The following is a 72089-nucleotide window of genomic DNA, read 5'->3' as shown; positions in this document are numbered from 1 at the left end:
TCGCTACCGGAGATGGAGCCTGCCACTCCTCGTCGTTGTTGCTTTCCTCTTCATCAAGATCTCCGTCTAGCGGCGGAGACGGCGATGAGACTAGCAGCGCCGGCCATGGCAGCAGCGGCGCGAGCGCCAGCAGCAGCAGCCCCCCACCTTCATTCCTTCATACCATCATGGCCATCATCAACATGCAGGCCCTATTCCCCACCGCTGGCTTGCTACCCGTTGGCCACCCTTTTGTTTTTTTTAAAATAAGGTGGCAGCACCCCTAGATCTTCATGGTTGATGTTTGGCTGGTGGGCTTTGTTGGTGGGCTCCCAAAGCCCAAGTTGTAGGTTTAGACTAGTTCTTATGGGCCTTAAGCCCCACCCTCCAAGTTTGGGCCAAGTATATGGCCCTCTCAAGTCCTTTTTCTAATGTTAAATTCCATGTTTTAATTTAATTTTTCAATTCTAAAAATTCCACTATTCATCTAAATGTCATTTTCTTTAATTAGAATTAGTATCCCATATTTATTTACTTATTTAAAATCCAACCCTTTAGAAATCCGATGTCCTAACTTAATTTTCAAACCCTACAAATTCCACTTTATTATTATTATTATTATTATTTATTATTATTATTATTATTATTATTCATTTGTTTAAATATTATCTTCGTTAATTAGCATTATTATTCCATATTTATTTATTTATTCTAATCGTCAAAGTTTAATTCTTCAAAACCCGACTTCCAAATCTAATTTCCAATCTCAAAAGCTCCACCGTTCGTATACCGCCGTTTGATGATTATTCTCGTTATTAACGTTATCCCATCCATTTACCTATTCAGTTATTCGTATACCAAAGATCTCATCTCTAAATAAATTCTTAAGTTTTCAATCTCTAAATTCACATCCTCAATCTCTAAAATTCTATCTTTTGTAATTATTTACCTAATCTTTATTATTTCACCATTGTTATTATTCCATTCCTTCACTTATTCGCTCATCCACTTACCCACTCATTTAAAAATCCCGAACTCTCAAATCATTTTCAAAATTCCAATCTCGTTCAAATTTAATTTCTAAAATTCTCATTCTCATATTTAATCTCTAAAAGTTTGATCTTCAAATAAACTCTAAAATTCCAATTCTCCAGTAATCTTCAAGATTCCAATTTTTCAAATAAATTTCCAAAAATCCAGTTTTCTCTCGAATAGTTTTAATTCTGGTATGGTTTTCAAATGATCTTCTGCTCCTCTTGATTTCAATAAGCATGAATGAACTTTTCATAATTCCAGGATAATGGAATCTGAGACATTAACTCATGCAAAAATAAGCGGGTTTTGGGGGGGCCCCACATATATGTTTTCGATGATTGATTGATTAATTGATTGATTTGATTATCATACATGATTGATTTATTCTACTCTATGACATGCATGAAATTATCCTTTAATTGTGCACTAACCTCATTTCTTGATAGCGCATGGTAGCTCGTTGCCCAGGTATGTACCCATTTTTCATTTTTATCAGTGTCTATGCGTTTTCTGGTTTCTACGTGTGCATGATTTATTCTGGGTATTCATTGATTAACTCATTCATTGTTGTGATTGTTTCATCTCATTAGTAGAGACCCAACTTTAGGGACTTAGAGGGGTGTTATGGTCTTTACCGTACCTTCCTGATAAGTAACCTGACATCCGAACCTAATCCGGTTTTTCGTAGATCACCTTTTCCAAAATAAGGAGTCGCACTAACGGTTTTCTTTCTTATTTTGTTTACCCTTTTAAAATAAAACAAAAATAAGTGGCGACTCCAAGTCATTTTCTAATAAATAAAAATAATTTTTTGAAGTAAAAATCGAGCTCGCCATCGAGTGGGAAACGCATGAGCCGAAATGCGGGGTCCACACACACACCTGTTGGGGGCTCTTCATTCCCCCCCCCCCCCCCCCCCCCCCCTCCACCCCCCATTTTTTTTCCATTTTCTTATCCCTACAACCCAACACTCTCACACCAGTCGACCCCATTTTTATTTCCCTTTTTCTCCACTTACTCTTTTTCTTCCACACACTGTCACACCCCCCCTCATTTTCTTTCTTCCATTTCTTTTGATTTTTTTTTTTCATTTTTTTCATTTTCTATTTTTTATTTCCCAAAAACCCATCAATCCTACACCGTCGTCAGTAAGACCACTGACCAATTGTTACCTCCGAGCCACTATCGACCGGTGATCATCTTCCATTTTTCTCTCATTTTCTTTCTTTCCAACAATACTCAACTCGGCTCCAAAAATTGAGTTAAATTTTTTATTTTTATTTTTATTTTATTTTATTATTATTTTTTTATTATTGTTGTTGTTGTCATTATATTTATTATTATTTGATTTATGCAATGGTGGTTTGGGTATTTTGAGTTTGCTTAATTTATTTATTTATTTATTAAATTGTGTTTGATTTTGATTGTAAATTGAGATTAGCATAAATTGGGTTGATTTTGATTGTGGATTTAGGTTTATACATTAAATTAGGCTTAGATTATGGGAAATTAAGTTTAGGTCTAATGGAATTTGTTTTAATTTATCATGTTTTGGGTTTGATTAATTGAATTTATATTTTGGCTATTAATTTGGAAATTTTGGATTAGGGTATATGATGTATGAGATATTTTTGTTGGGTTATATTTACTAAGTTGGACCCATCTTGATTGACGAAATTGTTGGACTAATTTGAAATTTAAATTTGGGCTTGAATATATATTGTGAATTTTATAAATTTCTAGATATTTACATTTGGACTATTTTTGTTTTTGCATGGGTCTATTCTGCAATTTTGTTGGCTGAGTACGAATTTATGACACGTGGAGCACAGAATTCATGGAAGAAAGTGAGAATCAAAAAGTCGTAGGAAGATATTGAACTTGTTGTAAGCTCGTTTGGGTACATATTTGATTTCCTACTTATATTTGGTTTTATTTCTATTGGTTTCTGTAAATATTTATCTGTGTTTATTTACTTGTTATGTACAGAATTGAATATCGAACAAATCAAAAATTTTGTTTAAATAAGAAGAATAATTCAGTAAATGTTTTAATAAAATAATAGTTTTAAAATATTCTTCTTAATAAAAGAAAATTTTTTTATTAATAAAAATTCAAAAAAAAACTTTTAGAAAACCCCCCCCCCCCCAAAAAAATATATATTTTTAATAGAATTTGAAATTTTATTTTTAATAATAATTGTCCAAAATTTCTTTGTTTAATAATAATTGTCGAAAAAATGTTTTGTAAATAAAGTTATCCCAAAAATTAATTTTTAATTAAAAAGTCTTTAGTAAATAAAATTATATTTTTCTAATAATTTGTATAAGTTATTTTTCTTAAATGACAACAAATTGAAATAGTTTTGTAAATAAAATTGTAAACATTCATTCTTTTCTAGTAAAAGCAAGTAAAAATAATTTTTGTACCCAAATTGAAATTTTGTAATAAATTCTTTTGATACAATAATAAGTGTAAATAATTTTTTTTGAAAATTAAATACAAATGAAATTGAATGAAATCACTTGAAGAAAATATTTTGTAAATAAATAAATTGAAATCAGTCATTCAAAATTGTTTTTAATAAAATCCTTTGAAGTTTTTAGAAAACTAATTTTTTTCAAATATTTTTTTTAATTAGTTCAATAAATCTATTTGCAAAATTCTATTGTCATTTATTTTGTACATTTTTGTAATTTTATTTTGTCATCATCTTTGTGTATATTGTTTAGTTCCTTTAATCTTGGTATTTATAATTAATTAATTAAATACCACAATTTCCTTAATTCATTTAGTAGAGACCATATGTATACGGGCTTAGAGGGTGATACAACTCATCACCGTACCTTCCCAATAGGGTAACTTGACCCCCAAACCCAGACTCAGTTTTTCACATACCTGTTTTTCTTTCGGGAGTTACACTTATGGTTTTTCTTTCTTATTTTGTTTTCCCTTTTAAAAAATAAAGTATAAATAAGTGGCGATTCCAAGTTTTTTTCAAAAAAATAAATTTTTCATCAAATAAAAAGCGAGTCTCACCATTCGAGTGGGGGCGTACGTGAAAAATATGGGTCCACATTATGATTTTAATATTTTTTGTAATCAATTAAATAAAATAAATATAATTAATATATTTATTAAAATATTTTTTTAACAATGAACTTTAATATATTAATATGCATAACTATTAATAAGGACAAACTTGCCCCATGGTGGCCATCTTTAAGCCCAAGCCTTTCAGCCCAAGTTCGAACACCCATGTCGCAAGAAAAAAATACGTTGATATTTTGGCAATAACTTGAAAAGATGTGTGAAATTTCTTCCATAATCGAAATATCAACGAAATTTCAGCTTTAGCATAACTAGTAAGTCCATACATGCAATGTATGTGAGTTTTTCTATCAGATTAAATTTTAGTATTCAAATAAAAAAAAAAATTAGCATTTAAATTATAGAAGAAAAAAAAAACAACTTTTTGCCAATATTTTGTAATATATAGTCCATAATTTCTTTTTCTTTTTTTTTTTTAAAAAAAGGAAGTTATTTTAAATATTATGTATGTTCAATGTCTTGGATTAGTAATAAAACTCATCATAATTTCATACGTAAACTAATAAATTAAAGCAGCAACTATACGGATCCTTTAAGGGGGGAAATTAGGGTTTATAGATCTTTTAATAACTCAAAATTTTCATTATGTTTTGGATTGGTAATAAAACCCATCTTGATTCCATACTTAAAATAATGAAGGAAAATACCAATATGTAAATCCTTTAAGGGAAAAATAAAATAGGGTCGTTTTCAAGATCCTTTAGGCTATGTTTGGTTCTCGAAAATTTAAGGGAAACATGAGGGAAAGAAAGTAAAGAGGAAAGGTAGAAGGAAAGAAAAAATGAAGGAAAATAAAAAGTGGAGTTAACATCAATAAATTATTTTATATGTTACTCGAAACTCATTTCACTTATTTTAATTATTTGGTATAAAGATTAAATAATTTGAAAAAGTATAAATTTCTAATTAATTTTTATTATATTCGATTTCTTTGGTATTTTCTTCAGGACAATCAAATATGAGATTTTCTTTAACATTTTTTGTATTTCCTTAGTACTTTTTGGGAATCAAACATAACCTTAACAAATCAACTTTTTAATGTCTTGGATGAATTCCCAACAAACCAAATATAAAAATTATAGAAGGTACCATCAACAACAATAACATTCCATGGATTGGGTCTTTGGATCTAAAGCCATCATCTATATAATATAGTGAGAAAAACAAACAAGAAATGGGTAAAGTATGAAGCAAAATTTATACTTACACTTTATCTAAATCCTTCATTTTGCAATTTTCTAGCATTAAAGAAAAATTCAACATTATTAGAATTATATTGTAGATTATGAATATCTTAAATTCATAAATATCTTAGAAATTAAACAATTTCACATGAAGGATAAAGAATAAAATATAGCTAAGGCAGTAGGGAGATTAAATACAAAATAAATTAGAAATAAAACTTACCAACTCAAACTTCAAAATCAACTAAATTTGTTGCAAAGTAGTCACAATAAGAGTTTTAGATCCACTTGCATTCTTTTAGTTCCAACATAAATGAAGAGAAATAATATATCAAAGATAAAGTTTTGCTATAGAATAAACAAATTTATCTGATCATGCTTTGTCAATATTTTTTAAAATATAAAAACTATAAATTATATAAATATATCTTCATTCATTAGACAAGGTGAAAAAAAGTATGTTCATCCATAAAATTGACTACCTAATCCAACTAATTTGAAATTGATTTCAAATGTTTAACAAAAAGTAGTCATTATATAAAGAACAAGCTAACGAACAATAAAATTTTGTTTAGATGTAAGAGAACCACAAAAATTCATCTAACCAATTAACTTCATATCAAAACTTATGTCCACAATTTTCTTTGGTTAAAGAACTAATAGGTCCTAATGCTCTATAAGCAAGGCAATGCATATGGAAAGTGGTAAAAAAAAAGGCACTTACTCTTGGACTTGAATCTTTAGAGTCAAATTTAAAATCATAAGAATTACAAACCTATCAAATACAAAAAATAAAAATGAAAAATACCACTGTTATGACCCCAACCCTTAGTCTTTTTAGCCACCCAAATCAATTAGGCAGAAAATCAAGAAATCCTCTAAGATAAGGTCACCTAACACATCCTAATATCTAAGATTTATAAAAAGCTTTGAAAGAAATGAAAAGAAAAGGGAAAAAATAGAGTATGTTTTGTCTTTACTTCATAACATATAATAATCCCTAAGAAAGCTAATGTTTTATTGTGTTAAATACTTTCAAAGGTGGCTAATCATAATCTAATAAAATTGAGAATTTGATGGAAAAGGTGTAACACAAAAAACAAAATCCATGTTTTCAAAATTTACAAACCATTCCAATAGATAAATTGAGGGATCTAAGATCGAGTTGACAAAATCTCACAAGTTGTTCCATTTGAACCAGGCATGGAATTATGCTTATGTAACCTAATTAAAAACAATAATAATGAATCGTCCCATAAAATGAAAATCAAGTGCAAAGAACTTGGTTATTCAAATGACACATGTTCGAAATTATAGTATATGAGAGAGGAAGTGTTTCCAGAATAATAGTCCTAGATCATTGAAAAGATTCAACAAAAAGAAACAAATATGAACTTTGTTCAATCAATGTAGTTTCCAAAAGAGGTAAATAAACTCCAAAGCACTCCATAACAATAACATTAAGAAAGAAACAAACTACTATCATAAGATGAAGGAAATTACAAAATGGCAATGAAAAACACATTTGTTTCTAGCCATCAAGTTTCACTAAACCCTAAACAACAAAATACACACATTGATCAACAAAACCTTCATTTTAATAGCATATAATTGTGACAATGAGAATTAGAGCAATTAACATAATCAAACAAGGAACTAGAAAAAAGTGAAGAAAGCCAACATTTTAAATGAAAATATGAAATACAACAAGTTATCAATTTCCATCTTGAATTTCTTTTTAGCAAGAAGTTTGTCATCAATACTCATTCTAATGGTGTTTATGTCTTCTTCTAGGTAAACTTCATTTGCAATAAACCTTGTTGATGGCTAAGATGTGTCATTGATTTCATTATTATTCATAAGTAACATGTATAACTTCCCATTGCAATAGATTAATCCTTTATAGAACATACTATTCATGCCTTCTTAAAACACAAAATTGACTAAATTATGTAGTATTTTTTTTTCCTTTCTTAATTTATTAGAAGTAAAAAAACATGGTACATGTTTTTATTTATTTGATAAAGTAGTTACAAGACACCTAATCGGTTTTTCAACAACATCGAATAAGGTTAAAGTAGCTTGGTAGGTTCCATCAACAATTGTAAGTTTGAGCATATACATATATCAATATTAAAGTGAATAAGAAAGTTTGAAAATTCTAATAAATATCACAACTGAATTTAGTAATCAATATATGTAAAATGATATTACCTTGGGTAATGATTTGTTGTAGTGTTGCAACATTTCATAAATTATGGTCCTTCATCCTTTAACAACACTTTTTTTATTGCTTCTTGTCTAGGCATTGTACCAAGGTCCATTCATATTATAAATATGAAGTATTGTTGTTTTAAAGGAACAATACATTTTCTACAAATTTATATAAATAATATTAATATTAATTTGACTACTGTAAATAATAAAATGCAGATATAACACTTTTTTGTGATATCACAAACCTAGAATTCAGATAATGGTATTTCTATCAAATTAGAAAGTGTTATTTGTTTAGAGTTAATAAAATTTAATGAATTGGAAACCCCTAACAAACTTGCATTTGAAATAAGTGTTGACCTAAAAATTAAGTTTGTAGCAATATTAATTTTGGTGCTTAACAAAAAGAAAATGAAATAGTTATTTTTTTGAAGCATATCATTCTTTGAATTTTTAGCTTCTCTAAGATTTGGGATAGTGTGAACCATCATGATCAATTGTATAGAAAGACACAAATTCCCTAATTATTAATAGAATATTTCAATGGTTGACAAAGCAATTATAGGTTTACAAAGGAGTTGTTCTTCTAGTAAATGTCTGTTTCTTGTAAGGTCTCCCTACAGTTTTAATGCAATTGTATCATGAATGTAAAGAGAATGAATAAAAAAAAAAGTTTTAAAGCTAAAACTATTATATTGCAAGGACTAAATTGAATTATTTTTTAAAAAGGAAAAATTGTTTTTAAAATGGATAAGATTAGTACAATGAGTTTAGGAGTATACTATTATGCTAGTAGGTGTCACCAAGAGCTCCATTTTCTTTTATCAAAATAAGCAGGTCAACCTTCACAACAATGGTGTTAGCATCTTAAAAATGATATATATATATATATATATATATATATATATATATATATATATATATATATATATATATATACTAATTAAATTATTAGCCTTTAAATGATACTGAAAGTCCTTAAGCTTGATGAAACTATATAGAGCATGTGAGATATCAATGTCAAATATAGCCTCCTCTACTTGACTATCACTACAAGAAAAATGAAAAATAATGACGCTTTTTACGCGTCAAGAAAGGCAAAAGATGACGCTTCTCTAAAGCGTCCTCTTCGACTCTGTCATTATATGTGTTAGCCAACAATGACACTTCTAGAAAGCGCCATCTTTGATGAATGCTTTTAATGACGCTTAAAGAAGCATCATTTTTTAATAATGTTAATAACGACACTCATAAAAAGTGTCATCTTTAAACATATTTTAGTGAAATAATTTTTACAAAATTAGTAATCTTGATACTTATTGGAGTGTCATCTTTAATAAAATTGATCAATGACACATTCAAAAGTGGCATCTTTGATTTATGTTAACAATGACACTTATAGAAGCATCATCTTTGATCATTTCATATTAAAAATAATATTTATATTCTGTTGTAAAAATAATGATTTCATATATAATTAAATAAAAAGAAAGAAAAAAACTCAAAATCGAATTGAATATTACTAATAAAGATATCTTCAAATATTGATATATAATAACCTAGTTCAAACCATTAATGTAACTGCTTATATATAATGATTGCATACAAGTTTGTAAATTACATCAAAATATTTCAAACAACAATTTCTAATTCTTTCAACAAGAGTACAAATATTACCGCAACAACTATTAAGATTTATATTCTACAAAAAAAAATATTGTTCAACCTTCAAATGACTAATGATGCAATCTTCATGGTGGTTTTTGATTGATATCACCTCCTTTAACAAATTGGGTTCTTTTCTTTTGGCAAACAAGTTTCCTTTGCATCCTATAAAAAAATATAGGAAGAATTAAAAACTCATAAATTATACATGCAACAACCAATAAATACAATTGAAACAATAACTTTCATAAAAATTTGAAAGGAAAAAAAAATAGAACTAATATAAAATGAAATGAGAAAATTTTTAGAAAAATAAATGAGTTAGAAAAAAATAGTTAGAGCCTATCATTTGAGGATAAAATGTTGTTCACTAATTAAGTAGAAAAACTTTATAATAAAATAGTGATTCCTCAGTAAATAAAATAAAGTAAAATCTTCAAGAGTAACATAGTTCCAAATATGATATAACATCAAAAAGTTAAAAATAACGAATCATGGTACACCAAAACAACAAAAGGATAAATGAAACATAATATAAATAACTAACCAAAATAAATGTTCTACAAGCAAAGTTGTGAACATAAAAAATTCAAACATACAAAGGAAATACCAAAAAAATAAACACACAGAAAATACCAAAGGAATACAAGACTAGGTGGGTGGCTTCTCTAGAGATTCAAAAACTATAAATGAGGGGGGAAGATGTAAAAAGAAATTTTCCTTATCATTAATTTTCATGTTATATTTTCTTAAAAAAAATCAAATCCTGAAATCATGATAGGTTAGACTCTAGACATGACATTTTTTTCATTAACTTTTTTATAGGCTGCTTTCTAATAGAAGTAAATTAATTTTTTCATTCAATCATCACTCATCCTTTTTTATTGGTCAAATGGAAAAATGGATATACATATATTTAAAAGCAAACTATTGATTTTGAAAAATGTTTCAAGGCATTTTCAAGGTTGATAAAAGGATAACAATTGAACAAAATTTTCATTCATTCACCACCAAAAAGAAAATGTTGCTCAACTCCTTCCATCTATAAAGTGAACTAGTTAGTACAAAATAGCAAATCAATTTTATTAAAAAGATAAGGTAAAGTTCAATTTTCATTCATGTCATCACAAAAAATAAAATGTTGCTCAACTCCTTCCATCTAAACTAACTAGTTAGTACAAAACAACAAATCAATATTACTAAAAAGAAAAGGTAAATAATAAAGAAAAACTTTTATTCAAAAATACAAAAGATTCACACAAATTATACCTTTTTCTTCTTCTCCTTTTTCTCATTTTGCCTCATGAAATAGATCTAAGCAAGAGGAAACAAGAAAGCACCCACATTAAGATATTGCATGTATTATGGTAAAAAGTTAACAAGAGAAACTTGAAAGTATAAACTAGAAGACTAAAACAAATTTAAACAAAAAGAAAAGAAAAGAAAAGAAAATGATTAATGCAAAGATTGGACTTTTTTTTTATAATATAAAAACCTAAAAAATTATAAAACCAACAAAAGTAAAGAATAAAAATGAATGAGATAGTAATGAATAACATATTGTCTCTTTTGAATGAATAACATTGATAATAAACTGAAACGTTAATGAGACAGCAACCTTACTTTACATGCCCAGAAGAACATTATTTCTATGGATCAAGTAGGTTACTTAATCTACAATATCCTTCATCTGAGCTAGAATTCATCAATGAAAATATTAAGTATTAACGATATTATATCCTAGAAATCAAATTCTGATACTTCTAAGATAAATTTTTCCCCTTAATTTAACAACATAATCATCGCATATTCCATCTGTAGTAACTTCAAGTACATATCCAATGCAACAAGAAGGAGAACAACCCAATAAAAGAAAAAAGAAAAATAGGAGAAAGGGGAAAATAAAATAAAATCTTGAATCCTTTGTTATTACGTGTTTTAAGCTTCCCAAAGTGAAAATCTTACCTTTGTTAGCCTGATAGTTTCATGTTACCTCCTGTTAAGTATATTTTGGTTTTTCTGTCCAAAATCATAAAAGAATTCAAGGTTCAAAACTTTGATTTCTCTTCCTTTCTAACCCATTTCTCAATAACCAAATAGATTATAATTTAAAAAATCCATAACAAAAATATTAATAAAGGGTATGAGAATGAAAGACATCATAGTTGAACAATCTAAGTAAAGATGAAAATTGTCCATGGTTTTTTATGAAGAGCAACCATAGATCTAACATACTAAGGCACCATAAAACGTCACCAAAACACTAACTCTCCTTTCAATTGCTAAGAAAATGTAAGAAACTTAACAAACACAAAAGACTTTGCATTTTAGAGTTCAAGAACATTATTATTAAGGTTTAGTAACGTTTTTCACATTTTACGAACAAGAACAAAACAAAAACTGATAGTTCTAAAACAATCAAATGTTTAGCAAAACAATATTTACTAAGCAATTTTAAATATAGTGGGAAGTATTAAACTAAATATGAATAAAAGATTAAGTATTACAACACTATTATGTTGACCAAATTCCCAAGCTCCTTGAGATCATTTCTCAGTAAAAAAATTTGTAGTCATGTTCAAAAAAAAATACATAAAAAAAAAAGGAAACTAAAATTATACTTTGTTTACTTGAATGAGAAAAAAAAAATCTACTTTATCTACTTGAAATATAAAAAATAAAAAATCTACTTTGGATTGGGAAGGATAAATATTTAAGATAGCCAGAGCACCCACTACATTACAAGCTGAAAGTGTGAGTATCTTTACTGAATTAATAACCACCAATGCATTCATATATGTAGAGAGACAAAAACATCTTTCTCTACTATTTAATAAAACTAAAATCCCACTGTAGACCCTCAATTTTGTCCCTTTAGCATATGTCTTTAAATTCGTTTTCAGTGCTCCACAGTAGTTCCTTAGTGGCCCATTGCTACTCATACTACTTACCTTTTCTGTCACCTTGGAGACTTTGGTTGAAGAATTACTTGATCCCTTATTGTGACCCTTGGCAGCCCTATTCTAGACTTTGGTTTTTTTCATTCCTTTTTAGGATAGTCCTTAGGCATGTTTAGGTCTCTTGGGTCACTTTTTTTTTTCAGAATAGGTCCATTTAGACATTTCGTTGAGGCTCAACATTTTATTATTATTTTATTATTATTATTTTTTATTTTTTTTATATAATATTATTATTATTATGGCATGTATTTGATAATTACATTTATTTTATCTATTCATTTTTACTTTTACTTTTTATTATTTATTTATTCATGTATTTAATTGTCTTTATTTTTTGTTTTTATTTATTTTTATTTTATTTATTTATTTACTTAATAAAAAAAATTGCTTGAATTGTTTATACTTTAAATATGCATGTGACCCTATTATTGAACGAGAAATGATATTATCTAATCTCTCCTTATCCCCTTGTTTTTTTTTCTTTAATATCATATTCTATTTTATTACTAATTTCATTAGTTTCTTTAAGTTTCTTTTAATTTTTTTTATACTATTATTCTATTCTATTTTGCATGGGGAGAGGAACTTCAAAAGAGGATGAAGCTGATGCAGTTGTCACGTGAGGAGGGCAGGGGAGGTTAGGCATTTTTGGAGTTTCTCTGGAAGTCTCTGGAGAGGATGATTTGGCATGAAGGACACGTGAACAGGAGAACATGCGCACCATGCCTGAGGACGAATGACAGCCGGAGTTATAACGACGGGAATAGTGCTGCTAGCTGCCGTCGTGGTGATGATGATTATAAGCTTCATTGTTTTCGAGGTTAAAGATCCCGTCATCGCCATAGGCTCTATCTTGCCCAAGGACCCCATCATCGTCGTCGGCCTTGTCTCGCTCAAAGGATACCCCTTCTGATTGATCCACTCTTAACAGCGTCGTTTTTTTTATTATTAAAACTGTGTCGCTTTCAAATACATGAGGCGGTGTCGTTTTGAGCTTGGTCATGGTGAAATCCGATGGTGAAAGCCAGGTCGTCGGCGAGCAGATGGAGAAATCGGTATTTCTGGAACAATATACTTTCTAAGTATGTATTGGAGAATTTATGGAAAACTGAATTTTTAATGAGGAAACATGGAGGTTGCATGAGATATTTTTTGGAGAACAGAATCAACAAAGGAGGCCATCGCCAACGCCACCACCAACCGTTCTGACGGGAATTTCGGCTCGAGGCCAAACAAATATGATCTCTTCAACATAAAATCCAACGCATCGAATCTGCTTTCGAACTGATCCCTCCTCGAGGATGGCTCCGCCAACACGATCTCCATTACTGTGACTTCCAATTCCGACGCTGCCACGCACAGAGGTTCAAGAAAAATGACCTTGAGAAGAGAAAGTCAAGCTGCGCTGGAACAGATGAGCAACGCTCCACTCCGGCAGCTAATCCTCAGCCATGTCAAGAAGCAGTCCCACGCACCCTCGCTCTTCTCTTCAATCCCCATCAGATGGATCATCCTTTTCACCCAAATCTGGGAACTGAATCAATGCCCACGCACCGATGCCGCCACGATTGTCTAAGACCAGTTCGGCCTGTGGCTTCAACAACCCGTCTCTGAGGAGCAGACACGTGTGAGTGCACGTGGGTGGCAGATCCGAAGGAGGATGATGAGATAGAGGACTTCGATGAAGACAACAATGAAGTTGACATTGAGTTCGGTGACATAGATGATTTTGATGATGATGGGGAATGGTGATAAGTATGATGAGAAGTGAATGTATGCTTTCAATCATCATCATCAATACAAAACGGCCATGCGATCACTAGGATTTGGACACTTACCAAAACAACATGCGGTTGCATCCTTGGGAATCTCCAAGCGAGCCATATGTTGACGAAAATTGGATACAATGGAGAAAAGAAACACTCTCACACACTCACTTTGATACAATGAAACTCTCAAAGATACAAAATAAGAACAACAAGAAGAACACAAGAAAGGCTCAAACAAGTTCTTGGAACTTTGTCCAAAGACTCTATTTCCTCCCACCTCTAGAAATCTTTAGGGAACTAATGGAAATAGTCTTGGGATTGATCAAGCCTTTTCACTTTTCTGCATAAGATTTCAAAAGAAGAAAAGTCATATATATAGCACTCTTAGGGTTGAAAAAAGGTTACAAGGATGAGAAAAAACCCATTGTCTTCCTCAATCTCTTCATCTTTGTAACATTCAAAATTAAATCATATGTTTAATTCACACATTAAACATGATTTAATCTCAAATGTGTAACTCTCTTACACTTAACCTCTTAAGCCATTATTTGTAAAGTTACAAAGATGAGAAGACTCATTGTCTTCCTTAACCTTTCAAGTTTTGTAACATTTCAAAACTTAATCATATGTGTAAATACCTCTTAAGTTTTGTAAAGTTACAAAGATGAGAAGACTCATTGTCTTCCTTAACCTTTCAAGTTTTGTAACATTTCAAAACTTAATCATGTGTTTAATTCACACTTTAAAAGTGTAACCCTTCTTACACTTTATTTTCAAAGGTTATTTTTTCAAAAGTGTAACTCTTCTTACACTTTATTTTTAACCAACAATATATATATATTTATATAAATATAACAATCCCCCACTTGGTTAAAAATAAACATCAACCCTTATAACCTTAACAGTGAAAATGCATAAAATAAAATATCTTTCAATTTGAATTTTACCTTAGTGTAATTGTCACAAAGCTCCGTTGAAATCCCAGGTTGCTTGTAGCATTGAACCAATTATTCCTTGTAACGAAACTGGTAACAACACACACACACTTCCACTAACCACACGAGTGCCCATTATTTTCTTGCTTAGCACTTTTATGGCCATGTGCTCAATCCATTCATGAACTTTCTTGAAAAAAAACTCTAACTCTCATGAGAGGCGGCACCACCCCTAAGTTCACATAGGTGAAATTCTTCCAGCATCCTTGTTACCTTTAAGATGCTTGTCACACATAGACTGAATTTCATTAAAAGCTTTAAGCTTAACCCTCCAACGGTAACAACCAGCATTAATCATCACGGATGGAACTCACATGTTCTAATGCTGCCACAACCCACTTATCAATGACTTGTTTTTACCCATTGAACTTAAGACTAGTCATTTCTTAGTATTAAGTTGGGTTACCATCATTGGTGAGTTTTATTTAAGGAGTTTTAGTCTCATCCCTCTAGATGTTATCCTTACTAAATCTCTTGTAAGAGGTTTAGTAAAAGGATCCGCCAAGTTTCCACTTGACCTCACAAATGAGATTGAGATGATTCCATTTTGAATCAATTGTCTCACATAATCATGTCTAATGCTTATATGTCTAGACTTCCCATTGTACACTCCACTGTACGCACGAGCTAGAGTGGTTTGACTGTCACAATGTATCGACACTGTTGACACATTATTTGCAGTAAAAGGGATGTCCATCATGAGATCCCTAAGCCACTCAGCTTCTTTTCCAGTTGCAGCTAGAGCTATAAACTCTGCCTCCATGGTTGAGTGTGATATACAAGTCTGTTTCTTGGATCCCCAAGAGACAGCCCCACCACCAAGTGTAAACACCCAACCTGTGGTAGATAAATTATCTCCCACACTCGATATCCAGCTTGCATTTGAATACCCTTCAAGTATAGCAGGAAACTTTGAATATTGGAGGCTTAGTTCTTTGGTATTCTTTAGGTAACCAAGAACTCTACCAATAGCTTTCCAATGTTCCACGCTTGGATTGCTAGTAAACCTACTTAGTTTACTAACTGCAAATGAAATGTCAGCCCTAGTACACTAAGCAGCATACATAAGACTTCCAATTGCACTTGCATACTCAAGTTGAGCCACCGATCTACCATCATTCTTTTCAAGTTTTATACTTGAATCAAATGGAGTATTAGCATTTTTAATCTTGAGATGACTAAATTTGCTAACTACTTTCTCAATATAGTGGGTTTGGTTCAAAGCATAACCCCCACTATTTCTTTTCACTTTGATACCCAATATAGTATCAACTTCTCCAAGATCTTTCATCTTGAAGGTTGAGGATAGAAACCTTTTCGTTTCTATTATTCCTTTCATGTCATCACTCAAGATTAACATGTCATCCACATATAGACACACTATGACCATATAGTCATCACAAGTCTTAGAATATAAGCACTTGTCCGCATTGTTGTGTCTAAATCCATCCGAAAGAATAACATGATCAAATTTTCCGTGCCATTGTTTGGGAGCTTGTTTTAAACCATATAATGATTTGACAAGTTTACACACTTTGTTTTCATTCCCTAGTAGAACAAAACCTTCCGGTTGTTCCATGTAGACCTCCTCATTGAGATCCCCATTCAAGAATGCCGTTTTGACATCCATTTGATGAACAAATAGATTATGAATTGATGCCAAAGCAAACAATATCCTAATCGATGTTGTTCTAGCCACCGGCGCATAGGTATCAAAATAATCAATACCTTCTCTTTGTTTAAACCCCTTAGCTACTAATCTAGCCTTAAAGGTTGGAATCATACCATCGGTGTGATATTTCCTTCGAAATACCCACTTGCACCCTATTGGTTTAGATCCTGGTGGAAGGTCTACCAATTCCCATGTTTGGTTGGACATAATTGAATCCATTTCATCATTGATGGCCTCTTTCCAAAAAGCAACATCTCTAGAAGCCATAGCTTCTTTGTATGTTTTGGGATCCTCCTCTATTTGAAGTACTATAGGAATCTTTCTTATAATATCTTCTCTATTTCCTTCTACTAAGTAAAAGGAAATTCTTTGAGAATCAATCTCATCCGATCCCAACACTTTCTCTTTTCTAGCTCTTTGGCTTTTCCGAGGCACAATGGATTGCTCAACAACCTTTGAAGGTGTCTCCTCTTGAGACTCTCCAACACTAGTAGGCACTTGAGAATTGCTATCACTCAACAAATTCTCAAAGAACTCTACTTCTCTTGATTCAATTATCACATTAGACTCCAAGTCTAATAGCCTATAAGCTTTGCTATTTGAGGCATAGCCTACAAATGCACACTTAATGGCTCTTGGACCCAATTTTGTTTTATTTGGATCCGTTTTCTTGCAATAAGCAAGACACCCCCACACTTTGAAGTAACCTATATTAGGCTTCCTTCCTTCCCATAACTCATATGGAGATATCTCATTTTTCTTCATAGGAATTCTAGTCAAAATATGGCAAGCAGTTAATAAAGCTTCACCCCACAAATTGAAATTCAATTTAGCATGCAATAACATAGCATTCACCATTTCCAAGAATGTTCTATTCTTTCTCTCCGCTATGCCATTGTGTTGAGGTGTATAGGGTGCGGTGCACTCATGTATTATGCCATATTCTTCACAAAAAGAATTGAATTCACTAGAGAAATATTAACCACCTCTACCACTTCTAAGCACCTTAATATTTTTTCCTAGTTGATTTTCAACTTCAGCTTTGTAAACTTTAAAGGCATTGAAAGTTTCACTTTTGTTTTTCAACAAAAACACATAGGTAAATCTAGAACAATCATCTATGAATGTAAGAAAATACCTATTTCCACCTCTTGTTAACATGCCATTAAGTTCACAAAGATCACTATGTATTAAATCAAGCAAATTAGATGATCTCTCAACACTATGAAAAGGCTTTTTAATCATCTTTGATTTAACACATATTTCACACTTTTCAAATTTCTTGGTATCACAAGCAATCAAACCACATTTCACAATCCTTTTAATAGTGCTTAAACCAACATGTGCAAGCCTATTATGCCACAAAAATAAAGAATTTGAATCACACATATAAGTGGAAGTAGAAGCCATTTTATTGATATTGTCATTGGTACAAAGTTTGATCATCCCATCACAAGAATACCCCTTTCCCACAAAGTTCCCCGATTTGGATAAAATTAGCTTACCGGATTCAAACACCGCTTTGATACCCGGTTTGCCAAGCAAATCCCCACTAACCAAATTTTTATTCATATCGGGGACATACAATACATTTGTAAGGGTAACCTTTTTGCCGGAGGTAAAAACAACTTCAATAGTGCCCTTGCCAAGCACCTTGGATCTTCCTTCATTGCCCATTTGAACCTCTTGATCTCCCTTTGCATCTTCAAAGGTCTTGAAAAGAGATTTGTCATAGGTAACATGAATTGTGGCACAAGTATCATACCACCATCCTTGCACCTTTCCTTGGACAACGCACACTTCGCTTAGTGTTGCAATGATCTCCTCATCAATTGCATTCACCACAGCCCCTTTTTGGTCCTTTCGGAACCTACACTCCCTAGCATAATGCCCGGGTTTTCCACACACAAAACAAGGACCTTTCTTGCCCTTAAATTGCTCTTGATTTTTCTTGGGGCTCATATAATTTCCGGAATTCCTTTTGACGTTGTTATTTTTACCTCTAGGATGATTGGCCTTTGAAACCGCATTGGCTTTGTTAGTCCCACCATTGGACTCTTCCACCATTTTGTCTCTTGATCTCGATTCTTCCTCAATGCGAAGATGTTTTTGAATCTCCTCCAAGGAGTAATCTTCGCTCTTGTGGAGAATCCTCTTCCGGTAACCTTTCCAACTTGATGGTAATTTAGCCACAATAGCACCAACTTGGAAGGCCTCCGGAAGTTCAATTTTGAGAACTTTCAACTTATTCACAATTATTTGCAACTCATGAATTTGTGGTAAGAGAGGCTTTTCATCAAAAAATTTGAAATCTATGTATTGAGAAATAAGAAACTTTTTGGTACCTTCTTCCTCGGCTTTGTACTTGTTTTCAAGAGCCTCCCAAATTTCCCTCGCGGAATTGGTGTTGGTGTAGAGATCATATAGCCTATCGGATAAGGCGTTCAAAATATGACCCCTACATATGAGCTCATCATCCTCCCTCTTCTTCCTTGCCGCCACCACTTGAGGTGTGTCATTTTCCTTTGGTTCCGGTAACGGTGCCAAGGTAGGATCAAGGATGTAGAAAATCTTGAGTGCTGTGAGAAGGAATCTCACCTTGTCTTGCCACCTAGTGAAGTTGGAACCATCAAAACGATCCAACCTCACAAGGTCTTGGTTCATAATCTTGATAGTCTCTCCTTCCATTGTGAATAGAGTCTTTGATTGTTGACGAAAATTGGATACAATGGAGAAAAGAAACACTCTCACACACTCACTTTGATACAATGAAACTCTCAAAGATACAAAATAAGAACAACAAGAAGAAGAACACAAGAAAGGCTCAAACAAGTTCTTGGAACTTTGTCCAAAGACTCTATTTCCTCCCACCTCTAGAAATCTTTAGGGAACTAATGGAAATAGTCTTGGGATTGATCAAGCCTTTTCACTTTTCTGCATAAGATTTCAAAAGAAGAAAAGTCATATATATAGCACTCTTAGGGTTGAAAAAAGGTTATAAGGATGAGAAAAAACTCATTGTCTTCCTCAATCTCTTCATCTTTGTAACATTCAAAATTAAATCATATGTTTAATTCACACATTAAACATGATTTAATCTCAAATGTGTAACTCTCTTACACTTAACCTCTTAAGCTTTGTAAAGTTACAAAGATGAGAAGACTCATTGTCTTCCTTAACCTTTCAAGTTTTGTAACATTTCAAAACTTAATCATATGTGTAAATACCTCTTAAGTTTTGTAAAGTTACAAAGATGAGAAGACTCATTGTCTTCCTTAACCTTTCAAGTTTTGTAACATTTCAAAACTTAATCATGTGTTTAATTCACACTTTAAAAGTGTAACCCTTCTTACACTTTATTTTCAAAGGTTATTTTTTCAAAAGTGTAACTCTTCTTACACTTTATTTTTAACCAACAATATATATATATTTATATAAATATAACACCATACTTCCCATATCTACCTACATCTCCAAAAGGAAAAAGGAAATATTCCATAAGGTAAGGCTGCCATATAAATTGAAGAGGGAATTTTCGAATAGGTCGTCGGGATATTTTTTTTTGTGAAAAATAGGGAGGAGCAGAGAGATCCACACAGAGAGGGGAGCCACCTTAACGCATCAAAGGCAGATTTTTTTGAGAATACAGGTGAGTTTTTTTTTTAAATAGTTTTGATTATTTTTGTTCGTAATTCATAAGTCCATACTAATTTTGTTTTAATCCATATGATAGTTAAAATGTGTTTGTGAGTTTAATTTAATTAGTTTTGTCTTGATTTACTCCTTAGTTTAGTTTTGCTATTGATTTTGATTTCTTAGTTTAATTAATTAATCTTTTTAGGTACAATTTAGGTTTCGATTTGGTTTATTAATTTATTCTACTCATAATCTTAATTCAATTGTTTGATTAAACCTTTAGAAAGATTGCATATTGTTTTTCCAATTTCGATTATTTTGATTTGATCCCTATTTAATTTTGATTGATTGCTTCGGATTGAAAACGTTTGAATTTTATTCATTTAGTTATTCATGTACTTGCTACTCTTTTAATTACTTGTTATTCATTCATTTATTTGTTGATAAAATTGATTTCATGTTAGAAAGTTCATTTTTTTTAGTTTACTATAATTTAGTGTGATTCATCTATTTAGTTCAAATACATTTATAATTTTAATTCATTAAAAAATTGATTCTACGTTCGAAAGTTTGCGTTTTTAGGTTGCTTTAATTTAATTTGATTCATTATATTTAGTTTAGATATTTGTTATAATTTAGTTCATTAATAAAATTGATTTCATGTTAGAAAGTTCATTTTTTTTAGTTTACTCTGATTTAGTTTAATTCATCTATTTAATTCAAATACATTTATAGTTTTAGTTCATTGATAAAATTGATTTTATGTTTGAAAGTTTGCGTTTTTAGGTTGTTTTATTTAATTTGATTCATTATAGTTGGTTTAGATATTTTTTATAGTTTAGTTCATTAATAGAATTGTTCCCATGTTTGAAAGTTTCAGTTTTTTTTTTAGTTTGCTTTGATTTAATAATTTGTATTCATTATTTTAGGTGTTTTTATAGTTTTAGTTTATTAATAAAATTGATTTCGTGTTTGGAAGTTCATATTTTTAGTATTCTTTGATTTAATTTGGTTCATTTTAATTAGTTTATGTGTTTTTATAGTTTTATTTATTTATTGATAAAATTGATTCTTTATTTAAAAGTTCATGTTTTAGTGTACTTTGATTTAATTTAATTCATCTATTTAGTTTAGACACTTTTATAATTTTTGGTTCATCAATAAAATTAATCCTATGCTTGAAAGTACATATCTTTAGTTTGCTTTGATTTAGTTTGGCTCATTATAATTAACTTAAGCACTTTTATAATTGTAGTTCATTAATAAAATTAATTCTATGTTTGAAAGTTCACGTTTTTAGTTTAATTTAGTCAAACTTGTTTTAATTAGTTTAGGTACTTCTATAATTTTAGTTCCTTACCTGAATTGATCCATTTTTAGTTTTTGTTTCAAAATCATTATGTTAGATCCTGATCACCCTTATCTAAATTTATATGCTTTTAAAATCCTAGCGGTTAGTTCATGAATCGATACCTTGTTAGTTTGTCTAATCTAGAATGTCTTGCCCGTTGCTTTAGTGATCCTTCATTTAATTTGATTTTCTCTCTGAGGCTTTTGGAAATTCATGAAGATTAGCCTCTATTCTCACCTTCAATTTTCTTGGTTGTCAAAAATTCTACTTTGTGATTTTGTTCTCTTTTGTTTTGCTTGGTACTTTGATTCATACACTTTATTGCTTTCAAATTAATTCCTTTTTATATAACACTTTCTCAAAATCTTATTTCCTTAAAAATCCATTTCAAAAATTCATTTAAAGTTCTTAGAATCAAAATCTCATTTTTTTAAAATAATGTGTAACCATGTTTTGATCGGTTCACATCTTTCAAATAAAATTACGGTTTTGAATAAAACACGAATCAAAGCTTGTGGTCCCAAATAAATGGGATAGTTCTAAGCTAAATTTGTGTATATCGATTGGGGAATTGGTGAAACCCCTACATAAAAAAAAATCTTTTCAAAATTTATTTTTGTTGCCACATTTGATACTTGTTGAAATCACGTATATCTATTTTTTAGGCATTATATACAAGATGTATGTGATAATTGATGATTCTGTATACTTTGATCACTTTTGCTATGCTAATTAGATAACGAGCATGCTAGAATTTCTATATTTTATTATTTATTATCTAACCCCTTACAACTTGAAGAAGTACGTTACAAATTATCTATGTTATCCAGGTATGTCCTCTATCACCTACTTTCTGAATTCTGTGAATATGCTTGTCATTGTGAAATAATGCTTATGTCTAATAATGCTTGAGTGTTCTGATATACATGTTTCATTGTTTGATTATTTCTAATAAAATACATGCTGGATGATATATTGTTTAAATTAACTATCGATGTTTTATGATAGCGCTTGAGAAGCGGTTCAGGTACGCATCCTAACCTTTCTTTATTATGATTTGATCTTGTTTGGCATGCTATTTTTTTTTTTTTTTTTTGGAACCACCTAGCCTACTTAGGTATCCATAATTAACCGATTAATTGCCACGTTTCCCTCAACTTAGTCAGTAGAGACCTTTTTAGGGCTTAGAGGGGTGTTACCTCCTAGAGGTACCTTCCCAATAAGTAACCTGATCCCCGAACCAAGACTCGGGTTTTTCAAAGACATGCTTTTTCCAAAAATTATGGAGTCACATTTTAGGGTTTTTCTTTCTTGTTTTATTTTCCTTTTAAAATAAAAATAAAATAAGTGGCGACTCCAACTTTTCCAAAAATTATTTTTTCAAAAATAAAAAGCGAGTCTCGCCGATCGAGTGGGGACGCACGTGAAAAATGCGGGTCCACACCCACTCTTAGTTTTCTCTTAAGTTTTCTTAGAAGCCTAACAAGGTTTCAATGTTTTTGCGAAAGAAAAGAAATTAAGTTCTAGGTTTTATATTTTCCACTCCAATTTGTCTAATGGAACTATGTGGCTAAAGCATAGAATTTGAAAACTTCTTTTCATTTTCATTTTTCTTCATTTTCTTAGAAAATAGATTGTAGGGTATGTTTGATTGTTAAGAAAAAGTGTGAAAATAAAAAATAAATATTAATTTTGAGTGCTAGAGGACAAAAAATGCAACTTAATGCAAGTACCAGACACACTAGAAACTGAATACATTTTTGGGTGCATTTCATTGTTGGGAAAAAGTGTGAAAAGAAAAAATAAATATTAATTTTGAGTGCTAGAGGAAAAAACCCTAATTTAAAGCAAGGATCAGACACGAATGATAATTTTAAACTTCATATTCTTTTATCTTTACTTGGTATTTTTGGAACCAAGGAATGATTAGGGTTTTTATTGGTGGTTTTGTGTATAGGCAATATTGGTGGGGTATAGGTAGGATTGGCACCATTGCAGAAGAAGCTGAGGAGTGGAAAAATGGTGACAGGTGGGATTTGGAACAATATGAGGCCATTGGATAATGAAGATCCAAAGGAGTATGCTAATCCAAGTGTTGTTCAGTGGCATAAGGTCACAGTGTATGCTGAGAATTTGAAGAATATTGTGATGAAGCATGTCTTACACAAGTAAAGTTTGATGCTACATAATAGATTGATTTTATTATGTTGCTCAAAGATTGTCTTTTATTTTATTTTATTTTATTTTTATTATTAGCAGAGTCGGAGAATGTATTTTAGCTTCAATTAATTGTCAAAGCATGGATTTTCTATTTGTCGATAGTTTGTTCTTCTTTTTCTTGAATGACACTTTAATGGTTTACCACTTTTTTTGCTTAAAGAGAGGGCTTTAATGGAGAAAAAAAATCAGTTTTAGTCAAGGTAAAGAATACTGAAAGATCAACAATGCAATATTTTCAAGAGAAGTCTACCATTGTAGAGTTTTACTTTAAGGTATTTCCCTAAATTAATATGTCAACTTTTACTGTCTTTTATCTGCCTTGAATATTGGAGAATGGATAATTGAGAAGAAACCCTCAATGCCAATAAAATGATATATATCTAGTAAGAAAATTGGCATAATATTTTTCCTACAGATCGTGAAGTTTAGAAGATTGGTCAATCCTAATATGCCCAATTTTAAGAAACAAATATATCTAATAATTAAAATTGCAGAATTAGAATTCTGCTTCTTGAAATGGTTTATGGCATTTCTTAGGATAGTGAAGGAAGTGGTAATGGAGTAGGTGGCACCTTGCACCAGAAATTCATTTTACTTTGTGCCAGGTTTCTAATCTTCTCAGTAAAACTCAGTTGAATGAGCATACAAACTTTAGGATTGGAAAGAACTCGTACTCTACTCTTGATAGTCAAACTCTAGACATAGTATTTGGGGTTTAAGGCCCAAATCCACATGCCACTTTAATTTTCCAAACCAAGCATATCCCAAGTGATTATAATAACTACATGTCTTATCTTTTAACATGGGGTAGTCAATGGAATACTCCAAAAAATTACTCAAATGAAGAAAACAAAATTTTTAAAAATAATAAATATAGATACATTGAGTAATCTAGAGAACCAAAACAAACTCAAATACAAAACTTTATATGTTTAATACCTTTCTAATTGCCTTCTCAAATGCTGCAACCATCTCCAAAATCGAAGTTTCTTTCCCAATTCTCAAGTTGTACACTTCACAACTTGTTGTAAGATATCTCATGAAAATCAATATTGACAAGGTTTACTTCCCATTTACTCAAGTGATTTATGACAATGTCTAATTCTGACCTTTCCTAAAAAATTTAGTATGCAAGTGCCTGCAGAGCTTGAATTGTTTTAATACAAGAAACATTTTCTTTTCTAGGTTGTGGGTTGGGGAAGTAACAAATACCAACACTTACTCAAGGAAGGGTTGGAGAGTGGGACCTACTAAATAAACTTTTTTTTTACTATTTTCATTGCCCTAAGAAAAATATAGAATCAGCAGCATCCATTGAACTTAATGACATTAAAAAAACTGCTAAATTTCCTAGAATATTTCATAAATAGTGATATTCAACCTTGTAACCCCGAAAATAATCAACAATGGTAACCCTCTATTCATTGGTCAACTTGAAGATGATTGAAGTATGATCCAAATCTTTAAATGTTGTACATATAAGAAATCAAAGGAAAAAGAAATTATAAAATGTTTAAGACAAGGCCGAACACATTATACTCGGTTGAATGTATACACATATATACCTTACCTCTGAGGATAGTATTAATCACTTTAATAGCTACTGCCATTTGTGGCTAGCAATCCAAGCAAACATCAACACCTGAGCAGTAGAAGGGCGACGAATAACTCTAAAGACAGCTAAAAGAAGAGAGTAGCCAACACAAATTCCATTAGCATGCACAAGATACTTGCATGAGACCAACCATCATCATCTTGAGAAAAGCAAAAGAGAAGGAAAAAGGAAAAATCTCTATAAGCTGATTTGCATGCACACCCCTAGCTAATACTAGAGCTTTCAAGTGAACTAATTGCAATAGTTGGATTTTGATTAAGAATGGGGCTCCAATAATTATGGGGTGGTTCTACTTAAATAGAAATGGATATGAGGTGGATACTTATGTTAGGTGTCCCCGACTAAGATCCTTTAAACCACCCTTCTATTTATACTTAAGAAATAAATTGAATGATTTAATTCACTCCTTACCAAAAAAATTCAAACTCAGAAACATAAACCCTTATGAAACCTCAAAAGAAGTGATCTAAATGAAATGAATAAAAGTATATCAAAGTAAACCCACTTAGGACTAGTCATGTAAGTATCCAGAAAAATCTCCACACTGAGTAATTAAACAAATAGAACGAGTAATAGGAATCAAAGTGCATGATTATACAAGAAACCTTAAGGTGAGACCCCTTCATAACTTTTCAAGTCATGAAAATTAACGAAAAATCAAACAACAAAAGAAAACTAAATGTTATTTCTTGTAAATGAATGAAGTCCAAAGTGGTTAATTATTATGTTTCTGCAGTCTGAAGAAATAATCTCTAAAACCCATTCATGATGAATAACACTACACACAACAAGGAAATGATATGTGAATGGAATAATACTACCTGAAGGCTCCAAGGTTAGAGTAGGAGAGGTTCTCAAAGTCATTGGTCCGAGAGTTTCTGAGCAGAGAGCCATAGTTGAAAAAAAAAAATTGTTAATTAAATACTTAATATATCATGTGGTGAATTTATTTTTAGTTTGATTTTTTTTTTAAAATTAAAATTTCTTTTAATACTTAAAAAATGTGATAAAAGCATATAAAAAACATAGCAATAACTAGATTTAAATTGTTTAGATATGATTTTATAGGTTAAAGAACTATAATAATCCAGTGAAAAAAATAGTTAAGAGATAATTAATGTAATTTTTAACAAAAAAATTATAGGGGCTTGTACTATATTTTTTAACAAATACCAATTTTTATAGCTTTTGGTATAATGCGTACAAATTTAATTATAATTTATAAAGTAACCTTTGTGCAAATTTATAAATTCATAATAGCATTATGTCCAACATCTTTCAGCCACAATTTGTACTCTCAACTTCTAAGTCGATGCCCATATTTTGTCACTTCATAATAATGTCTCCATGAGCAAAGATTATGCACATTTTAATCATTGGAACTCTCCATCGATTAATCTTTTTTTTTTTTTTTTTGGGTTACAAAATGGAGAAAAGATATGTGAATTTCATTTTGCTTTTGGGCACCCAGTGGCTGAAGGTTCAAGGCGCCTATCATCTTCGTACCATAATTCTAGTAAATACTAAAATGGAAATCTTTGGTTTATGCATAGACTCAATAATTAAAAAATAAGATAAAAATAAATTCAACAGAAATCAACCTTATGATGACCAGAAGGATAAAAACTCTCCACTTCTCCACATCAACCAACGTCTTTGCCACAAGCAAGGCTCATGGTGATGGACCAACAAAAATAAGCTTGAAATAGAATGATACTCTTACCCATGGGGACACTGTCCATGCTAATAAACTTATTTTTCTAAAGACTGCACTAGGAAAATCCACGTCATGAAGAATAGAATCTCAAACTTGCCATTGAAAAATCTTCAAACACAGGTTCAAATTGTTGTGTCAATCTCGCTAACTTGAATTCAAATCCTAGAAGTATTGTTCAAAACCACACAACGCATTTTAAAATCAATCCTAAAAGATCAATGGGAAAACTAGATTTTAAAATCCCAAACACATGAATCTAAAATAACAAAACCCAAAAATAAAATCAAAACTGAAATCAACCTCAATAAATTTCATAAACAACAAATTAAAATAGTAAAGCACAAAAGGGGGAAAACACATATGAAACAATCTTTATACAAGCCCAAACCATAGATAAACCAAAAAAAAAAATTCAGAACAGAGAGTTACCATTAAGCATCTCTGTTTCTAGCTTAGAAAAGGTTTAATGCCATTGATAACTAGCTGGCTAATGGTGGACTTCAAGCTTCTGTATTTCTGTGTTAGTAGCTCTCAACGGCTATGGTGAGAACAAAGAAATGAAAGGCTTAGGGTTTGGGATGTGAGGTTATCGATGATGATGAGGATAAAGTTATGGGCTCTTGGGGGGTTAGGGAAATTGAAGATGGCTGAGGGTAAAGGCTAGGGTTTTTGAGATAGTTAATAGCTTTTTAGGGTGTGAGTGTCCATAGATAAAAGATAAATGAGGGTGTGAGAATTCGTAGATCTTTAGGTGATATGGCCGGTGTGAGAATGAAATTTTAGAGGGAATTGTGTGTTTGGCAAAAATTTCACATATGTATATATAATGTTTTAGAACATGGCACTTTAAAAATGCGACAAGGAAGAAATTATTTATTGACGCTTAAATAAAGGGTCAAGGTCTCCAACAATTTTGCAATCAATGGCGTTTTTAAAATGTGCCATTGAATAGGAGTGCCATTGCTTCTCCATAAAGCATCATTGTTAATCAAGCCTTTATAAAACGCCAAGATATGTTGCCACTTAGGTTAAATATTGACGCTTTTTAAAAAACGTCAAGGAAAAAAACGTCATTATTCATATTTTTTGTAGTAGTGTATGGACAAATAACATCAACTCAAGGGTGTCAACAACATTTAGAAAATTGTTGTTAACTTGTTTCACCAATCCATTTGAATGAATTATGTTTTTTCTTTTGATATATAAAAGCATTTTTGAACATGTCAATCATATCATTGAATAAGATAACTTGCATTTATGTATGCTACAAGAAGATAAAAAGATATTTAACTTAAAATTGAAATATGCAAGGAGCACAAACACTTATATGCTTTTATAACAAATGTTGGAGGCTAACTCTCTTTCTTTCAACCTAACCCCTAAGGGGGTATTTACGGGGTTCCCCATTAGGCTTAACTGACTTATGCCCACTAAGGGCTTAAGTTACTTAATCTAGCCCAAAATGAGTCCTAATTAATTAATTAACCCAACTGGGTCTGTTAATTAATCAATTAACTCATTTGGGTCTATTAATTAATCAATTAACTCAATTGGGTCTGTTAATTAATCAATTAACTCAATCTAAAGACCATATTTATTTATTCTCATGCAACCTTGCGTAGTTATCAAAACGCTCTTATACACAAAATTGAAGTAAGAGTCAATTTGACCCTCATAACTTATGCCAATAAGGTATATAAGCTCAGTGTAGGGGCCATTGGGACCTATAAGAGTATTGGTTCCCTTAGAATCTAATTCTAAAGTCGATTCAACATCTCACTACTATGAATCAACTAAACTCCAATATCCTATGTAAATAACAATGAGACACCATGAGCTTTGATCTATGACCCGTTATCCATTGTGGTTAGTCTTCCCATGAACTGGTGTTCATAGTTTAATAGGGTGAAAACTATCAATTTTTCAAGATTACCTCTACCATTCTCGAGTTACAGATCCTCCTATTATGTGTTCAATTGACATATCTTAACTCTTTAAGAGTTAGTGTCAAGTTTCATTTAAGGAACTACTATGACCATAATTTACATTAACACACCTCCTTAGGATCACCCAATGAGACACTCTATCTCAATCTTATCAGATATCGTGGTGACTTTATTGAGAATACCTATTGCTATCGACTTTCATCAATAGTGATCAAATTTATAGGGAATATATGATTAACTTATGATCTCGTTTGTAGGTCAAAGTCATTGTTAACTTTAGTACAAACTTAATATTCTCTCAAGGTTAAGAGACAACACAATGAAGCAACTTGGTGATCTCATGACTACTTAATAGCCTTAAGTCATGACTTACCACAAGTCCTGTCCAATGTGTAACCATACACATTAGTGCACACACCATACGAAACTCATCCTAATAGCCAAGACCAACCATCTCTCTAATTAGAAAGTGATGTACTACAACCTTTATTGCATCGCTTAGACCTACAAACTGGTTGTGAATAAGTCATATATTTGCAAGGAACCCATGATTTAGACTTTCCATGCAACTCCTAATGCACCTAAGTCACATACAATGCAAAAAATGCAAGTTAGAGTACTTACAAGGTATAACACATGGAAATAGGATAGATAAAGATGAATTAGAACTTTGTTAAATAAATAATAAAAATCCACCTATTTATTACATCATGTTATGTTGTTAAGGGCCTTATCTTAACACATTAGGACCCCTAAAAAAATATTAGCTCCCTTATAATCCAATTCTGAAGTTAATTCAACATTCCACTAAAGTGAATCAACTATACTCTAGTATCCTATATAATTACAATGTGACAAAACTCAAGTATGTGTCTTATTATTGATCACATGTGGACTCCCCACGAATTGATGTTTGTAATTTAAATAGGTAGCATTATCAACCTATTAAGATTACATTTCCAATCATTGAGCTGCAAATCCACCTATTATGTGATCGATTAACATACTCTAACTTCAAAGAGACACATTGCCTCAATTCCATGAGATATCATGACCTCTATTGAGAATATCTATTGCTACCAACCTCTATCAATAGTAACCTAATCTATAGAAATATATGACTACATCAGGGTCTCATCTATAAGTCAAAGCCTCTTGTTGAATTTAACACAAACTTAATATCCTCAGAAGGTTGAGAGTTCATGTAGTAACATAGCTTGATGAATCATGACAATTGATAACCTTGCATCATGATTCTCATAGGTTCTACCCAATGGGCAAATGGAACACATTAGTGTACTCACCTGGGAAATCCATCCCGATTGCCAAGATAGGTCATCCCTAAAATTAGGAGTGGTGCACTACAGTCTTTACTAGATTGCCAAAATTGATGAACTAAATGTTAACGACTAATCATCTAGGAAGAAATCCCTATGCCTTGTGTCCTCTATGTAACTTCTAATGCACCAAATTCATATATAATACAAGTGAAATGAGTGTGTTAAAATAATAAAAAAATATTTTAAAATAATAAAACAAATATACTACTTATATGAATTATAGGTTGTTTAATTTAAAATATTCATATATCGCCGGAATTAGGGCTTAGGAACGAAGCAATCTATGTATAATCTAGTGACATATAAATTATTATTTTTAAAATATGTACAATAAGAGATTTAAATAAAATATAAGAATTTTTAGGAAAAAAAATCACAATTATCTTATATTCATACAAACTTCTTTTGAACATTTAAAATAATAAAAAAATTATACTACTCATATTTTTTTGAATATTTTTTTTAAAGTTTAATAATTTTAAGATAAGCTTCTACCATTTTTATTGAAGTTTTGTTTTGTATTATTTCTAGTTTTAGAAATAAAAAATAAGGAGCCAATCATGGAATTGAATATGGTGAATGTTATAAGCATAAAAAACAAAAGTATCTATTCATTAAAAAGGAGAACAAAAATATCTCACAATGATGAGGTGGATGTATGTAATTGGAAGTTTTGAGTGGGCATCCTAACAGAAGAAGTCTACTCAAAAAGTAACGCGAGTCTTCCTTCCCAAAAAAAAAAAAACCGACTTAATTCCTGAAACCCTAAAAAGAGTGGTAGTGGCGAATTTTCGATCCAACTTCCTAACCCCAAACCCTAGAAAAATCTCCCCAATTTCGATCCAACTTCCCAACCCCAAACCCTAGAAAAATATCCCCAATTTCGATCCTACTTCCCTAAGCTTTCTCTCTCTCTCTCTCTAGACTTTTCCTTGTGGAGTGAGCAGCGCTGTGATCTGGTCCCGGTATTTTCACTCTGCTCTCTATGCTTTTTAGTTTCATCTACCCGTCTTTGTTTCTGTATTTTCTTTTGTTCCCTTTTGATTTATTTATAGAATGTGAGTGTTAACTGTTCTGATTATGAAGCTGTTGTGTGGAAGTTTGATTTTTTTCGAATTTATTTAGCCGCGAATTCATATTTTTTTTCCCCTTTCTTCTGCCTCCCTCAAATTTTGCGTGCCCATATATTTCCTAGTCATTGCCCTCAGTCTGGTTGTTGAGAAAAATCTAGGGGAATAAAAGAAATCAAAGTTTTCTACCTTTTATTTTTATTTTCTCAAACAAAAAAAGGAGAAAAATTATAAGCTGAGTGTGATTTCTATCACATATGTGAGTTTATCTTTCCAAAACATATTGCATTGTTTCTGTTTTATGGGAATATTATCTTTCCAAAATGGCATGTGTATTTTTAACCATGCATGTGCATGAAGTAGGGACTTGGACCTGAGTTCTCATCTCAATGACATTGAGATATACAGGGTCCAGTGGGGCATGATAGTGCGAGGCAAGTTTCCATCTAGTTGGGATATGGTAGCAGAGTAACCCTGCTGGCCTACCCCACACAGAAACTATGCTACTTCCATCTGTACTTTTCAGGTGGATGTGTGTTTGAAACTTCTGATTGATCACCTGTATGATTTTGATGCTTTTTGCTGTTGATGTCATTTACGAATTTTATTATGGTTCTTTGGCAGGTGTATTTATTCAACATCATCTACAAGCAGTGCTTGCTTATTCTGAAAATTCTCAATGGCTACTTCCTTGGATATGTCACTTGATGATATAATAAAGAGGAGTAACAGCGAGAGAGTTAGAGGACGGGGTAGAGCTCGCCGTGGTCGAGGGCCAATAGGAGGGTCTTTTAACGGTGGAAGAATGTCAGGAATTCCTCCTCGTAGAGGTCCTCTTAGGGTGAATGCTCGGCCATCATCTTACGCAATTGCCAAGGCAAGCTCGAAACTATGGATGTTTAATGAATTTGTTTGAGAATCTGATTTACTTTAGACAGTCAAGCACAAGAGGATCTGTATCCCTGCCTAGATACTCAAACAAGAGTGGATATGTTAATTTGTACATGGGAAAGCTCACCTTGGCCCAGCCACTCTAGCACTATTGCCTTCCGGTGCATCTATACCATGATCCCCAGGCTTATCTGTATTTGTGGTGTTTCTGGGACTTTATGATGGATCCTACCGATCTATGTGGAAGTTGGTGGGCGCATTAAGTTAGAATGCTACTTCCTATCATTTTATTCAAATAGCCTTCACTATTTGAACTTCTGAACTGGAGCTCTCACCAGTAGTGTAACATCTATTAGCAATTTATGGGTTGATTCTCTATACCCACCTATAATCCATTTATATAGTTGCAATTGCTTTAGTATTTGAGTACTGGTCGTTTAGACGGGGAGTTTATGATGGATCCTCTTGCTATGTGCGGAATTTGTTCGGTGCAAGATTTTGAGATACTGTGCTAGTGTTATGGCGTTTTTGCAAAGGAGCTTCCTTGGCTGAACTTCAGAACTGGAGCTCTCTCTTATAACATAGCACCGGTTAATATGCAGTGGGTCAAATCCTCAACTCCCATCAACTATACATATAATTTGTCATTCCAATATAATTGCTTTTTTTCTTGTTAGTGATTTCTTTTATGTTATGAAAATTTGCTGATTTCTTACTGAATCTTAAAGATGGTATATTATCCTTTTTTCCTGGTCCTATGCTGACATGTTCATACCTATTTGGATCCTTTTCCCATATGTGTTGGTCAGTCATCCCGCAGAACCAAGATTCCATGGCAGCATGATCTGTTTGAAGATAGCCTTCGAGCTGCAGGGTTGCCTGGTTTAGAAGCTGGCACAAAGTTGTATATTTCCAACCTGGACTATGGTGTGACCAATGAAGATATAAGGGTACAACTTGAGCTGTATACTTCTACTCTAAGCTCTCTTTGTAACTGGTTGTCTTTTATCTGACATATAACTTGTGACTCAGGAACTTTTCTCTGAGATTGGAGACATAAAAAGATATGCAGTTCATTATGAGAAAAATGGACGCCCAAGTGTAAGTGTGTTTTTATTTTTTTAAACAAGCTTTTTACTAATAGCTCCTATTGTTTTGTCCTGCTTGCAGTTTATTCTGTTCTGTCATTGGGCTTGATCTATTTTGTTATATTGGTGTCTTTCTCTATTATAAGCTATATATGGTATGCATATCTGATTTGCAGTTAATCTGGTGTCACTTGCATTTATGCATCCAATTGATGGAATACACAGCTTCTAAAAAAACTTCTAAAAAATAATAATAATAGCAGCTTGGAAATAATCTAATTGGCATATGCTTGTTTTCTAGGGAGCAAAAATTTCTTGAACAAAGTACTCTGTAATATTCTATCCTTGTCTAGCATGACCAACAGTTCATCATAGTGTTCTAACAAGTCATATGTCTAATTTTCATCAACTTCAAACAGGATATATTCCTCATTTATTGATTTAGGCATGATGTGCAACTAACATGCCTGGAAATTTGTCAGACATTATCTGAGCATGTCCAATGTTAAAATAATGTTTTTTGATGTTGTAGAAAACATTAGTTGGTGCCTCTAATTGTGTCTTTTTTTTATTTTCATGGGGTTACATTTCCTCAAATGTCTGGTTGCTTATTACAGTACTTGTTTGTCTTACATCTCACTTCCCTGGTCATTGTCCCATGAAGACAGCCCTAATCTTTGTTATTTGGTTACAGGGTTCAGCTGAAGTAGTTTATACCAGAAGAAGTGATGCATTTGCTGCTGTTAAACGATATAATAACGTTCTTTTGGATGGAAAGCCTATGAAGATTGAAATTATAGGAAGTGATTCAGACGTGCCTGTTTCTGCTCGTGTGAATGTAATTGGAGGGGTAAATGGAAAGAGGAGAAGGACAGTTGTTATGACGTATGTTTTCTCACTCTTTTAGTTGTTATGTGTGATTTCTGGTTTTTTGGTCCAGATTTTCTTGTGATATTTGTTAGGCTGGTTAATGATATAATAATGGATTTATGATTCACTTTGTTCTTATTGACATTTAAGTAATTTTTTATTATTGTTGATTAAAGTTAAGAGGATGTTGTCGATGATATTAAAATTCTTTCAAGTCTGAAGGTCCCAAGGCTTTCTTGAACACATCACTTTTCTGCTAAATTTCCTTTTAACATTGTCAAGCTGATGGGGATGAGTCTGTAAGATCTTTCAAGAAAAGGAAGAAAACAGAGGAAAGGAAAAAAATGAAGGGAAAATTTTCCGATTAAATTATTTAGGGTCAAGTCTGCTACTAGTTGGCTATCTGACTCTTATTTAGATATTATAAATTTTTCTTTAAAAGTTCCCTATTGTAATAAGTTCCTATATTAAAACTTTCCATTTTTCTAAGTACTGCTACTATTATTATTGTTAAACTTCTAGTTTTAAAGTTTAAGAACTATTTTCTAGAATTTCAACTTTTAAAACAGTTTGTTTTCTAAATTGTCTATTGTCCTAGAAGGCATCAACGAGATTTTTAGGTTTTCTATTTTTTCTGTCTTTTTCTTTTCTCACTGCCATACTTTTGAGTTTCCTTATTCCTCTCATTTTTTTGATAGGTAAACACACAGATAGAAATATATTAGAAAAAGGGCACATGGAGGCTGACTCAAAAGCATACAGGGGGTATACAAGAGGCGCCAAAAGGCACAAACAAAAGAAGAGGGGATACAAAAATCACCAGCCCTCAACTAGCTCCTAGCCAATAAAAAAAACTGAATAAAGGAAGAGGACCTTCATTCACAACCGACTTAGTCCATATCCAAAAGAATTTTTCAACCTATGAATTGAAAGCTCCTCATTATCAAATGCAATCCTATTTCTTACCTTCCAAATTGCCCAAAAAAGACACAAAGGGGCTGCCTTCCACACCTTAGTACGATTCTTGTTCATATTAAAGTTGCACCATCCAAGAAGGGTTTCTCTAACCGAAAGAGGGAGGATCCAAGTAATGCCAAAAATAGCAAACAATAACTCTCATAAAACTCTTGCCCTGGTGCAATGAATAAGAATATGATCAATTGACTCTTCTTCTTCACAACAAAGGAAGCATCTATTAGCTAGAATCTGTCCCCTATTTTTAAGTTGATCCAAAGTTAGCATCTTACCCCAAGAGGCTTCCCTAGGAACACATGGACTCCAAATAACGCTATTAGGGAACTGAACAACTCTTCTTGAAACTAGAGCACTATAAAGAGATTTGACTGAGAAAATCCCATCCTTAGTCTCAGCATTCTATCTTCCAAAAGAGGATTGAGCCTCCTTCCTCGGAGCCTTGAATGCTAGGGGAGCAGTTGGAGGGGTGGTAGTTTTCTGGGATAACAGAGTGTTGGAGCTGGTAGGGATGGAGGTGGGTCTTTTCTCCACTTCTTGTCGATTCAAGAATTGTGAAGATGGTTTCGGATGGATTTTTTCAGGAGTGTATGGTCCTACTATGAAAAGATATAGAGAATTATTTTGGGAAGAGTTAGGGGCCATCCACGGGCTTTGGAATGACCTTTGGTGTATTGGAGGAGATTTCAATATGATCAGATTTCCTAATGAGCGTAGAAGAGGAGGGAGGGTGTCTCCTTCAATGAGAAGATTCTTAGAGGTGATCGATGATTTGGACTTGAGGGATCTTCCTCTTCAAGGGGGCCCGCTTACTTGGAGTGAAACCCTAGCTTTGATTGTAAGCAACCATCCTTAGTTGTCTTAAATAACATGTTGCAGTTAATTTGGGAATTTGATGAGAAGTTCGATTATTGTTTTAGGGTTAAATGCTTGTTGGGCCATTGATTAAAAGTAATGTTTCTAATTCATAATCTTACTCTACTCTGCTAGTTTGAAGTTGCATGAGCTTGTTTGAAGACAGATGCTCTTATATATGTTGTTATTATGCTTGAATTCATTTCTATTCCTCTGAGCACTCTGTATTGTTGTTTTTAAAGGCATTCCTCTCAATGTTATTTAACTTGATTGGAACTTGATGTGTAGAAAAAAAGGGTGTGGTTAGCAAGGAGAGGAACATTGATTAGGGCTTTATTGGTTGGAGATGAGATGTACCCTATGGAGTGTTCAGTTGCTTTTTGTATATTCCCATGCGTTGTAAAGGTCTCTCGAGTAGTGGAGAAGTTTAATCTTATACTTTTTGATCAGTTTTTGTATTTTTGGGGAGGATTGGAGTATGCCTTTATCATTGTGCCCTAATGATCTCTAAGCACTTCAACCTGCAACTTCCCTGGATGAGAACATGCATCAAAATTTAATTTAAAACATAACCTTTAGGAGGCAATGGAAATGTGTAAAATATTTTGGAGATGCTTTATATATTTTGTGAACTTTGGAAAGGGGAGTGTGACCCTAGTCGGCAGGGGGTTGAGTGTCAACCACCACACACTGTGATGTTGTGGTGTAATTATTATGAACACATGATATATGATATTCTGTATTAAATGTTCTTGATACCTAAATTGGAAGAAGCTAATGATCTTGGTTAACTGGTAAGAGTCTAATGATGTTGGTTATGGGTAAGACTCTAACGATGTTGGTACTGACATGCTGTGTGATCTTGCAACAAGATATGATTTGTGTTTGAACCATGTGACTGGAATAAAACACATTTAAAAACATATTTTTCTTACAGTAATTCTAGATACTCAATGATTTGATGGACATGTGATATATGTTTTCTATAATGCATTACCTGCAGACCATTATTTACCAATTGTATGTTTAAAAAATAATCAGTATCTTGCTATATTATTTCTTATAGTCATGTGGGCTTACGATGGGGTGAGGCGTGAGGAGGCTAGAGCATTGAGCTGAAGGAATTGTGAAATTTTAGATTATTTTTCTACAAAAATGTTTTTGATGGAATCTGAGAATTTGTTGGGTTTAGTTTATTATTTTCTTCTAATACTAGCTGTTATTTACCTATCAAAAAAAAGTTTATTATTTTCTCGGGTGGTTAGTTGATCTGTGCTGGGTTTTATAGGGTAACTAGTTTTGTATTACTATATTCTAGGGCAGCTGGTGTCAAAGTGTTATATTTTCAGGTTCTCATTATCTTTTTTATATTTTTGAATTAGGTCTTTCGGTGCTGATTTGAGCTTTAGCATGGGATATCTGATAAGATTCCCAGGGTCTGAGCTCCTGGGGTTGGGGGTTTTGGGAGGAAGAGGGAGAGGGGGGGTGTTGCACTTGCAAAGCTTCATAACAGTTAACAAAATTTTGCCAGCTTGGGTTTTTGTCTGGATATAAATGCTGCTATTAAAGACGAATATCTGATGCCTTTACAGAAATGAACTTGAGATGCATGTTTTTTTTTTGGGATAACCGTGAGATGCATGTTCTAAAAGACCTTTTAGTTTGATCGAGGTTAATGTTATCGTCTCCATGTTAACTTGCTCTTAGTTTCTTTTGAAAGATATTATTGATGTTTGCCATCTAAAGACAAGGAATTATGTCCAAGAGTCTGATTAAACAGTGATAGATGCTTTAGTTTCAATTTCCTTATGACATAGTTTTAGTTGCTGTTTATTTATTTATTTATTTTTATCTTATTTTTTATTTTTTTATTTTCTTGTTTTCTTTTTCTTTTTCCTGTCTACCACCATTTTTTACTGACCATGAGAACCTATGCTCTAAACCTGTTTCATTTATGAGCAGTAGGCATGATGAGCTATTTTTGTTTGGGTGACCATTAGAGGAAACTATTTTAATTTAAAGTTTCTAGTTGAGAGCTGATACTGTTGGATTGTATTCATTGGTTATTTTGAACATTGTGGCGAGCACCATACTGAAACTTGAAATTGTGCAGGCCTGGAGTGGGTCATGCCAGAGGCTCCACTGCAATCAATCGTAGTTCTAGGTGAGTTCTTTCTTTGCAAATAGTGCAGTCTTTCTTAATTTACTCTAGGATGTCATTGCTATTGTATTCAATTTTGAACCCTTCAGAACATGCTTGTCAATGTTTTCTTAATGTTGTCTGTGCCAGCTTAACATACCTTATACATCAGTAAGGTGAAATATTTGAAAGTATGTAGTCTTGTTAAGGCCCTTACGGGACATTATCTTATTAAGTGTTTTTGAAAATTTCATTTGATTAATTTATATGGGTGCGAATGAGCTGAGTCTAGCTGAAGGCAGTTTGCGGTACTGGTTATCCAGTACAGTTGTGATTTATTAGGACAATACGTCTAAGGGCATCTTGGTTGCTCTGAGCTGATCTTGAGCTTGGCTTGTGCTTGACTAGCCTTGTTCCCGCTTGGTTGGGATAGTTGAAGAAGCTTAGGATTTTTCCCAAGTCTACCTGAGCATGTTTGTAGCTTAGTTTAGCATTCATCTTTTGTGCAGAGTTCAACATCTGCCCCGATGCAGATTAACATCTATAATGTCTTCTAAAATTTACTCTATTTTCTTGCCCACTTCAAAGTTTTCTTTTGGTTCATGTTTGGAACAATGGAATAAAGAATGAGAATGAGAAATCCATTACATTTCCCATTCATTACTGTGTTTGGATGACTCATTAGAGTGAGAATAAGAGTACAAAAATCATTCTGATAGAAATCAAATCCCACTTTTGTCAGTATTTTGATTCCTCTCTTTTACATGATATTGCGATTCACCTCCATTCCCAGTCCTATGCCTACTTCTAGTTTCAAATATAAAATCACCCTCGAATGTTTGTCTAGATAACTTTCTTGAGGGTTTATGCAACTACCACTTCATAACACCTGATTTATTAGCTACTTGAATCCTTGAGCTGAATCTTGTGTTATTTTAGGTTGGCTGGTTATGCAATTCGTATTGAAACCTAAACTTGACCTTGGCTCATTTACCTATTATGGTTTTCAGCAATAAATTTGTCTATGGTTGGGTGCTTTGTCCTGGTCCAAAGATCACCATGTCATTGATGATTGAGTCATTAGCTTACTTGGGGAAATTGAAGAGTAGCTGACACTTGGGAGAGAATTTGAGAGATGCAGTTCTGGTAGTTTCCAATCAACTAATTCAGATGCCTTGATCCAAAAGGTTAAGAGGGTGTCAACTTAATGACTTGATAACTTAATTTAAGTCATTTAGTAGATTAAACATGTTTGGTAACATAACTTGATATTATTACTTAAAGTAAAAAATAACTTTTAAGTATTAAGTTAAAATGATTAACTTATTCTTAATCTTAAATATTTTCTTACCTCATGTGCCCATGCTTAGTGAGGGCATTATATGACCACGACACATTTAGAACTCATCTTTTATAGTAAGTATTTTTTAATTATCTTGTACATCTATAATAAATGTTTGACAAATAAATTTATTACTTAAGGTTAGTCAAGTGAATATTAGTTAAAATTGATGAGGTTAAGTATGTCAATTTGATGATTTAGAATAAAATTAAAGTTAGCTTTACCAAAAAACCTTAATGCTTAAAGTAAAAATGAAGTAATAAATTTTAAGTCAACAATTGAAGTATATCAAGCTCTTTTAATTTATTTGCTTTTTTACCTATATATATATATATATATATGATCTTTCTTCCTTTTCATTCTGGTGGTTAATGTTTTGAGTAGGACCCTTTGTAGGGTTAATAGCTTAGGTTAAGTGGAAGCATTTGAGGTGGGATGTGGTTATGGTTGTCTATGCCATATTCAATTTGCAATGATACTTATTTGAATATGAGGGTCCTAAGTCTTGAACTAAACTCACGGTATTTTTGGAGACTCAATATATATAGAGAGATTGTCTTACAGGAGAAGCATAGACTAGGATCTAGATAATGGGTTAGAATTTTTTGAATTATTAAATAGTATATAATGGTAATTGGAAATGCTTTGTTTGGAACATAGAAAGTACGTGCTAGGGAAAGGAAAAAGTAAGGGAGAAATTCAAAATGTCTTGTTTGGTTACCTTGGAAAATGCCGGTGAAAATAAATATTAAGAAAATTATTTAGAAATTTGTACATTTGAAGTCTTTATTCTTTTTTTTTTCTTGATAAGCAAAGAAACATAGATTAAAAGCGTCTAACAAAAGGGCATACAAAAGTATACAGGTTGTATACAAAGGTGCCCAAAAGCCTACCAAAGTTGAGGGATGATAAAAAAACAATTCCCTGACCTCACTCAGAGTACAACCAATCAAGGAAGTCCAACATGGACAAAGAGCTATCACCTATGTACACTCTCACCTACCCTTAAAAATATACATGTGAGGAGATCACTTGATAGCTTAATCCCTTTTTTTCAATATTTTCAAAAGCTGTACTGTTTTTTTTCTTTCCAAATGGTCCAAAATAAACACAAAGGAGCAGCTTTTCAAGCTTTTTTCTTCTTCTTCCTGACAAAAGATCGATGTCAGCCCCAAAGGGCATCATTTTCTGTGGAGTGTATCACCCATTTGATCCCAAATAGAGCAAAAACAAGTTGCCGCAACATAGTTGCTTTTGTGTGGTGAAGGAGGATGTGATCAATTGTTTCTTCTCCTTTGCACATATAGCATCTTCATTCTTTATATTGGGGAGAAAGAAGATAAATAAGTTTGAAGAAGTATTTCAAAATTTATGAAGTTAAAGCTTTTATTTTTTATCTTCATTCACTCCTCTTCTTCCATTTCCCTCTAGTTTTTTTATCCCTCTTACTTCCTCATGAACTTTCCAAGATCAAAATTTTACCTTCAGCTGAGAGTTTCTTCTTTATTATCTTAGTTCCAGATTATTATACACCACCATTGCTTCACACTTCCTTTGCTGGAACTGTTGATTCTATATGTTTGAAGGCCTTGCATGAGTTCATTTGACAAATTCCTTTATGTATAGCCTTTTATTTACAGGGGCAACTGGGCTTCATTTAGAATTTTTAAAGAGGAAAAAATAAGATGGGGGATGTGGGCAACAAAGCAGAACATGCTTCAGGAAGAACATGATTCATATGGGAGACTATTAGAGTTGGAAATGTTTTTGAAAATAGTTTTTTGTTCTTTAGAACAGAAAACAATTTTCTTACTTAATTGACAGGTTTTTGGATGAATTATTATTTATTATTTATTTTTATTTTTTTTGAGAATTTATTATGGAAACAGGTCATTTTTTAAAACAAAATTGAGGTGTTTTGTTGTAGAATATTCTGAGAAATAACTGAAAATATGGATAACACTTTGAGAGTTTGTGTTATTCATGATTGCACTATACTTTAACGGAAGATAAGCTGGGAAAATTGTTTTTCATATTTGAGTTTTCAAGCAGAATTTTGTTTATGAAAAAAATTGAGAACTGTTTTTAGGAGTTCTCAAACACTTTTTTTTTTTTTGAGAACTGTTTTAAAAAACAGGGCTAATATTCTCTTGGTTTCTGGTTCTCTACAAAAATTCCTTTTCCTAATCATAGGAGGCTCACATGGAGGCTAGAATACATGTTAGTGTATTCTAGAATACAAGATAGCAGCTCATGCATGTATCCTTAGCAACATGTTAGTGTTAGTAGATTTGTAGGGGTGAATGGTGAGGAATTAAGGAATGATGACTATTTCCAACAATTGTCAACCTTTGATGTGCAATGATAAAAAATCAATCAACAGTAGGATTCCTTTTTATCTGCACAAGATGGGACAGAATCCTTCTGAAATCCTATCCCATCTCTGAATCTAAGCATTAGTGAAAATGTCTGAAAAACAATAACATAATCATTGATGTCCACACCTATGTGAATAAATAGCATGCTGTGTTGCATTGACTGGCACAAAACATGCTTATGGTGTTTAATTTGGATTGCATCTTGAATTGTGTGATTAGCTGACGTGTTTATTTATCTTGTGTAATAGTCGAAGGGGTCGTGGGGGTTTGAGCAATGGCCGTGGGCGTGGCCGTGCTGGTAGTCGGGGTCGTGGCCGTGGCCGTGGGAGGAAGCAACCTGTTGAGAAATCAGCTGTTGAACTCGACAAAGAACTGGACAATTACCATGCTGAAGCCATGCACACTTGATAAAAACTTTCAAGCTTTGGGAACTGATATAAACAATATTAGTTGAAGTTGGGAATGTTTGGTTTAGAAAATGTTAAGATGGTCACTGCTGCACTGGTATTTGGTTTCCTTAACATTTTGTTGATTTTGGTCCGATGGATGCTTTAATAACTTGCATATTTGCTAGCGTACTGTTGCTTTTGCTCCTTGGTTATGAATTTTCAATTGACATTCAGCTGGTGGGCCGGATGTTAGAAGAAAAATATTGTGCTTTTTTTTTTTTTCCTCCCCTTCCTAATCATCCTGTAATTTGATATTGCTTTAGTTTCACTAGGTTAGGTGTAGAGAACTTTGATGGATGAAGTTAAATGCTTTGGTCTCCGGATTGCTGGAATTATTCTTTCATGAATGCTGGAAATGAGGCCTTTAATTTGTAATTGAACATGTCAAAGTTAATGCTCCAATGGAAATAGAAAACCAATTTTGTAGGCTGGGTTTGTTGATTTTTATGATGACGAAGTCTGTTAAGTAGAAGATAATAGCAGGAGCAGCACAAGAGGCATGCTGGAGACGGCATCAAAGTCAAAAGCGCTCATAAATAAATAAAATGAAATTGAAAGACCACCTTCATAACACCCCATCATTAGGCTCATGGGCTGCTTTCAGAGTGACATACGGGTGATTCATTCCTTGTGATGGGAGGCACCCCTTTTGATTTGCTTCCTTCCTGCAGTTTGGGATTAGTTTCTTAAGAAAAAAAGAAACGAAAGATCATATCAATATAGAATTTTATTTTTGAAAAACAACGGGGCTCTTTTTACATTAACGTATTGCATGCAATCCTGACATTATTCTTTACAGACCACCAGAAGAAATACACAGGAATAGTATTCCTTCAAACTGCAAACCAATGGTATACCTCCATGAAATAAATGTATTTACAGGTTAAATCATAATATAATAGTTTTTACCAATTATATTGAACGACCAAGATTGATTCTCTTAATTCTAATGTACCCCCGGTAGAAAGACCCTATAATTGGTAAAAGGGGCTTTTATTTGGGGGCGTCTGTATCACTCTTTAGAAGTAGTTTCCCAGACTCATTTCTCTTGTAAAGCTTTTTAACCACTTCATCCCAGCTGGTTTCTCTACCAGTCTGTGCTGATTTACTTTGTGAGGCATCTTCAATCTCATCCTGGCAAGCTTCTGCACTCTTCTCCAGTGAGCTTTCCTCCTTATCTTCTGTGTTGGTCGTGGCATGAGGTATTTTCAAACTCACAGCTCTTTCCAATGCATCTTTGTGTTCTTTTTCAATTGTCTGTAACCTCTCTAGTTTCTGTATTTTTGGAGCAGTTGTTCTGGTCTCGGAGCTCATCTCCTTCATTCTCTGGAAAAAGGTATACAAGGCAACTTACGAACAGAAAATTTTTAATGGTAAGCATTAGCAGTGGATGGTCTCAAGTTCCATTCCCTCTGTTTTCTGTTCCAGAAATTCACCTTAATATGCTCGCTCAAAGAGAGAGTTCATGAATTCAGATGCATGCCAGCAGTAAATCTTTAGGACATATTATCATGATCAACACTGGTAAAAATCAGTAGTTATGAGCTTATTTACATTCTGGATTGAAGCTTGGATGCTAGTGTTAAATGCATTCACACTCTTCAAAGTGGGGGTGGTCATGGAGGTTGGGTTTTGGTTTTGGTGTTTTTTGAACAATCAGTGCAGTGCACTAAAGATATGTGCATGTGAATGCAGCCCAACACGATGTTCCATACAACAATATTGGAAACCTGATCATATATAGAAGTTCTTGAATCATTCTACACCATTGTAAACAGGAATTTTATAAATATATAATAAATTTGCAATGATATGATACTGGAATGCTCAAAGAAAATTTTTCGATTGTGCAGTCACATTATCTCATCAGGCTATAATCAAGCGACAGAAATGGCTTTTTCCAACCAATAAAAAGGTAAATAGCCAAGTTGATTATGGATATGTACATTTGTGGTCCAAAGCAGCCTATAGTATATAGTGATGGGAGACGGAAAAAACAAAAGATATTCTAAGCTTATGTTGACCACTACCAAGGTCTGTTAATTTAGTATTGTTCTTAATTGCAAATAATTTCTGATCACCTGATATTAGATGTACTTGTTGACTAATTTTAGGTTCTTCATTTACTTAATCACAGTGGGATGGATGAAAATAAGCAGTTTGATCGACTAATAATTAATTGCTGCTTTAATGGATATGCTGAGTGGCCTATATGAGCAAAACTAGTAACCTAGTAGCCTAATAACAGCACATCTGGAGAAACTGAGAAAACTTAGGAATGAAAAAGCATCTAGTTTCAATAGTAGGATACAAAATTTCTCTCCACTTACTTGTAAAGCCTTATCTGCTTCTCTTTCAATCCAAATAATTCCATGATCAGATGTGGCATTGCATGATAAAACGATTTGCTCAAACCTTCCATCAACAGGAATGGCAGTTCTGACCTCTGGTGGATACCTCCCACATCTAAGATCACAAACAGCAAAAAATTCAGTTTCAGAGGAAGTATAACTCTTTTAGTAGATGATACTATCAATCTCCTTTCAGAATAGAGGACTTTTGCAGGAAAGTTAAAATATAATAGAGAAAATGTACATAGTACAGGGGTTGTTCAAAAATGTAATATTTCTCTAAAAACAGCAGGAATATTTTCCCAAAAACTAGAATCCAGGTTAGAATACTTGCTCAATATTTTCCTGAACACAAGAGTCAAGGTTAATAACCCTGGCCGACACAACAGGGTTTCATCTGGCTAGTATATATATCCAGTCCCAAGTGTATTTGACTATTGTTGTTTGAGTCGACCCATTTATAGCTACTTTCAAATGCATTGTTATAGTGCCAGGGGCCAATAAAATGCATGCAGTAAAACTACGAATCATCTGATAAGCAGACCATACCCATTTGGTAGCCCAACTATGTGCTTGAAAAGACAGGGACTTCTTATTTCTAAGCAAGAGCACCTGCCACGAGAGCTGCATGAGGGAGCCTCTTTTCTTTCTTTCTTTCTTTTTTTTTTTTAAAAAAAGAAATTAGTTGGATTCATTCTTAGGACGTTCTTCATTCACATCGCTTATCATCAGCGAAATAGACCATGATTAGTGGTGTTTGAAGAAACCCAGACATGAATCACATTTCTCTATCAACTTGATTTAGGTGATAGATGAATCACATTTTAGGAGTAACTGCTTTAGCATTCTGCATTCAGCTGCTTGCTTAACTATAAAAGTCTATTGGGGTAAGTCCAATAAAACAAGGATAACTTAATCAAATACTATGAAATGTGGCACTTGGGTATGGTACAGATAGACACAAGTATGAAGTTCTGTTTGGTATTTCAAGGCTCAATGTATTAGGTACCTGAAAGGAAAGAGTATTAGAGCATTTATTACCCTACGTGCATCAATAACTCCCTCTCCTCTAGCACAACCAATTTTGGATCCCCTTAAAAGTTCCCCTCTATCACTTTGTTAGTTAATCTTCTAAGGGCCTTCCTAACCAAAATAAGAAGAGGTGAGAGGATCCCCTCACCTTAAACCCCTTGAACTAGAAAAGAAGTTGGAAGGAGACTCATTAATGAATATATAGAATGAGGTGGTTGAAATGTAAATTTCTACCTCTATTATTTGCCAATCTATGACCAAACCCCATTCAAAATTGAAAATATAACATATGAGCTCCCAATTCACATGGATATATGTATGTGTCCTCTACATGGAACTTCAAAATGAGCACAGAATACCACTTCTGAATATAGCAGAGAAATAACCTAAAGTAGGCTAAGGGAGGGAACTTTGGAAAAATTGAAACAGTCCCTAGAGATGGATAGTCCATTAGAAACAAAAATGGGAATAGTTTGGATTTTGGATGTAGGTATCACCTGCAAAACTTTCTTTCTACAATGTGATACATGCGGCCAGGTGCAAATAGTCTTCTGGGATCTCTAAGCTTCCGACCTTCTGGAATAAAGGTATCCCTCAGGCAAACCCCAAATAATAAGCAGGGCAAGCTGTGGAAAGGACATTAAGGCATGGCTTAGAATAAAAATCAAATAATAAGGGAGAGACAAGTAGAAAGAAAGGAAATTACCAAAAAATTGACTTAAAAATATCTTCCAAGGGGGTGGGTGTCCTTGGTAAGAAATCGTCCTGGATCAGATCCATGTAGAAAAGGGCAGGCTCAGATAATCGATTGATTGATGGATTGATGTGGAAGGAAATGGAATGGGATGAAAAAACACCTTAACAAATAAATGAAAGAATGAACCTGCAAGATGACAGAATGAATAACATCGGCGTACTTGACGGCCAAATTGAGGGACATACATCTGGCGGGGGCCAACGCATAGCAGCTTACGAGACTCCTGGGAACATCTCCAAGGCGGTCGCGGTGATTGACCACGATCACCGTCAACAAGGCCGCCACGCCCGACCCCAGTGAGTGTCCCGCAAACACCATCCTGTAGCAACGCCCATTGTCCACCCACAAACGCTCTAGGGTTTCGGATTCTTGGGCGAGCAGCCAAGTGGCGGACTTGAGGAGGCCGTGATGAACATAGCCCCCGTCGAACATCTGCATACCCAAGCGGTTGTCAAGGAGGAGCTTGTAGTCGCTCTCCTTGACGAGATTGAGACCCCGGATGGCCAGCACGATCTCATGGTTGTCGTGGTCGGCGTAGATGAGGTAGGGAGGGGCGTGGCCCTGGGTTTGCTCGTAGGTGACACGCTTCACAACCCACTCTGGTTTCACCCTGTACCCCCCTGGTGGGGAGTACTGTGGGTGGTTGAGGTCGGATTCGTAGACGGCCAGGATGAGGCGGCAGACGCGAGGAATGGGCTCGAACTCCTCCGGGGTGGCCAGCGGCCAGCTGCTGCTATCATCTGACCCTATGTAGGTGCAGCGCTTCCATGCCCAACGGCTGCAACCTACCAACACCACACACTCCATCCCACAAGATAACGACATGTTATTTCTTTTCTTCTTCTTCTTCTTTAATTTCTATACCCTTTGCTCCATTGCTTACTAGTGTTGTTGTGTATGTGGTCCGTAGCCTCTGTACCGGAGAGAGAGAGGCTTTTTAGATTTTCAGACAAGAACTCAAATAAAAAAAAGACAGACAGGTGCCAACACGCTGTCAACCAACTGTCCCTGGACCCTTCCGTTGCTCCGCTTATTTTTCTGCTTCTTGTCTCAATGTCCAAACCCTCCACTTTTCTTCTTCCTCTCCACTATTTACATAATTTTTATATCTGCATTATCCCAGTAGTATGTTTTAAATTTAACAAAAAGAAAAAGAAGAAATTTACTATATGGCTTGACTTTTTTTTGATTAACCAATGGTCACATGGATCCTACTTTACTTTGAATAATAGAAAGAAAGCAGCTGTTAAAGCGTGAAGGAAGCCAAAGCAAAGAGGGTGTAGGATTCCCATACTTGAGAATACCCGTCATTTTCTACTTATTTCGATTGCTTCTATTCTTATTCGAACTTTCTCGATTTTGGAGGCGTGTTTACTCAATCCACCTTTCCTGCGCATGTTTCGGAACTTTCATTCCTCCATCCCTCGCCTTCCTCACGTGCCCCACCTCTGTTTTCATTTTTCATCTGATAAAATATTCCTTTCAAATTATTTTTATTGTTTATTTATCATATTTTTTTAATCATTTCAATTCCAATATTTCTTTTTCTTTTCTTCTTTCCAGTCTTTTATTTCAACCTGAAATACTTTCAACCATTGTATACTTATCATCTCAAGTAATGCCTGGCGGATATTTGGTGCATGGAATGGGAGTTTGAGATTTCCATTCCACGAATTCCCTGATTTGGTTCAAAATTTTGACAACTCATCGTCTCGGAGTATAATCTTTTACAATATATATATATATATACACACACTAATATCAAATTTTAAATGTTAGGAAATGGCATGGTGTTGATGATTGATGCATTTGGAAAGATTTTGGTTATTTTGATATCATGAACTATTAATTAAAATTTTGTTTTACAAGTGCTATGCAAGGAAGAGTGGATAAGGATGATATTGTTTTCCTAATTTAACCTATTTTTCTAATTTAATTTTTTTTCAATATTAAGGGTGCATATTCATCTTTAAAATTTGCACTTTCTAAAATAATAAATTTATTTTATAAAAACTAAAATTTACACATGCATTTATTTCTTATTATCATATCATTTTTTCAACTAAATTGTTTGAAAATTAATTTTAATTATTATTTTTAATAATTAGTAATGATTCTTATTCTATTATTTAAATTGTCATTATTCAATGTTTAAAAATTAATTTTAATTATTATTATTATTTAATAATTAATTATGATTCGTATTATATTATTTAAATTATTATCAGGAACTTCGAATTACTCCATTTCTTAGCCTTGTATCATATAGGGTGCATGCCATCTACCCTAGGCATCTCTAGATTAATTCAAATGGAAAAAATTATATAAAAAACCATAAAATAACTTAAATATAAAGATATAAAAAACATACCTTCAATTTGGATGTTCCTAAATCAATTCCAAGTCGATGAAGTTGTTGAGGAATATTCCAAAACCATAAAAAACCATTGTGAAGCTTATTTATTTGGTGTTCTTCCACTTGATCACTTTTTTGGGACTCCAAATTACTCTGTTTGGGCCTTTATCCATATAAGGTGTAGGCTATCTACCATAGGCTTCTCCAGATCTAATCAAACAGAAGCATGACACTTAAAAACCATAATAATAAGCAGATTTAGAGAATAACACAAACATATCTGGATTTAGATGTTCTCAAATCATTTCCAAGTTGATGAAAATGTGGAAAACAACATAGAACTCATTTACCCGATGTTTTTTCACCTAATCTTTCGTCATAATGGTTCACCAAATCCTTAAGGATGGCTAGGGCACCTCTTTGGAAGACAAAAAAATTGACAAAAGTTTAAAACCTTAATCCCTAAGGGGGGTATATATAAGGCTCCCTGTAGGCTTAAGTAACTTGAGCCCAAATCGAACTTGAGTCACCTAATCCAACTCACTTGGATTCTAATTAATTAGTTAACCCTATTAGGTTTTGTTGGGAACCTCAGATCACTTCATTCTCATGCTCTGGATCGTGTAAGGTGCATGCAAATATATCCCAGGCTCTCTAAATCTATCGTAGTTGACAAATAGGTGTTAAAAAAAAATGGATATACCATAGAAAATATAGATTTAGAGAATAATGTCGCATACCTTTGATTCAGATGTTTCTAGATCGATTCTATAGATAACTCCAAAGTTGTAATGGATCTCGCAAACACCATAATCTTCTACCCGATGACTCTTTCTTATGTCTAGACACCGAGATAGTGAAAATCTCAAGGGTGGAGGCTAAGGTTTTTTTTTCTAGACTGTAGGGAGAAAATGACAAGACATGGAAACCCTAACCTCTAAAGGGGTATTTATAAGCTTCCTATTGGGCTTAGGTGATTAATTAGGGTTATGTGTGGTTAATTAATCAATTAGTAACCTTTTTGGGCTAAATTAAGTGACCCAAGCTCATGGTGCGCTTAAGTGATTAATTAGGGCTATGTATGGTTAATTAATCAATTAGTAACATTTTTGGCTTCCTATTGGGCTTAAGTGACTTAAGCCCACCATGAGTTTGAGTCACTTAATTTAGCCCAAAAAGGTTACTAATTGATTAATTAACCATACATAGCCTTAATTAATCACTTAAGCCCAATAGGAAGCTTATAAATACCCTTTTAAAGGTTAGGGTTTCCATGTCTTGTCATTTTCTCTATACAGTCTAGAAAGAGAACCTTAGCCTCCACCCTTGAGATTTTCACTATCTCAATGTCTAGACATAAGAAAGAGCCACCAGGTATTTATAATCTTATATAATTAGCCTAGTTTAGAGATACCACTCACTTATCCTTGTGCAACCTTATATAATTACTAAAACACCCTTATGCACAAAAGCACAACTAAAAACCTATCCAACCCTCATAAACCATGCCATCAAGGAATATGAGCTAAGAGTGGAGACTACTAGGACCCATAGGAGTATTGACTTCCTTAGAATCTGTTGACACCTTAGATCTAAGCAATGGAAGCAATACCAATTTTTTTTTTTTAAATTGATTTTTTAGGGTTAAAGTATTAACCTTTAGGTTTGGATGTTCACAAACCTCAAAATCCAAGTGTTGAAGATGACCTTAAAGTTGTTGGAAGTCTCGTAAACCTACAATCTTCCGCCCAATGACTCAACTTTGTTCTTGACACACTTCCGGTTGGGAGGAAATGAGGGTGGAGACTAGAACTCTCTTTCTTTCTAGATGATGGAAGACAAAAGTTATGGAAACTCTAATCCCTAGGGGGTATTTATAGGGTTCCTAATTGGGCTTAAGTGACTTTAGCCCACATGGGCTTGGGTCACTTGATCTATTCTAAAATGGGTCCTAATTGATTAATTAACCCAATAGGGCCTACTAATTAATTAATTAGCCAAATCCAAAGACCTTGTTCACTTACCCTTATGCAACCTTGCGTAATTACTAAAACACCCTTATGCACAAAAATGAACTTAGAGCTAATTCGACCCTCATAATCCACGCCAACAAGGTATATGAGTTCAGAGTGGGGACCACTAGGACCCATAGGAGTATTGGTTCCCTCAGAATCCAATTCTGAAGTTGATTCAACATCCCACTATAGAGAATCAACTAAACTCTAGTATCCTATGTAAATAACAACGAAACATTACGTGCTTGGGTTTGTGACCTGCTATCCATTGTGTTCAGTGTCCCTATGAACTGGTATCTGTAGTCTAACAAGGTGATAGCTATCAACCTTTCAAGACTATATCTACTATCCTTGAGTTACAAATCCTCCTATTGTATGTTCAATTGACATGTCTTAGCTCTTAAAATGTCTATGTTAAGTTCCACTTAAGGAATTATTATGGCCATAGTTTCCATGAACACACCTCTTTAGGATCACCTAAGAGGACACATTGTCTCAATCCCATGAGATATCATGGTGCCTTTATTGAAAATACCTGTTGCTACCAGCTTCCATTAATAGTGACCCAATCTATAGGGAATATATGATTGACTTACGATCTCACTCGTAGGTCAAAGCTATTACTAACTTTAATACAAGCTCAATATTCTCTCAAGGTTGAGAGACAACACAATGAAGTAGCTTGGTGAGGTCATGACTACTTGACAACCTTCAATCATGACTCACTGTAGGTTCTGTCTAATGTGTAACCATACACACTAGTGCACTTACTATGGGAAAACCATCTCGATAGCCAAGACTAACCATCCATCCAATTAAGAGGTGGTGCACTACAACCTCTAATGAGTTGCCTAGACCTATGAACCGATTGTGAATAAGTGATATATTTGCAAAGAACCCATGAATTAGATCTTCTTGCAACTCCTAATGCACCCAAGTCACGTACAATGCAAAAGATGCATGCAAGAATGCTCATAATGTATAATACATGGAATAAGGATTTATAAAAGTGAAACTAGAACATCATTAAATAATTGGTGAAAAGGTTTCCTGTATTCGAAACAATGTTTTGAACTATAAAATTTAGCTACAACCTAGCCACATAAATATTAACTTTTCCATCTACTCTGTTGTTCCTCTTGTAGACCAACTTACACTTATGGGTTTTATTACTTTAGGTGCTTCTACAAGAACCCATACCACATTAGAATAATAAGGATTCTAACTCTGCCTCCATAACCTTTTGCCAAAAAATGTGTATACACATCACTCATTGTATCATTGTAATGTATGATACCGATCTCATGTTCCTTTAGAATGACCTCGAAAGACTTTCCCAAATACATGAATCCGTCTGGTTGTTTAACAATCCTCCCACTACAACAAGGCATCAGTGTACTAGAAATGGGAATGGTTGCTACTGGATCCATGGTATGTTGTGTATAGTGGGACTATCTTCTAGTATTCTCCAATCTATATCATTATTTGCCTTATTACATATCATAGTCTTCATTAGAAATATGGTATTTATAACAACAAACACCTTTTGATAATCCCGACTATAAAGTAATAATCCCAAAATCCTCTTGGATATCCTATAAACTGATACACCTCTTTAGAAAAAGAGGTATTATACAGTCTTTAAGATATATCCCTAAAGAATATGGGAAGTAATTAGGAACCAATCACCGATCTCACTTTGTCTATCAAAGTTCAATATCTTCTTTCCATTACTCCATTTTGCAATGGAGTCCTTGGCGCACACAATTGAGGTATGATCTCATGCTGCATATGGAAAGAATAAAACCTACTAGACAAACCACCTCGATCCAATCAAAATGCCTTGATGTGTTTACCCAATAGGTTATCTAATTCTACCTTAAAATTCAATGTGATTATCCAAGGCATCATATTTCCTATCTACATATCCAAAGCTAGAGTATGTATCAATAAAATGATCAAATACCCATACTTTCCATGCATAAACACAAAAAGGTTCATACATGTCAGTATGCACTTGCTAGCCCAAGGGTTCTCCTAATCATGTTTTGATGATAACAAACCATGGTTAAGTTATTAATTGGTTTGAATTATAAAGAATTTTAGGTGTTAATTTGGAAATTCATCAACGGACCTAATGGAGGCAAGATCAAGACTTTTGGAAGACCTTTAATCATAGAAAACATATGTAAGATGAATGCATAGGTGCACTTAAGATTTACATATCATTTCATGTATCTTTGAAAAACTCGGTTTATGCTTTAAAGTTACATTTCCATCAAAACCCAAGATCTATCAAATGAACCTTAGGCAAAATGTTTCAAAATTGGCATATAATTTTACCTAAAGATCTTGCCTAAGTGTTAGAAGCAAAAAGACCAAAAAAGATAGGTTTTCGGGTAAAAAATGGTGAACTGGTCGAGGCACTAGCCAACCGGCTCAACTGATTAGGGTACCGTTTGACCGATTATCCCTTCCTTATTGAGGTCCGGTTGAGAGGTGCAAAAAACACACTCTCTCTTCTAGTAGCATTTTCTTCTCGGTCGAGGTCTGATAGAGGGTAATGGTCACTTGCCAAGCATTAAATGCTCCAACGACTAGTGAATCGGTCGATCCCCAGCTTGATCGGTTGAGGCTGTTTTTTGATTTTTTGGCTCCCGAGGTTAGAAACCTATTAATAGAGAGCCCCACTTCATTTACGAGCAATAAAACACCTACATTTATTTGTCTACCCACTTGTTCTTACCTTAAAAGCTCTCATTCTTTTCTTGGTGCATTAAATCTCCATTTGCATACTCTTTAGTGCACCTTTATGATTTATCCTAGCCTTGAGTTGTATTTGAGCCATTGTTGAGCTAGGTTGAGAGAATTAAACTTGTTATTTGAGTGATAAAGCCTTCAAGTGAGTTGAGACTTGAAGAGATTGTGTAAGAGCCCATTGGAGCCAGAATCTAAGTGTAAAGGTGATTAGAAGCTTGGTTGAAGCTTCAAGTTAGTGGAACCCTCACTCGATTAGGAGTTTGAGGAGAGTGGACGTAGGCAAGGAAGTGTCGAACTAATATAAAATATGAGTTTGATTTCTCTAACCTTATCTCTTTTTATTTGCTCATCTTGTGCTTAAATTTGTTGTGTTTAAAAAGATTTTTTTTAATCTCAATTCACTCTTCCTGTTGGGTGTTTTCTTTTTTAAGATTAACCTTTATTTTCTCAATTGGTATCAGAGCTAGGCCTCTTGTTTAAGACTTAATCGTCTAAAAGGAAATGGCTAATCCATCAAGCTCATCTCACATTGAAAGTTTTGCAACCAATAGACCTCTATTTTTTACGGGAACCGATTATTCCTATTGGAAAACTAAAATGACTTGGTTTTTACAATCAACCGATTTAGACGAATGAGACGTCATTGAAGATGGCCCAATTTTTCCTTCAAAACTAGTTGATGGAGTCATGGTTCCAAAACCCAAGCAAGAATGAGATGAGCATGATAGAAGAAATTTTCAATTAAATGCTAAGGCCGTTTATACTTTGCTATGCTCTATGGATAGAAGTGAATATAATAGAATATGTCAATGCAAATCGGCTAAAGAAATTTGGAGATTACTTGAAATAACTCATGAAGGAACAAATCAAGTTAAAGAGTCAAAAATCAATTTACTTGTTCATAACTATGAATTGTTTTTGATGAAAGATAATGAAACTATTGTTGAGATGATAACTAGGTTCACCGGCATTGCCAATGGTCTTGAAGCCTTGGGAAAGACCTACAAGGAATTCGAAAAGGTGATGAAGATCTTGAGGTCACTTCCATCGAAGTGGCATACCAAGGTCATCGCAATTCAAGAAGCCAAAGACTTGACCAATCTACCTTTGGAGAAGCTCATAGGGTCATTGATGACATATGAGATCAATTTGGTAAAGAAGCAACAAGAAGGTGAAGACAAAAATAAGAAGAACATAGCTGTCAAAGTTACAACTAAGGAAAAAGAAGGAGTTGAAAAAGAAAAACAAAGTGAAGAAGATGAAGATTTAACCCTCATCACAAGAAAGTTCAACAAATTCATGAGGGGTGAAAGGTCTAGAGGAAGAAGGTTCACTTCTAAAAGAGACTTTTCTAAAAAGGAATCTTCATCTCATATGACAAGGAGAGATGAGAAGAGAAAAGAGACTTGGTGTGTTTCAAGTGCAAGAAACCGAGACACATTAAATATAATTGTACTCTCTACAAAAGTGAAGCCAAGAGGAGAAAGAAGAAGGCAATGATGACCACTTGGAGTGAAAGTGAAGATGAAGCCTCCGAAGAAGAAAATGATAAAGAAGTGGCAAACATATGCTTCATGGCAATAGATGAACTTGATGAGGTAAACTCTAACCTTAGTGATGAGATATACATGATGCATTTGAAGAATTGTATGAGGATTTTGAAAAACTTAGTTTGACAAATATTTCTCTTAAAAAGAAAGTTCAACAACTTGAAAAAGAACTTGAAGAAGTAAAAGAAAAAAATTTCAAATGTTGGAGTTTCTAAAACTCATCTTGAAAAAGAAAATGAGATTCTAAGAAAGAAAAATGAGTGGTTGACCTCATCTCTTTCAATCTTTTCTTGTGGACAAAAATCTTTTGAAATGATTCTAGCTAGCCAAAAATGTGTTTTTGACAAACAAGGGCTAAGATTCAAATCTTTAAAAAATCAAAAGCATTTTAAAAACTATTTTGTAAAGGAATCCACAAGTGCAAGTCCTTATACTACTTGCAACTTTTGTGGAAGAGGAGGGCACATTAGTAGTACATGCCCTTTAAGAAATGGTTCTCAAAAGAATTCAAATGCAAAAGCTAAAAAGATTTGGATTGAAAAATCCAAGGTCACTAACCCTCAAGGACCCAAAAAGATATGGGTACCTAAATTAACTTGAGTTTTATGTTGTAGGGTTCAAAGAAGGATAATTGGTTTTGGATAGTGGATGCTCAAAACACATGACCGGAGATGAATCAAAGTTGGCTTTTCTTACAAAGAAAAAGGGAGGATATGTTACATTTTGAGACAATGCAAAAGGAAGGATGATTGGTCAAGGCAACATTGGTAATGGCACATCATCTCTCATTGAATGTGTTTTATTAGTAGATGGTTTAAAACATAACCTTTTAACAATTATTCAACTTTGTGACAAAGGTTTTAAAGTGATTTTTGAAGCATCTCATTGCATCATCAAGGATATTCAAAATGATAAAACCATTTTCATGGGCCATAGATGTGATAATGTTTGTGCCATAAATATTTCAAAATATGATGGCCATGATAGATGTTTTTCAATCATGCATGATCAAAGTTGGTTGAACTTGTTTGAAACATTCTCAAAATAAATTTTCAAAAAGATAAAGTTTGTGAACCTTGTCAAGTGGGAAAACAAATTAAAAACTCTTTTAAAAACAAAAACTTCACTTCCACATCTAGGCCACTTGAGTTGTTGCATATGGATTTATTTGGTCCCTTTAAGACACCAAGTCTTGGAGAAAAGTCTTATGCATATGTTATTATGGACGACTTCTCTAGATACACATGGGTCTTGTTTTTAAGTCAAAATAATGAAGCCTTTTATGAGTTTTCAAAGTTTTGCAATAAGGCTCAAAATGAAAAAGGTTTTGCAATTACTTGTATAAGAAGTGATCATGGGAGAGAATTCGAAAATATCGATTTTGAAGACTATTGCAATGAGCAAGGAATTGACCACAAATTTTCGGCTTCTAGAACCCCTCAACAAAATGGGGTAGTTGAAAGGAAAAATAGAACTCTTTAAGAGATGGCAAGAACCATGCTAAATGAAAACAACTTACCAAAATATTTTTGGGCCGAAGCGGTTAACACTTCTTGTTATGTTTTAAATAGAGTATTATTGAGGCCCATACTTAAGAAAACTCCCTACGAGCATTGAAAAAAAAAAAGAAACCCAACATTAGCTATTTCAAAGTCTTTGGATGCAAATGTTTTATATTAAACACTAAAGACAATCTTGGAAAATTTGATGCAAAATCGGATGTTGGAATTTTCCTTAGTTACTCAACTTCAAGTAAAGCTTTTAGAGTTTTTAAAAACTGAACCATGGTTGTAGAGGAGTCCATCCATTTTATTTTTGATGAATCTAACAATTCTCTCCAAGAAAGAGAGAGTGTTGATGATGATTTAGGTTTGGAGACCTCCATGGGAAGATTGCAAATTGAAGATAGAAGATAACAAGAAGAAAATGGAGAGAATCCCAAGAAAGAAGGATCACCATTAGCACTGCCCCCTCCTGAACAAGTGTAAGGTAAATCAAGCCAAGACCTTCCTAAGAATGGAAGTTTGTCATCAGTCACCCACAAGATCAAATTATAGGTAATCCATCTAGAAGGGTAAGAACTAGATCCTCTGTTGGAAACATTTGCAATAGTCTAGTTTTTATCTCTCAAATTGAGCCTAAAAATATACATGATGCTTTAGATGATGAAAATTGGATGATTGCTATACAAGAAGAGTTAAATCAATTTGAAAGAAGTGAAGTATGGGAATTAGTACCAAGACCTTCAAATCAAAGTGTTATTGGAACTAGATGGGTCTTTAGAAATAAAATGGATGAAAATGACATAATTGTTAGAAATAAAGCAAGGTTGGTAGCCCAAGGTTTTAATCAAGAAGAATGGATAGATTATGAAGAAACCTTTGCCCCCATAGCTAAGTTGGAAGCCATTAGGATGCTACTTGCCTTTGCATGTTTTAAAGACTTTGTTTCATATCAAATGGATGTGAAAAGTGCTTTTTTAAATGGTTTTATAAATGAAGAAGTATATGTTGAACAACCACCCGACTTTCAAAGTTTCAATTTTCCTAACCATGTTTTTAAACTTCAAAGGCACTTTATGGTTTGAAACAAGCACCTAGAGCATGGTATGAAAGATTGAGTAAATTTCTTTTGGAAAAGGTTTTAAAATGGGAAAAATTGACACAACTCTTTTCATAAAAACCAAAGAAAAAGATATGCTCTTAGTTCAAATATATGTTGATGATATCATTTTTGGTGCTATTAATGTCTTTTTTTGTGAAGAATTTTCTAAGTGCATGCATAGTGAGTTTGAAATGAGCATGATAGGAGAGCTCAACTTCTTCCTTGGACTTTAAATCAAACAACTAAAGGAAGGAACCTTCATCAATCAAACAAATTATATAAGAGATCTTATCAAAAGGTTCAACATGGAGGAAGCCAAAACAATGAAGACTCCAATGAGCTCATCCATCAAGGTTGGTAAGAATGGGAAAGGTAAATCCATTAATTTTACTATGTATAGAGGTATGATAGGTTCTTTGCTATACTTGACCGTTAGTAGACCCGACATTATGTATAGTGTATGTTTATGTGCTAAATTTCATTCTTGTCCTACAGAATCTCACTTAAGTGCCGTAAAAAGAATCCTCAAATATTTGAAAGGAACAGTGGACATAAGCTTATGGTATCCTAAGAGTGATAACTTTGAATTAATTGGTTTTTCGGATACTGATTTTGCCGGTTGTAGGGTTGAAAGAAAAAACCCTAAAACCCTAGTGACACTTTTCATTTCTTAGGACACTCACTTGTCTCATGGCATAGTAAGAAACAAAATTCGGTAGCTTTGTCAACGACGGAAATCGAATACATAACAGCCAATTTATATTGTGCACAAATCCTTTGGATGAAACAAACACTTAGTGATTTTGATTTATCTTTTGAGCATGTTCCTATTAAATGTGATAATACTAGTGCCATAAGTATATCAAAAAATCCCGTGCAACACTCCAGGACTAAGCATATAAAGATTATACATCATTTTCTTAGAGATCATGCATAAAAGGGTGACATAACACTTGAATTTGTAAGCACTAATGATCAACTTGCCGATATCTTTACAAAACCTCTAAGTGAAGAACAATTTTTTGATATTAAAATACAACTAGGCATGATTTCTTTGTGATCTAATGTTTGCTTAATGAACTCTTGATGAATATATCTTCTGATTGCATGAATTTCATGTGATATGCATCATATAGACATATACTTAGATTATGGTCAAATTTCAACCAAAAATCAAAATTCCCTTGGCATTGGGCATAAAAAATTGGGGATTTCAATTGAAAAGGGTAGGGGAAGGATCACAAAATGAGAAAGTGTGCAAAATTGAAAAGTCAAAATGTTGACCGCATTGACTAGGCAATCGATCGGACTAAGACCAATCGACCGGTTTGTCGGGATTTGGGGATATTAAGAGACTCCCACGCTTCATTTTCTGCATCGTTCTCTTATGTTTCTTCAGGGTTTCTCTGATTTTGGCTTCTAGAGATTGATTTCAATGCGTTTTGGATCGATTGAAGCCTTTGGATTGGATTTTAGGAAGATTGGAGGCTAGGGTTTTGGATTTGGGCCACTTTCTCTTCCTCCCGCACGTCACAGTCAGCTTCAACTTCGATTTCTCTCTATTTTCGCATGCCCAAGGTTTCACGTGTGAGTCTCTCTCTCTCTCTACCAGCCACCACTCCCTTGCTCGAGCTTCTTCTTCTATATGGCTCCTAGACGAGAGTCCACTACCTCTAGTGTATAAGGCAAGCGCCCAGCTGAGTCGTCTCAGTCGGAGGCACGCTGAAAGGTGAGGTTTGACACCGCCTTATACAGTTTTGTGGAGGACTACTAGTGGTACAAACAAAAATTTGCTCAGAGATGAGTAGTTCCCAAGAAAAATGTTAATTTTTCCCAACTTTAGCATTTTTGAATTGAGGGTCTATTCACTAGGATGGGTTGGTTGTGTGTGGTCACTATTTTGGGGTCGATTTTCCCAACCTTGGTGTGAGCTTTTTACTCGAGGGTGACTTACGAAATGGGTGACCTGATCATTTCTATTATTCAAGGAGTTGAGATCCGTTTGGACACCGAGAGCATATATTGTATCTTCAATATTGCTTCGATTGGACTCAGAGTATACGAGTCCAAGATGTGGCCTACTATGCTAGGATTTGAGCCTAGATAGGCCATTAAGAGGATTTTTGAACTTCTAGACGCCTAGGGGATGGGCAAATCCTCGGCACACAACCTGATGGTCATCAGTAGAGTGCTACACCATATGTTATGCTCCATTTTTTTACCACGGGTTGGACACCGAGATGAGGTCTCTTATTGTGAAGTATTCCTTATTGACTCCATATGACTGGAAAACAGATTCATTTGGGGTACTTGATGATTATGCACATGATCTCATGTTGCGAGAGCACAACTCGCGTAATTCCTTATGGCCACTTTCTTACTAGAGTATTCAAGGATGCCGACGTTGACTTGAGCAGAGAGACAAACTTTGAGGCCCCCAACACTTATGATACGTATGATGATCAGTTCATGGGGTAGATGAAATTTGAGAAGGCCCTAGATGGTTCTTGGGTAAGAAAAGTAGAGAGAACACCAACATAGGCCCGAGGATAGGGATAGGCACATCTCGGAGTTGAGGAGGAGGCAGAGATTAGAGAGGTAGAGGGTGGAGTAGACCTTTAGAGTGGCTATCAATAGCCCGAGCTTGACATTCATCCACTCCAATCAGAGGGTGTTCAGTTTGAGGCTACCTTCTCTAAGCCGATGCTGTTTGAGCTGAATTTTCAGGGGGTCCATCTACTCAGTTCTCATTCATTGAGCCTTCCTCTGGACCTGCATTCATTGAGCCTTCTTACATTGAGATACCACCTCATCAGGCACCTCTTGCTCTTGACCATGCTCCATGGATGGATTTATTTGCTCAGATTAGCTCTCCAGGCACTCGCATGGAGGAGCTTGCTGTGGTCAGTGATACTCATTTCTACTCCATGGAGGATCATATGGATTAGACTGGCTTCACTTCACATTTTGAGTATCTCCAATAGAGGATTGAGCATATTGAGGATAGATTGGAGCATCAGCATAAGGAGATGATGGCTTATCTACGCTCTGTGTTTCTACCTCCACCTCTTCAGCCTTGATTCCTTAGAGACCCTTTTTGTTCATTTTTGATGTTGCCAAAAGAGGGAGATATGTTAGGATCTAGGAGTCTATGGGAGACTTACATGCATATCATTGTCATATCATTGTTTGGATCGTACATATTGGATAGTGATACATTTGACTTATATATGACATGCTTATATGTTTCATGACTTACATTATTTCTTATTGCAAATTCTCTCTAGCATGTCTTGATTATCTTGGTTTTAACTTCGTAAATTTGATTGTTGAACCATGCTTGGTTTGAGGGGGAGATTCTTCTTCTCCTAGATAACCAAAGTTTTTCATTCTAAAAAAGGGGGAGATTGTTAGCCCAAGGGTTATCCTAATCATGTTTTGATGATAACAAACCATGGTTAAGTTACTAATTGGTTTGAATTATAAAGAATTTTAGGTGTTGATTTGGAAATTCATCAAAGGACCTAATGGATGCAAGATCAAGACTTTTGGAAGACCTTTAATCATAGGAAACATATGTAAGATGAATGCATGGGTGCACTTAAGATTTACATATCATTTCATGGATCTTTGAAAAACTCGGTTTATGCTTTAAAGTTACATTTCCATCAAAACCCGAGATCTATCAAATGAACCTTAGGCAAAATGTTTCAAAATTGGCATATAATTTTACTAAAGACCTTGTGTAAGTGCTAGAAGCAAAAAGACCAGAAAAGATAGGTTTTCGGGCAAAAAATGGTGAACCGGTCGAGGCACTAGCCAATCGGCTCAACTAGCTAGGGTATTGGTTAACCAGTTACTCCTTCCCGGTCAAGGTTTGGGTGAGAGATGAAAAAAACACACTCTCTCTTTCAGTAGCCTTTCCTTCCCGATCGAGGTATTTGCCTTCCCGGTCGAGGTCCGGTCGAGGGTAACGGTCACCTGCCAAGCATTAAATACTTCAACGGCTAGTGAACCGGTCAACCCCCAACTCAATTGGTCAAGGTTGCTTTTTGATTTTTTGGCTCTTGAGGTTAGAAACCTAAAAATAGAGTGCTTCACTTCATTTATGGGCAAGAGAACACCTGCATTTATTTGTCTACCCACTTGTTCTTACCTTAAAAGCTCTCATTCTTTTCTTGGTGCATTAAATCTCTATTTGCATACTTTTTAGTGCATCTTTGTGATTCATTCTAGCCTTGAGTTGTATTTGAGCCATTTTTGAGAGACTTAAACTTGTTATTTGAGTGATAAAGCCTTCAAGCGAGTTGAGACTTTAAGAGATTGTGTAAGAGGCCATTGGAGACAAAATCCAAGTGTAAAGGTGATTAGAAGCTTGGTTGAAGCTTCAAGTTAGTGGAACCCTTACTCTGTTGGGAGCTTGAGAAGAGGGACGTAGGTAAGGAAGTGCCAAACCATTATAAAATATGAGTTTGATTTCTCTAACCTTATCTCTTTTTATTTGCTCCCCTTGTGCTTAAATTTGTTGTGTTTAAAAAGATTTTTTTAAATCCCAATTCACTCACTCTCTTGGGTGTTTTCTCTTTTAAGATTAGCCTTTATTTTCTCAGTACTAATTCCAAACATTCCTTGGTTTCATGTCCTTTTAGAAACAAATGGGCTTTCTGGTCATCTTACCATTTTTACAAGATTCGTAGACTGAAAGATCCTATAGAATAAATGTGTCCAAACTTGATCAGTCTTTGGATCATATTTAGATTAATATGACTTAGGCATTAGAAGCCAAGTGTTTGATTAGTGCTAGGTTCTTTCTTTTAGTGAGATCTTAATACTCTCATTACTTTGCAAAGTGATAATGGAGTCTCACATAAAAGAGGTAATACCTCCCATTAACTTGCAACTAAAGCTAAGGTAAGTACAATCCTATCATGTGACCTTCTCACTTGTTGATAATGGGCCTGAAATCTATCCACCACAATTGGTGAAATCCACCACTATGTATTTAACAACGAGAACATGTTGTGTACTTGCCTATCCTTAGGCACTCCAAGAATTTCTTTTCTAGTGTCCTAAATGGTCACAAAGGAATTACTGCCCATGAGTTTGTTCTCTCATTCATTTTCTTAAACTTTCCTTATTTGGTGTTGTTTTTCTTCTTCTTGGTAAAAGAGCCTAAAGAACCTTGACTTCCATATGAACACCCACCCACTCTTTGAGAATCTTCTTACCCATCCTAAAGGAATCAGGTAAGATCTCTAAGATAACATGATTCTTGATGTTCATAATAGTCTTAAGGGCAACTTGTTTAGTTGACTTACCCTTATCACCAAATAGCCCTTGCAACTTTAAAAAGAATATCATAGACCATGACAATAGACACGTGTTTCTTTTGCAACGCATTATCTAAAGACCCAAGTATGAAACATTTAGTCTTCTAATTTGTCTTATGCCACATTTGATATGCTTCTCTTACTTTATGATAGGTTTGTTCAAAGGAAATAACAAACTCTACCTAAATTAGCTTCTATGCAATTAATGCTATATCCAAATTATTTTTAGTCTATAATTAGGTCTAATTTAAACAAGAGATAAGAGGTGACATGTTAAAGACATGATATCCATAATAAATATAATAATTCCATGCATTAAAAAAAGAACTAAGTATTCAAGGCAAGTTGGTAATTAATTTAACAAAAATGTAGTGCTCTCAAACTACATGTCTTTTTGCAAGGTATCCTAGCATCATAAGAATCAAGCCTACTTTAGGCAGGTCATGACTCTTATTACTAGGGTAGAGACCCTTTCTAATTGATCAACTTGCCTTAAACTTTAAAAGTTATCCTAAGGTATTGATCAACATACCTTTATGTTTAGCCCTTAGCCCATGCAAGTGTGACCACTTTAGGTGATTCTATCATTTCATGTATAAGTTAAGTGTGTAACCAAGATCCTTGAAATCAATGTCACCAAGTGAAGAGTTCCATTTAGTTAGTATTGGCCACTCCCACTACAAACATATACAGTCTTGTCCATAAAGGATAGTCCATATCCCTTGATTCCTTGGGCCATCCCTTCTTTATGATGGTGATGCACCCAAAATCAAGATGGGCTTAATCTTGGAGGCTATGGGCTTGACCATGGCCCTCTCCCACTTAATCTTTTGAAAATAGAGCTTTTAAAACATTAGTAGTTATCTTGATGAATAAACTATCATCTTTGAGAATTTCAAAAAATATTTATTTCATAATTGGAAGCCCAATGTTACAAGAGAATCTCCATATGCAAAATTTAAAATTTCTATAAGAGTATTTTATCCAAAAATGAATTTTTATAAAATGTCTACTCTAAAATTTTAAAATCTATTTTCATAAAAAAATTCTCCTTCTTAACACAATTCCAATTAATAAATATTTTGTCTAGGAAATATTTTCAAAGAAATTTATTTCCATCAAATTACTAAATATCCTTTTGGTAATAACTTTTAACGATAAATTATTTGTAACAAAAATTTCCATAAGATATTTATTCTCCAAATTTAAAACTTAGTACAATGAGGAAATTTCTAATTTATAAAATTTTGAAAACTTGAGAGCACCTTATCCAACTATGAAACATTTAATTCTTCAAGGATTCTCAAAAATAAATTTAAGAAAAATAGTTCAAATCCTTAAGATTAAATTTAGAAAGGAACTTTAATTCTCATATTCAAAATTCCTCATAAATTTAATTTCGTTATTCCTACACCTTTCCAATTTGATAAATGTTCTTAAATATGGAATCTAATTTTCATAAAAATCTATTCCATTAAAATGACCAAAAATAAAACTTTTAGTAATTTCCTTAATGATAAATTATCCATCTTGAAAATTTCCAAAAACAAATATTTACTTTGGATTAGTGTAACAAGAAAGTTTCCAAAAACTTGAAAAATAAAAACTAGAGAGCAATTTATCCAAAAAGAAAACTTTTATTCTAGAAGGATTCTTATCAAAATAATTTAAAATAAATAATTTAAAATCCTTTAGAATAATTTAGAAAAGAAAACTTTGCTCTCTAATTTATTTTCTCAAGTTTTATTTTCTTAATCTACACTATTCCAAAATTAAGTAAATAATATGCTTTGAAATCTAATTTTCAAGAAAATTTATATCCATTAAAATTACTATGAGTTTTATACCATTTACATATGAAGCATTCAATAATTTCGGTGACCTTAAAAAAATAAAAATGATCTATCATGAGAATTTCCAAAACTTTATTTATTCACTAAATTGGAATAGTTTTGCTTATAAGGAATATCCAATTTTATAAAGATTTTAAAATAAGAGAATCCTCCCTTAATATGGAAACTCAAGTCCTTGAAGATCTCAAAATAAGAAACTTTGAAAAAAAAAGGGATCTTCTTAGGAATTTTAGAAAAGAAAACTAGATTCTCTTTTAGTCTTAAAAAAAGTTGGCATATAAAAAATTCCTTAAAAGTAGAATCATTCCAATTTTTGAATAAAACTTAAGTTTGGAACTAATCTTCTCGTGAAAATTTACTTTTCATAAGAAAAACCAAAATTAGTAACTTTTAAAAAAATGCTTCTCATCTCATGCAATATAACAATATGCATAAAAAGGAAATATTCAAAAAGAAATCCCATGGCTAAGGGATAATTTTCACAACTTTTCAATTGTGAACTAAAGCCAATTGTCTTCAACTTAACACCAATATTTAGCATCAAAACTTGCCAAAAGAAGGCTTTTGTATAGCTGCCACAAGTCAACAACTTTCAAGCCCAACAAGTGGCCCAAAAGATGAGCCTAAACAAGTAAAAAGAATTGGACCCTTATGCAATTCCGTTACAACATACCCTTTGCACAACTTTTTTTCAAACGGCCATATCTCCCTCGTTTCAACTCCGAATCACAAAATGTTTGTGGCGTTTGATTTCTGACTTCCTAAGATTCAAAACCATATGAAGCTTGCCACAAGAAACTCACAGGAGGCCACCCCAATTTTGAGTCAAAGTGAACATTGCTATGCAACCATGGATCTAAAAAAAAAAAAAACTAATTTCTTCCTCTTTTGATGTTTTAGTCAATCAAAGGAAGGATTCAACTTTTCTTCCACAACCATTAAAATCCTTGAATCTTCAGAGATGATGCTCCAATAAAGATCTAATCTTTATTGACATCATTCAGGAATTCATCTTTTGTAGTCCTCCATAGATGATAAAAAACAAGACTTTACATCATAAAATAAAATTCTATGCTCCTATAATGGAGCTTACAATCCAATCTATGGAAAATATTAAAACTTTACAAGAGAAAAAGAAAACCTATGCTCCTTTAATGGAGGTTACAACCAAATCTATGAAGAAATAAAGAATGAAAACAAAATATCCCATTCAATCGTCACAAGTAATAATAAAAAGGAACATACAAGTGTTCCTTGGCCATGGGATAAAATCAAGGCTGCAAAAAAGATGTTAGCACACCTTAAATAAAGATCTAAGCATGCTTATAATAATATGCTCTAATACTAGTTGTTGGCACCTTAGATGTAAGCAACGGAAACAATACTAATTTTTTTTTTTTAAATTGATCTTTTAGGGTTAAATTACTAACCTTTAGGTTTGGATGTTCCCAAACCTCAAAATCCAAGTGTTGAAGAAGACCTTAAAGTTGTTGGAAGTCTCATAAACCCACGATATTCTATCCGATGATTCAACCTTGCTCTTGGCACACTTTCGGTGGAGAGGAAAGGAAGATAGAGACTATGACTCTCTTTTTCTCTGGATGATGGAAGACAAAAGTTATGAAAGCTATAACCCCTAGGGAGTATTTATAGGGTTCCTAATTGGGCTTAGGTGACTTGAGCCCACATGGGCTTGGGTCACTTAATCTAGCCTAAAATGGTTCCTAATGGATTAATTAACCTAATAGGGCCTATTAATTAGTCAATTTGCCAAATCCAGAGACCTTGTTCACTTACCCTTATGCAACCTTACGTAATTACCAAAATGCCCTTATGCACAAAAATGAACATAGAGTTAATCTGACCTTCATAACTCATGCCAACAAGGTATATGAGCTTAGATCGGGGACCATTCGGACCCATAGGAGTACTAGCTCCCTCAAAATCCAATTCTGAAGTTGATTCAACATCCCACTATAGAGAATCAATTGAACTCTAGTATCCTATGTAAATAACAATGAGACACTACGTGCTCAGGTTCGTGACCTTCTATCCATTGTGTTCAGTGTTCCCATGAATTAGTGTCCATAGTCTAACAAGGTGAAAGTTGTCAGCCTTTCAAGACTACTTCTACTATCCTTGAGTTACAGATCCTCTTATTGTGTATTCAACAGACATATCTTAACTCTCAAAGAGCCTATGTTAAGTTCCACTTAAGGAACTACTATGACCATAGTTTCCATGAACACACCTCTTTAGGATCACGTAAGAGGACATTGTTTCAATCCTATGAGATATCATGGTGCCTCTATTGAGAATGCCTATTGCTATCGGCTTCCATTAATAGTGGTCCAATCCATAGAGAATATATGATCGACTTACGATTTCACCTGTAGGTTAAAATCACTGCTAACTTTAGCACAAACTCAATATTCTCTCAAAGTTGAGAGATAACACGATGAAACAACTTGGTGAGGTCATGACTACTTGACAGCCTTCAGTCATGACTCACCGTAGGTCCTGTCAAATGTGTAACCATACACACTAGTGCACTTACTATGGAAAAACCATCTTGATAGCCAAGAACAACCATCCCTTCAATTAGGAGGTGGTGCACTACAACTTCTAATGAGTTTCCTAGACCTATGAACCAGTTGTGAACAAGTCATCTATTTGCAAGAAACCCATGACTTAGATATTCTATGCAACTCCTAATGCACCTAAGTCATGTACAATGCAAAAGATGCAGACAAGACTGCTCGTAATGTATAACACATGGAATAAGGATAAATAAAAGTGAAACTGGAACATCATTACATAAATAATGAATTCCAAATTTATTACATCATGTTATGCTTTTAAGGGTTCTATCATAACAATATCAAATTCTAAAATTGACTCAACATCCCATTATAGAGAGTCAACTACACTTTATTATCCTATGTATATTACAACGAGACACTAAGTGCTTGGGTCTGTGACCTACTATCCACTGCATGTTGACTCCCCATGAATTGGTGTCCATAATCTAATAAGGTAGTGCTATCACATATCAAGATTACCTCTCAAATCCTTAAGTTACAGATTCTACTTATTATGTGATCAATTGACATACTCTAGCTCTAACGAGCATATGTCAAATTCCACTAAAGGAATTATAGTGGTCACAAATTTCAAGATCACATGTACTTTGGATCACCCAAGAGTACACATTTTCTCAATCCCATGAGATATCATGGTACCTCTATTGAGAATACTTGTTGCCACTAGCCTCCATCAATAGTGACCCAATCCATAGGGATATATGATCACTTTAGGGTTTTACCCTTAGGTTAAAACCTCTTGTTGATTTTGACACAGACTTAATATCCTCTCAAGACTGGGAGTCTATGCAATATAGTAGCTTGGTAAATCATGACAACTGATAGCCTTTCGTCATGATTCACCATAGGTTCTATCTAGTGTGCATCACATACACTAGTGCACTCACCATGGGAAACCCATCCCGATGGCCAAGACAAGCCATCCTTCCAATTAGGAGGTGATGCACTACAGTCTCTACTGGATTGCCCAAATCCATGAATTGATTATGGATAACTTATCTACCTATAAAGAACCCATGACTTGTATCTTCTGTGCAACTCCTAATGCGCACAAGTCATGCACAATGTAAGAAACAGGAGTTGAACGCTCAAATCAATATCAATACACCAAAGAGATAATAAAGAGATAGTTAAGTCTAACTTTGTTACATTGTGGACCCTCCCCCGATCCACCGACCGACGCGACTCGGGATTTAAAACAATAATGTGAGTGGAGAAAAAGAGGTTTTCGAGTTTTGGAAAATCTGTCCCTAATGAGGGATGGTTTTGTTTGGAGTTGCCACTTATTTTTTATTTTTATTTTTGAAATGGGGAAAATTAAGTAAGAATAAAAACCCCTTAATGACTCCAGTTAGGAAAAAACGGTCCGCAAAACTAGATTTTTGAGTCCAGGGATCAAGTTACCTATTAGGAAGCTACCTCATACGAGGTAGCACCCCTCTAGGCCTGAGATCCGGTCTCTACTAGTGAATTAGGTACATCGGAGCATATGGGTCGAAGATCAGTCAATTCCCTCAGGTTACGTAGATGACAAGACTCATGCAATCTTAGCTGACATTTGGCATGCACAAGAAATTAATAACCAGAACAAAGTTGTGTACTTGAGGTCTCTAGCCATGCACTGCGATGAAGGGTTAGTCAATAAGCACAAGCACACAATATATGCAAATTCCAAATTTACTAAAATTTCCAACCATGACCAAGCCATATATATGTAATCTCTAGGCACTACCCAATGGCTACTAAGCGCAACCATGAATCTGACTACGTGGCTAAAATTTAGCTACTCCAATTCCACTGGTTTTCACCTGGGGACTAACATCTTTCCCGCTTGAATTTCATTCCCTAATAACCTAAATTTTGGAAGTGGGCCCTATAAAGTTAAATCCGAAATTTTCCAAATTTTGGAAATCGACACTAAAAAAATAAATCCAGAATTTTTGAAACTTTTGGATTTTTTTTTTGGAAATGACACTAAAAAGTTAAATTCGGAATTTTCGAAACTTTTGGAATATTTTGGAAATTGACACTAAAAAAATAAATCCGGAATTTTAGAAACTTTAGAAATTTTTGGAAATGACACTAAAAAGATAAATCCAGAATTTTTGAAACTTCATAATTTTTTGGAAATTGAAACTAAAAAAATAAATCCGGAAATTTTGAAACTTTAGAAATTTTTGGAAATGACACTAAAAAGTTAAATCCAGAATTTTGAGAATTTTGAAAAACTTTGGAAATGGATACTAAAAAAAAAAAAAATTAAATATGAATTTTGAGAATTTTTGAAATTTTTTTGGAAATGGCCACTAAAAAATTAAATTCGGACTTTGAAAAATTTTGAGAATTTTTGGAAATGGAAATTTAAGGAGTAAATTCAGAATTTTGGAAAGTTGGGAATTTTGGAAACAAAATTTTGAAGATAGTATTTAAAAAGAAACTTTGGAATTTTAGAATTTTGAGAATTTTGGAAAATAAACTTTGAAGATAGTATTTAGAATGAGATTTTGGAACTTTGACTTTTGGGAATTTTGGAAAATGAACTTTGAGAATGATATAAAAAAAGATGAAATTTTGGAATTTTGAGAGTTTTTGGAATTTTGGAAAATAGACTTTGATGATAGTGTTTTTTTTTTTTTAAAAAAAATGAAATTTTAGGATTTGAAGAGAAAAGGAAATTTTAGATACATAAATTTTTAAAATTAAATCCAGAACTTTTGTGAATTTTTGGAAACTTTGTATACGGGAATTTTAAAAAAATGAATCTGGAATTTTTGGAATCTTTGAAAACTTGGGTATGAGAATTTTAAAAAATGAATTTGGAATTTTTGTGAATCTTCGGAAACTTGGGTACGAGAATTTTTTAAAAATGAATCCGGAATTTTACGAATCTTCGGAAACTTGGGTATGCGAATTTTAAAAAATAAATCCGAAATTTTGGAATCTTCGGAAACTTGGGAGAAAATTATTCGAAAATCATAAAAAAAAAAAAGGAAAGAAACTACACTTTATAAGACTATTCAAAGGTGGCAATTCAAAAATTAGACCTCAGCAAGTTTAAAGAAAAACGCATGGTTGGAAATATTAAAGATTGAATAAATAATGAACAAAGGATTTTAAAAAACATTAAAAGTCCAGTAGCCATCATTATTTAAATGGTATCTTGCAATGTTATTTGATGGTGCATGCTAAATTGTACCTTATAGAGTTGACTAAACCAATTCAACAAGCATGTATTTTTTTATTTATTTTATATTTCAACAGGGGAGACAAGTGAGTGGGTTGGCCGTGCATGGGAGATGGCCACCTTGCCACCATCGGCGGGACTCAAGGCCTAGGAAGTCTAACTGAACCTACATGCGTCTCAGTGGGGATGGTTGGAGGAGCACCGCCCCTTGCCATGGCTGCCAAGGAAGCTGCCACAACTGTTGGTGGAGCGGTAACCCAGGCCGGCGCTGGAAAAGTGAGCCGCAACCCTTTACGTGGTTAAAGTGAGCATTTGGAGAAGATTTCATCTTTAGTTTTCAACCGCCGCCACCAGCAATGAAGCCACCTTGTTTGGGCACCGCATGGTTGGTTTGAAGAACATAAACAAGCCGAAAACTTCCTAGAACCTTGCTCTCTATCTCCGCCATTACTTGTGATCAACATTATGATCTATATTCCAGTAGATTCTGCCCAAAAACGGTAAAACACGGTAATCTCACAATGGTTTCCATGCATTAAACTGTTACAAACGCTCCCTAAACCCATGCTCTCTAACGCCCTCATCTCATGATCACCTATAACCTCTTAGTGTTCAATATCTACAGTGCCCAACTTCCCATAGCTAGACTTTGGAAACAGGGGACAAACAACCAAAAGACAGAGTACGAAATGAAAGGAATGAAATGAACCAATCATGACCAACATTTCATGTTATAATCAATGGGTTCAAACGATTAGGAGGAAAACAGATAGATTCAAAGCCAAGCATAGATACAAATCAGAGATCAGCAAACCAAAAAAAAGGACTGCACATTTGACATTATTCACTGAGCAAAGTTGAAGATAATAGAGATGAGCATGTAATACTAATAAATGAAATATTAGAGCCATCTTCCAATGGGCAACAAACGATCTTCCCCATCGCATTCCCAAGCAAGTTAAAGTATCTAGAAATCATAAAAGAGAAGAAAGGTGGCATGACAAGCAAATTGAACAGCAGAAATAATAAAATTCATACCTCAAGAACCCTCTTTGGTTGTGTGAAATATCGGTTTCTAGCCACTTTTTCTCCTCTCGGATTCTCTTTGTCAACTCTCTGTTTTTCTTTTCTGTCTTTTCCCGTTCACTTTGTTTTCCTCAAAACCTCTCAAACTTGTCTTCCTAGACCTCTATTCTCAAACTTTTCTTTTCAGACTTTTCTTTGTTT

General features: G+C 33.6%; 3 protein-coding genes and 1 long non-coding RNA gene across 5 annotated transcripts; 1 reads left to right on the top strand and 3 right to left on the bottom strand.

Annotated features, from left to right (window-relative positions):
• Window positions 1-15067: 15067 nt before the first annotated feature.
• On the bottom strand, window positions 15068-19367 carry LOC117929909. Its single transcript, XM_034850354.1, has 2 exons — window positions 18933-19367; window positions 15068-15128 (listed from the first exon to the last, which is right to left on the bottom strand). The coding sequence occupies exons 1-2, from the start codon at window positions 19273-19275 to the stop codon at window positions 15094-15096; spliced, it is 378 nt and encodes a 125-aa protein (XP_034706245.1). The 5' UTR covers window positions 19276-19367; the 3' UTR covers window positions 15068-15093.
• Window positions 19368-25214: 5847 nt separating this feature from the next.
• LOC117931232 lies at window positions 25215-27898 on the bottom strand. Its single transcript, XR_004654007.1, has 3 exons — window positions 27556-27898; window positions 26231-26287; window positions 25215-25474 (listed from the first exon to the last, which is right to left on the bottom strand). It is a non-coding gene; the product is annotated as an uncharacterized LOC117931232 (long non-coding RNA).
• A 3219-nt stretch (window positions 27899-31117) lies between these two features.
• LOC117929790 (THO complex subunit 4D) lies at window positions 31118-42893 on the top strand. 2 transcript variants are annotated; one of them, XM_034850198.1, is made up of 7 exons: window positions 31120-31377; window positions 32107-32359; window positions 33183-33323; window positions 33406-33474; window positions 34156-34346; window positions 38272-38322; window positions 42267-42893. In XM_034850198.1, exons 2-7 carry the CDS (start codon window positions 32162-32164, stop codon window positions 42424-42426), a joined length of 810 nt encoding a protein of 269 aa, XP_034706089.1. In that variant the 5' UTR covers window positions 31120-31377; window positions 32107-32161; the 3' UTR covers window positions 42427-42893. The 2 variants fall into 2 exon arrangements, with proteins under 2 accessions (XP_034706090.1, XP_034706089.1); XM_034850199.1 differs by lacking the exon at window positions 38272-38322 and having other exon boundaries at window positions 31118-31377.
• A 283-nt stretch (window positions 42894-43176) lies between these two features.
• On the bottom strand, window positions 43177-47688 carry LOC117929789. The gene is made up of 5 exons (XM_034850197.1): window positions 46734-47688; window positions 46557-46615; window positions 46348-46476; window positions 44798-44933; window positions 43177-43793 (listed from the first exon to the last, which is right to left on the bottom strand). The coding sequence occupies exons 1-5, from the start codon at window positions 47430-47432 to the stop codon at window positions 43461-43463; spliced, it is 1356 nt and encodes a 451-aa protein (XP_034706088.1). The 5' UTR covers window positions 47433-47688; the 3' UTR covers window positions 43177-43460.
• Between the last annotated feature and the right edge of the window lie 24401 nt (window positions 47689-72089).

This window comes from Vitis riparia, chromosome 14 (assembly GCF_004353265.1).
Source record: "Vitis riparia cultivar Riparia Gloire de Montpellier isolate 1030 chromosome 14, EGFV_Vit.rip_1.0, whole genome shotgun sequence".
Taxonomy (NCBI): Eukaryota; Viridiplantae; Streptophyta; class Magnoliopsida; order Vitales; family Vitaceae; genus Vitis; species Vitis riparia.
This window is presented reverse-complemented; position numbering and strand designations above follow the sequence as displayed.

Bases quoted from the DNA above. Each gene is read 5' to 3' on its own strand.
- LOC117929909 (XM_034850354.1), bottom strand. From the start codon at position 19,275: ATGGAAGGAGAGACTATCAAGATTATGAACCAAGACCTTGTGAGGTTG. The intron at 15,129-18,932 runs GTACCAAAAAGT...AGCATCTTAAAG, and splicing joins GTACAAAGCCGAGGAAGAAG to GTAACAAGGATGCTGGAAGA.
- LOC117929789 (XM_034850197.1), bottom strand. From the start codon at position 47,432: ATGTCGTTATCTTGTGGGATGGAGTGTGTGGTGTTGGTAGGTTGCAGC. The intron at 46,477-46,556 runs GTAATTTCCTTT...TCCTTTCCACAG, and splicing joins ATTTTTAAGTCAATTTTTTG to CTTGCCCTGCTTATTATTTG. The intron at 44,934-46,347 runs GTGATACCTACA...TTGTGATCTTAG, and splicing joins GTAGAAAGAAAGTTTTGCAG to ATGTGGGAGGTATCCACCAG.
- LOC117929790 (XM_034850198.1), top strand. From the start codon at position 32,162: ATGGCTACTTCCTTGGATATGTCACTTGATGATATAATAAAGAGGAGT. The intron at 32,360-33,182 runs GCAAGCTCGAAA...TGTGTTGGTCAG, and splicing joins CATCTTACGCAATTGCCAAG to TCATCCCGCAGAACCAAGAT. The intron at 38,323-42,266 runs GTGAGTTCTTTC...CTTGTGTAATAG, and splicing joins GCAATCAATCGTAGTTCTAG to TCGAAGGGGTCGTGGGGGTT.